Raw genomic sequence first — 72,089 nt, 5'->3', positions numbered from 1 at the left:
TCTCCAAATTCTATAAATATTTTCTAATAACCTGTTAATAGAAATACCTCGTAGTTCCCTATGATGTTGTTCTCCATTGCTGCATCTACTAATAAACTTAAGCTGTTCAAAGAAAGATGTGATCCTAGTGGTATTAGGCTGAATGATATTGGCAAAAATGGAGGCTTTAACAATACTCATCTAAAATTCTCATGACTTAGTAGTTACTAATGATTTACTTTCTTTATATCAATTGAGGCCAATACACACACACCCTATTCAAACTTAGAGAAAATATATATTTGGTCTTTAAAGCTTTCCTGCTATAAATAATTTTTTCTCTTCACACATTAGCACAGTAAGCTAATGTTTGATCCATGCTGCAAAACTGTATAAAATGAAAAGACCTGCTAATTCCCCAGGGAAATCTTAAGGCAAAAGCAAAAGTTTGCTAGAAAAGAAAAAAAATGCAGAGCCGTTGGGAATGTGGAGATGGCTCAGGTGAATAAGCACAACTATGAAGACAATTTTTGTGCAAACATTTGCAAGATAAAGTTCAGAAAGGAGCATCAAACATCCATTTTCCTGCAGAAATAATTATGTTAGATAACCTGAATCCTAAAAAACAAATTCTGTTGAGAGCCTAATGAACAGAATCTTAACTCTCCTATGTTTACTAATTAGTATCAGAGCCTTGCTTGAGGGCTATTTTTCCTCTTTCTCATCATTGACATTTTTGATCAGAGTTCAGCCCAGTAATTCCTACAGAAGATAATCTTGGTGTGTTTTGGCTCTTTTCTTTGGAAAGCTCTCAACTCTGTTTCCACCCTAACACTAGGACTAACTCCAAATTCAGTTCCTTCATGTGTTGGGGTTGTACCAGATCAAACTTTTAGTATGGATATTTCTTTAAGGCTACAAACTTTACAAGTTGGTCCCATTAAACAATGACATCAAGGTGGGGATTTTTCAAATGGCATGAATCAAACACTTGCACATTTCAAAAGACTACAGTTTACATTCGTCTTTAAGTCTGAGATTAAGAAGCTATTAGAGGGTTTCCAATTGTTTTCAATACTTTTTCGAAGTTTGAATAATTTTACTGTGTAGATATTAAGTGTTGATAAATAGTAAACATTGGATCTTTTCTTGATTATTCAGAAGCAGAGAAAGCAAAACAGCAGTCAAAAGAAGATGAACAGACTTGAGACTCCCACACCATCTGTAATGAGAGGAGGGATTTCAGCATTGATTTCAATAATGCCTGGAAGCTGGTTTCTAAGAATTCACTTCCAATTGGAATAATCTCCTTTTTAAAAAATAAATTTCTTGTATAGATTAAGGTGTACAACTTGCCGTTATGGAATACATACAAATAGTAAAAAGATTTCTATAGTAAAGCAAATTAACGTATTCACCATCTTATATAGTTGCAGGGTTTTTTTTTTTTTTTGCAGCAATAACAGCTAAAATCTACTAATTTAGCATGAATGTCAAACAAAATACAATTTTATTACCATGCTGTTCTTTACTTCTGTAGACTTGTTTGTGCTACAAATCTACTACTTGATATCATCTCAACATCTTTCCATTTGCTTCCCACCATCCCATGCCACTTCTAAGCACTGTTTTGTTCTCTGTATATTTGATATTTTTGATTCCACACATAAGGAAGTTGATACAATATTTTTTGCTATGTCTGGTTTATTTTACTTAGCATAATATCCTCCAGACCCATCAACATTGTGACAAATGGCAAGGTCTCATTTTATTTTAGTGAAGTTTCTTTATCTGTTCATTCACTGATAGGGACACTGATTATTTTCATTTCTTGGCTTTTGTGAATAATGCTGCTATGAACATGAGAGTGCAGATTTATTTATAAGCTCATAATTGCATTTACTTTGGGTACATACCCAAAGAGGGATTATTGGGACACAATGTAGTTCTGTTTTTAATTTATAAACTTCACTTTCCCATAACCAGTATGCCAATATATATATATTTTTTTTGACAGGCAGAGTTAGACAGTGAGAAAGATAGACAGAGAGAAAGATCTTCCTTCCGTTGGTTCACCCCCCAAATGGCTGCTATGGCCGGTGCGCTGTGCCGGTCCGAAGCCAGGAGCCAGGTGTCTCCCATGCGGGTGCAGGGCCCAGGGACCTGGGCCACCCTCCACTGCACTCCTGGGCCACAGCAGAGAGCTGGACTGGAAGAGGAGTAACCGGGACAGAATCCGGCACCCCAACCGGGACTAGAACCCAGGGTACCGGAGCCACAGGTGGAGAATTAGCCAAGTGAGCCGTGGCGCCGGCCGCCAATATACAATCTTTACTAACAGTGCACAAGAGTTCCCTTTTCTTTATACCCTCATCAATACTATTTTTTGATACATGTTATCATAGCTAGACTAGTTAGTGAGGTGGTATCATATAGTGTCCATGATTCTCATTTCCCTTATGACTAATGATGTTGAGCACTGTTTCACACGCCTGTTAACCACTTTTACACTAATTTTACTTATTTGAAAGCAGAGATGTCCCATTTCCTGGTTCATCCCCTAAATGCCCACAAGAATGTTGGCTGGGACAGACCTGCAGATGTGAACTCAATCCAGGTCTCACACATGGATAGCAAGGATAAAACTCTTTGGCTGCCTCCCAGGGTCGGCATCAGTAGAAGGCTGGAATTGGGAAAAGAGCCAAGACTCATACCCAGGCACTCCAGTGTAGGATATGGGCGTCCCAACTGGACCAAATGCTCCCCCTCCCTTGTTGGACATTTTTAAATCTTCTTTGGGTAACTGTCAATTTTTTAAAATCAATTTACTTTTTTTCCACTCTTGAATTTTATGAATTCTTTATCAATTTTGGATATTAACCACTTACCAGATACTCCTATGTAGTTTACAATTATACCTTTTCAGTTCAAAGGCACTCTTCCATTTTCTTCATTGTTTCCTTTGCTGTGCAAAAGCTTTTTAAAGATTTACGTAGTCTTATTTGTTTATTTTTATTTATGTGTTTTGAACTTTCAGTATGATATCCAAAAATTTATTGAACATGTCAATGTCCAGGAGATTTCTCCATATGCACTAATACTACATTTAGTAGATTATTGTGTGAGATAAGATAGGTGTTTAATTTCATTTTTTTTTTGCATGTGAAAATCCAGCTGGCCCAGCACTACTTCTTGAAGAGACTATCATTTTTTGGTAATACGTTTCATTGATATCCTTGTCAGAAATTAGTTGACCTACATAATAGTACTTTAAAGGCAAAGTGAAAAATGGAATTAGAAGATGGGCTTATTTTTTGTACAAAGTATTTTTGAAAGCATATATACAAGAGTGTTCAAAAGGTTCTTGAAAATACAAATTAAATATAACTGCACAGGGGTTTCATGTATGTTTTAATGCATTTCTCACTCCTCTACTTTTGTTCCACTGACCTATGTGTCTATTTCTATGTCAGATTCATACTCTTTTGATCACTATAGTTCTACAATAATATTTTAAATCAAGAAGTGTCATGTTTTGTTTTTCTATCTTAATTGGGCTTTTTTTGTTTTTTGAAAGTTTTACTTTTAATTTATTTTTAATTTTTAAAGTTTTTTTTTTTTTAACAGAGTCAGTGTACTTTGTAGATGCAAGTTTTAGAATATAGTGAGGGGCCAGTGCTGTGGTATAGCAGGTAAAGCCACTTTCTGCAGTGCCGGCTACCCATATGAGCTCTGGTTTGAGTCCTGGCTGCTCCACTTCCAGTCTAGCTTCCTCCTAATATGCCTGAGAAAGAAGCAGATGGTCCAAGGGCTTGGGCCCCTCCACCCACTTGGGAGACCCGGAAGAAGCTCCAGGCTCCTGGCTTTGCATTGGCCCAGCTCCAGCTATAGCAGCCATTTGAGCAATGAATCAGCAGATGGAAGATCTCTCTCTCTCTCTCTCTCTGTAACTCTGCCTTTTAAATAAATAAATAAATAAATCTTTTTTTTTTTTAAAAAAACAATATCCCCTTCCTCCTTCTAGTCCTCTCATTCCTCTGCCTTTCTGTCTCCTACCCTTCCACCTTCCTTCCTTTTGCCTTTTTTTTTAGTTTTTGAGATAACATTTTTTAAACTTACATTACAGTAAAAAGGCATAATACAACACCTAATAAGAAGTTTAACAAGCAAAATGCAAAAAGATCCTAGTTTCATGGGAATATATACAACAGCTATAAACAATAATTGAATGGAAAAATGACCATTTCACTTTTGAACAGCGAATTTTAAAGCAATAGCAGACCTTTAAAACTTTATTAGTATGACATCTGTAACCTTTGACAAAGGTACCAAAGTCTTACAACAGTATATTTGCAGCAATACTGATACACAAAGATGTTTCTTTCTTCTTCCTCTCTCCCTTCCTTCCTTCCTTCCTTCCTTCCTTCCTTCCTTCCTTTCTTCCTTTCTTCCTTTCTTCCTTTCTTCCTTTCTTCCTATTTTAGCTCCTACATATAAGGGAAAACATGCAGTATTTGTCTATCTAGGGGTCTGGCTTATTTCACTCAACATTATGTCCTCCAGTTGTGTCCATTTTGCTATAAATGGTAGAATTTCATTTTATAGCTGAATAATACTCCATTGTGTATATACACCACATGTTCTTTATCCATTCATCTGATAATAGATACCTTGGTTGTTTCCAAATTTTGGCTATTGTGAAAAATGCCGCGATAAACATGGTGGTGCAATTATCTCTTTGATTCATTGTGTTCAAGACTTTCTGGTGTATATCCTGTAGTGGGATTGCTGGATCATATGGCAAGTTTATTTCTAGTTTTTAAAAGAAATCTTTACACTATTTTCCACAGTGACTGCACTAATTTACACTCCCACTAATAGCATATCAGTGTTCCCCTGTGTCCACATCCTTATCAGCATTTGCTACTCTCTGTGTTTTGGATTTTAGTTATTCTGACAGGGCTGAGGTATTATCGCATTGTGGTTTTGATTCGCATTTACCTGATGGTTGAGCATATTTTTCATATATTTGTTGGCCATTTGTATTTCTTCTTTTAAGAACTGTCTTGAAGTCCTTCGCCCATTTCTCAAATGGATAGGTTGGTTTTTTCGTTGTATTTTTAAAGTTGCCGATATATTCAGGATGTTAATCTTTTGTCAGATAAGTGGCTTGCAAATACATTTTCCCATTCTGTTGGATATCTCTTCACTCTACTGATCCTTTCTTTTGTGGTACAAAAGCTTCTGAGTTTGCTATAGTCTCATTTGTTTAGTTTTGCTTTTGTTGCCTGTGCTTTAGGGGTCTTGTCCAAGTTTTCCACTACACCAATGTCTGAGAGTGCTTCTCCTATGTTTTCTTCCAGCAACTTCATAGTTTCAGGTTTTAAATTTTGGTCTTTGATCCACCTTAAGTTGACTTTTGTATATGGCAAGAGGTATGGATCTAATTTCATGCTTCTACATATATACATCCAGTTTTGCCAGCACCATTTGTTGAAGAGATTATCCTTACTCCACTTATGGTTTGAGCACTTTTGTCAAATATCAGGTGGCTGTATGTATGTGGGTAAGTTTCTGGGCTCTCTATTCTGTCCAATTGGTCTATGTATAACATTTTATGCCAGTACCATGCCTCTTTCAATTAAATACCTTTGTTGTATACGTTGAAGTCAGAGATTGTGGTGCTTCCAGATTGATTTTTCGTGTTCATGATTGCTTTGGCTATTGTGGATCTTTTGTGATTTCATATTAATTTTAAGATGGCTTTTTGTAATTCTGTAAAGAATGTCCTTGTCATTTTGATAGGGATTGCATTGAATTTGTAGATTTCTTTATGTAATATAGACATTTTAATGAATTTGATCCTTCTGATCCATGAGCAAGGAATATCTTTCCATTTTTGTTTCTTGATGATTTTTTTCATCAAGGTTTGATACTTTTCACTGTAGAGATCTTTCATTTCTTTGTGTTTTCTTTTGTGGCTATTGTGAGTGGAATTTCTTTTTTGATTTTTCTTTCTGTGAGCTCATCATTAGCATACAAAAAAGTTACTGTTATAATTCTTTTTTAATTCTGAGAAGAATGATATTGTTTTGATAGAGATTGTGCTGAATACATATATTTTGTTAGCTAAATATGAGCATTTTAACAATATTAGATATTGTGGTTCATGAATATAGGATATCTTTTACATTTATTTATTATCCTTCAATTCTTTTAATCGACATCCTTTACAGATCTTTCAGTTCCTGGGGAAAAATTATTCTTACGTATTTTATTTTTCTTGATTCTACCATCCTTGTAGGTGTTTTCATGATTTCTTTTTCAGTTAGGTGACCATTTGTATAAAAGAGTGCTACTGATTCTTTTATGTTGATTTTATATTCTCTATCTTCACTGAATTCATGTATTAATCTAAAAGCTTTTGTTTGGAATTTTTGTGGTTTTTACATATAAGATATTGTTATCTGCAAGCAAATCATTTTTTTATTTTGTAATTTAATGCATTTTATTTCTTTATCTTCAGTGATTGATTTTGCTAGTACTCTCAGTACTATGATTGGTATAAGTTGTGAAAATAGGTATCCTTATTTTGAACTGGATCTTAATGGATACATGTTCAGTTTTCCCCTTTGATTATAATATTAGGTTTGGATTTTTCATAAACATCTTCATTATCTTAAGGAAATTCTTTCTATACCTAAACTATGAACATTTTTGTCAATAAAATTGTTGAATACTTTTTCCTATGGAAGGTGAGGAAGGTGAGATGATTGTGTGATGATATCTTTCATTTGTTAATATGGTGCATCATGTTGGTTGATTTGCATATGTGAAACTAACTGCATGACAGAGGTAAGTCCCTTTTGTTTATTATGTATGATCTTTTTGATGGGTTGTTGAATTTTTTTTTTTTTTACAGGCAGAGTGGACAGTGAGAGAGAGAGACAGAGAGAAAGGTCTTCCTTTTTCCATTGGTTCACACCCCAATGACCAATGACCGCTGAGGCCAGTGAGCTGATCTGAAGCCATGAGCCAGATTCTTCTCCTGGTCTCCCATGCGGGTGCAGGGCCCAGGCATTTGGGCCATCCTCCACTGCACTCCCGGGCCACAGCAGAGAGCTGAACTGGAAGAAGGGCAACTGGGACAGAATCCGGCACCCCGACCGGGACTAGAACCCAGGGTGCCGGCGCTGCAGGCAGAGGATTAGCCTAGTGAGCCGCGGCGCCGGCCTCTCTCTCTTTTTTTTAAAGAGGTTAAGGAGTATTTCTATCAGTTTTCCTTTAATTATTCTGTAGAATTCAGTCATGAACTCATTTAATCCTGGTCCTTTCTGCTTTTGGAGAGTTTGGATTACTTCTTCAGTTTGTATATTTTATTTATATATTTATTTGAAAGAAAGAGCATCAGAGAGAAAGAGGGAGACACAGAGAGAAAGAGATCAGCAATAGCCAGGGCTATTCTAAGCCTAAGCCAGAAGCCCAGAATTCCATCCAGGTCTCCCACATGGGTGGCCAGGGAAGCAAGCCCTTCAGCCATCCTCTGCTGCTTTTCCAGGTGCACTGGTAGTGAGCTGGATCAGAAGAGGAGCATCTGGAACTCAAACCAGCACTTACATATGGGATACTGCCTACACAAACAGTGGTATAACCCACTGCATTATAATACCAGCCCCTCAATTTCTAAATTTATTATAGATCTCCATAGGCCTTCTATTTCTTCTTGACTCAGTCTTAGTAGGTTTTATTTTTTTTAGGAATGTATCAATTACCCCTAGGTTACTCAATTCATTGGGATATAGATTTTCACATAGGTCAATGTGATTCATTTTATTTCTGAGACATTTATTCTATGTTTTTCACTTTCACTTTAATTTTATATAATTGAATATGCTCTCATTTTTTCTTAGAGTAACTATGAGTTTGTCAATTGCAAGAATCTTCAAAATCAACTTATGGCCTTAGGTTTTTCTGTTTTCTATTTGACTTATCTTTATTAATTTTAAAAAGATTTACTTATTTATTAGAAAGTCAGAGTGACAAAGAGGGAGAGGCAGAGAGAGAGAGAGAATCTTACATCTGGTGGTTCACTCTTCAAATGCCCACAAGAGCCAAGGCTGGGTCAGGCAGAGCCGGGAACTCTATTTGGGTCTCCCACATAGGTGGCAGGGGTCCAAACACTTGTGCCTGCTACAGTGTTTTTGATTTCTACATTTTCTTTCTCAATTGTTTTTCTCTTCTTACATTGCTTATCTGTTCCTGAAAGTCATCTGCTTTTTCTATTACTTCCCTTATACTATTAATTACTGTGTTTTAAATTCCCGATCTTGTCATTTCAATATCTCTGTCATGTCTCAATTTTGTCTTTCTTTTTTCAAATCATGTATGATTGCATTTAGTACATTTTACTAATTTTTTGACAAAAGTTGGACACCATGTCATGAGTAGAAGGAACTAAGGTAAGTAGACTTTTAATGTGAGGTTTTATGTTTATTTTTCTTTATTTTTTTTTTTTACTATTTGCTGTAGCCAGAATATCAGAGGCTAAAATTTTTTCTGGTGTCATTTTAATATTCCTTATTGTTTTCAGGATTCCCTAGACTTTTTTTCTTTTTAAAAAGTTTATTAAAATAAAGTATACATACAAAAATACTCTGATGATGCTCATAACCAACATCCAAATTAAGAACAACACATTAGTAGTACCCCCATAGTCCCAACTGTCCTTTGTTTCATATTTTTAATAAACCAGACCCAAAGAGACAAATACCAGGCGTTTTCTCTTATATATGGTAGTTAATATACAGGGTAAGTATAAAATGGTGTGTATGCTATATCATTTGGTAAATAGTTATAAATATAGAACTTTCACTAAGGACTGGGAGAAGCCTTCTATGTGTCTTATAGATATGTCTCCCTCTTTTAGTGATCTGATGCCTCTGCACTGTTATCTTCATGAATGCATCTCAGCTTTTTCCCTCTTGGATGAGCCAGGAATGTTATTGGGGATTGAAGTTGGGTTTTATTCTTTCCCTAGGTCCAATAGATTCTAGTAAAATTCCAGCTGGTTAGATTTGCATGAAACAGTTTCCCTTGATATCAAGTCTTGTTAAGAAGAAAAGAACATTTTTGACATATTTCACAATGAATATCTTTAATTTCCTCAGTCAGAGGCATGAATGAATTTTTTTTGAATTTTCTCTGTTAGAATCTAGCTGGAATAAATTTTACTCAAAATAATATTGCCTACATCAATGTCTTTTAGTATTTCCCCTGGTTTCTTATAGCAATTTCACAGTTTCATAAGTTACATATATGTCACTGGTCCATCTTGAGCTGATGCTTTTATAAAGACAATGTCTGTCTTTTTTTAAGTTTTATTTATTTGAAATACAGAGAGTTGCAAGGAGGCAGAAGGGGAGAGAAAGAGAGAGAGAGAGAGAGAGAGAGAGAGATCATCTGCTAGTTCACTCCACAAATGGCCAAATGGCTGAAGCTGGGCTGATCCAAAGCCAGGAGCCAAGAGCTTCTTCCAGGTCTTCCACGTGGGTGCAGGGGCCAAGGAATTGAGCCATCTTCTACTGCTTTCCCAGGCCATAACCTAGACTTGATTGGAATTGGAGCGGCCAGGACTTGAACCAACATCCATATGGGATGCTGGCACTGTAGGCGGTGGCTTTATGCACTATGCCGCAGCACCGGGCCCTTGAGTTGATTTTTGTATTTGGTGAGAGGTAGGGCTCTAATTTAGTTTTACCACATATGCACATCCAGTATTGCCCAAGCCATTTATTGAAGAAAAAAGGCTATCCTTAAAAGGAAGGAAGGATGGAAGCAAGGAAAGAAAGAACGAAGAAAGGAAGGAACACATACAGGCAAGATTATCTGTTATCCAATGTATATTCTTGGCAGCTTCATAAAAAATCAGTTGGCTGTATGCATGTGGGTTAAATTATCAGTCCTCTATCCCGTTCTATGGGTAGGTTTTCATGCCAATACTATGCTGTTTAAATTACTACAGCTCTGGAGTATGCTTTGAAATCAGGTATTGTGATATTTACAGCTTGATTTTCTTTGCTCGGGATCACTATGCTTGCTCTGGTTTTTTGTGGTTTCATGTGAATTTTAGTATTGTTTTTCCTAGTTCTGTAAAGAATGCCATTAATATTTTGATAGAGATTGCATTGAATCTGTGTATTGCTTTAGGTAGTATGGCCTTTTAAATAAGATTAATTCTACCATTCCCTGAACATGAAAGAAATTTACATTTTGTGTCTTTGATTTCTTTCATCAATGTTTCATAATTTGATTGTAGTGATGTTTTATTTCCTTGGTTACATTTATTCCTAAACATTTAATTTTTATGGCTATTGTGAACACAATTTCTTTCTTGATTTTAACTTGAACATGGATATTACTGGCTAGAAATATTCCTGGTTTTGTGTACACTGGATATGCAACATTAGTGAATTAGTTTATTCATTCTAATAGATATTTGTGTAGTGTTTAGGATTTTCTTGCACAAGATGACATCATTTGTAAACAAGAATATTTTGACTTTTGCCTTTCCAATTTAAATGCCCTTTATTTTCTTCTCTTCCATAATTGTTCTTGCTAATACATCCAAAATTATATTGAATAAGAGCGGTAAAAATGGACGTCATTGTTTTGTTTCAGATCTGAGGGGAAAGGCTTCAATTTTACCCTATCCAGTATATTTTATAAGAAAGAGTTACAGGGAGGGAGGGAGAGAGAGGGAGAGTATTTTATCTGCTGGTTTACTCCCCAAGTGGCCACAATGGCCAAGGCTGGGCCAGGCTGAAGCCAGGAGCTAGGAGCCAGGAGCCAGAGCTTCATCTCCCATGCACTTACAGAGGCACAAGCACTTAGGCCATCTTCTGCTGCTCTCTCAAGCACATTTGCAGGGAGCTGGATTGGAATGTATCTCCTGGGGATCCAATCAGCACCCATGCAGGATGCTGGCACTGCAGACAGCAGCTTAACACACTGAGCCAAGGTGCTGGCCCCAATGACAAAATTTTGTCCTTCATTCTGGTGAATGTTGAAAAATACTTGCTTTCCTGGAATAGGTTCTACTTGATAATGATATATGATCTTTTTGATGCAGTGCTGGATTTGATTTGCTAATGTTTTGTTGATAATTTTTGCATCTATGTTCATTTAAAATATTTGTAGTTTTCTTTCTGTGTTGCATCTTTAGTCAATTTTGCTGTCAAAGTAATTCTGGCCTGATAAAAACAGTTTTCAGAGTACTATCCTTTTCAATATTTTGAAATATTTTGAAAAGTATGGGAGTTATCGCCTCTTTAAATATGTTCTATAATTCAGTTGTAAAGCCATCAGCCCTGAATTTTCTTTGGTATGAGGTTTTTAATCAATGTTTCAATCTAGTTGGTTGTTATTGGTCTACTTAAGTTTCCTACATTTTCTTGTTTTAATTTTTGTAAGTTGTATTTATCCAGGAATTTATCCCTTTCTTCATGGTTTTTCAATATGTTATTATGTGGTTGTTCATAGTAGTTTCTTAAACTCATTTGTGTTTGTATGGTATCAGTTGTAAGGCCTCCTTTCTCATTTCTAACTATATTTAGTTGAAATTTTCTTTTTTCTTTATTAGTCTAAGGTTTGTCTATTTTGTTTATGGTTTGAAAAAAGCAGCTTTTTGTGTGGTTATCTTTTGAATTGCTTCTTTAGTTTCAATTTCATTGATTTCTTCCTTGATTTTTATTATTTCCTGCCTTCCAGTAATTTTTAATTTAGTTTGCTCATGAATTTATCAGTCCTTAAGGTGCATTATTAGACTGTTTATTTGAAATATTTCTATGTTTTAAATCTGTACACTTACTGCTAAGAATGTTCCTCTTAAAGATGCTTTTGCTATGTCTCACAGATTTTGGTAAGTAATTTCACTTTCAGTTGATTCAAGAAATTTTTTTATTTCTTTTTTAATTTCTCTCACTTAATACATTGGTCTTCAGAAGCATGCTGTTTAACTTACATATGATTCTAAAGTTTCTGTTGTTCTTGTTGTTGATTTCTTATTTTATTCCATTAAGAAGATACCTGTTATTATTTCAATCCTTTTTTGTTTTTCTAACATTATTTACTCTTTAAATATTACATTTGACAGATACATTTCCAAAAAGATAACCACACTTCCTTCACTCTCCTGCTCTCACCATCCACTTCCCATCCTCATCTCCCTTCATCAATTTTTGCAAAGACATAATTTTGATCCAGTCTGTATTCACAGGCTTAACTTGCCACTAATCATAATGGTCAGCAAGTAAAAAGTAGGAAGACAACAGTTCTACAGGAGTATAAACAAAGGCTAAAACAATAATCATATCCAAAAAAGATGATTTTATTCCTATACATATTTTTTTTGACAGGCAGAGTTAGACAGTGAGAGAGAGAGAGACAGAGAGAAAAGTCCTCCTTTCTGTTGGTTCACCCCGCAAATAGCCGCTACAGCCAGTGCATTGCACCAATCCGAAGCCAGGAACCAGGTGCTTCCTCCTGGTCTCCCATGCGGGTGCAGGGCTCAAGGACCTGGGCCATCCTCCACTTCACTCCCAGGCCACAGTAGAGAGCTATACTGGAAGAGGAGCAACTGGGACAGAATCTGGCGCCCCAACCCGGACTAGAACCTGGGGTGCTGGTGCCACAGGCAGAGGATTAGCCAAGTGAGCTTCAGTGCCAGCCTCCTATACATATTTTGGTATTCTGTATTTACTGCCACTTTTCAGGGAAAATATATGATTTTTTTTTTGAGACTAGCCTATTTCACTAAACATAATGGCTTCTAGTTGTATCCATTTTGTTGCAAACGCTGGGATTTCATTCTTTTTTACGGCTGAGTAGTATTCCATAGTGTATATATATATATATATATCACATTTTATTTATAAAGTCAACAGTTGATTGACATCTGGGTGGACTCCATATATTAGCAATTATTAATTGAGCTGCAATAAATGTGAAGGGTGCAAATAACACTTTCATATGCATATTTCATTTCCTTTGGATAAATTCCCAGGAGGAGGATGGCTAGGTCATACAACAGATCTATTTTCAGATATCTGAGGAATCTCCATACTGTCTTCCATAATGATTGTAATTGTTTACAGTCCCACTGACACTGGATTAGGGAAACTTGTTCCCCATATCCTCCACAGCATTTATTATTTTTTTAATTCTGAGTTACATCCATTCTAACTGGGGTGAGGTGAAACCTCATTGTGGTTTTGATTTGCATTTCCCTGATGGCCAGTGATTTCAGATCATTAGTTCATGTGTCTGTTGGCCATTTGAATTTCATCATTTGAAAATTGCCTGTTCAAATCTGTAGTCCAGTTCTTAACTCGATTGTTTGTTTTGTTGTTGTTCACTTTCTTGAGCTCTTTATATATTCTGGATATTAATCCTCAAACAATTGTATAATTCAAAAATTTTTCTCCCAGTCTATTGCCTCTTAACTTTGTTGAGTGTTTCCTTTGCAATGCAGAAGCTTCTTGACTTAATGTAATTTCATTTGTCTACGTTTGCTTTTATTGCTTCTAGGTTCTTTATTTTTTAACTTTTATTGAATGAATATAAATTTCCAAAGTACAGCTTATGGATTACAATGCCTCCCCCCCCATAACTTCCCTCTCACTGCAACCCTCTCCTTTCCCTCTCCCTCCCCACTTCCATTCACATCAAGATTCATTTTCAATTCTCTTTATATACAGAAGATCAGTTTAGCATATATTAAGTAAAGATTTCAACAGTTTGCACCCACATAGAAACACAAAGTGGAAAATACTGTTTCAGTACTAGTTATAGCATTAAATCTCAATGTACAGCACATTAAGGACAGAGATCCTACATGAAGAGTAAGTGCACAGTGACTCCTGTTGTTGACTTAACAAATTGACACTCTTGTTTATGGCATCAGTAATCACCCTAGGCTCTTGTAATGAGTTGCCAAGGCTATGGAAGCCTTTTGAGTTCACCGACTCTGATCACATTTAGACAAGGTCGTAGTCAAAGTGGAAGTTCTCTCCTCCCTTCAGAGAAAGGCACCTCCTTCTTTGATGACCTGTTCTTTCCACTGGGATCTCACTCGTGGAGATCTTTCATTTAGGTCTTTTTTTTTTTTTCCAGAGTGTTTTGGCTTTCCATGCCTGAAATACTCTCATGGGCTTTTCAGCCAGATCCGCATGCCTTAAGGGCTGATTTTGAGGCCAGAGTGCTGTTTAGGACATCTGCCATTCTATGGGTCTGCTGTGTATCTCGCTTCCCATGTTGGATTGTTCTCTCTCTAGGGTCTTTTTCAAGAAGTCTTTGCCTATGCCAGTATCTTGACAGGATTCCAACAATGCTTTCCTCTAGTAATTTGATGGTTTCAGGTTGTAGATTTAGATCCCTGATCCAATTTTAGTTGATTTTTTAAACGATATAAGGTAGGGGTCTTGATTCATACTTCTGCATGTGTAGATCCAATTTCCCTAGCATGATTTGTTGAAGAGACTGTTCTTTCTTCAGGGATTAATTCAGCTTGTTTGTCAAAAATTAGTTGCTTGTAAATATGTAGGTTAATTTTTGAGGTTTCTATGCTGTTCCATTGGTATACATGTCTGATTTTCTGCCAGTACCAGGCTGTTGTGACTGTAATTGCCATATAGTATGTCTTGAATTCTGATATTTGATGCCTATGGTTTTGTTTTTGTTGCTTTATAGTTGCTTTAATTATTTAGGGTCTTTTGTGTTCCCTTGTAAAATTCAGCTTTTTTTTCTCAACCTGAGAAAAATGCTATTGATATTTTGATGGAGGTAGCATTGAATGAGAGAGAGAGGTAGAGAGAGGGAGAGAGAGAGAGAGAGAGAGAGAGAGGTCTTCCATCTGCTCGTTCACTTCCCAAATGGCAGCAATGGCCAGAGCTGGGTTGATCTGAAGCCAGGAGCCAGGATCTTCCTCCAGGTCTCCCACATGAGTTCAGGAGCCCAAGGAATTGGGCCATCTTCTACTGCTTTCCTAGGTCATAGCAGAGAGCTGGATTGGAAGTGGAGCAGCTGGGACTTGAACTGGTACCCATATGAGATGCCAGTACTGCAGGTGGTGGTTTTTTACCTGCGACACCACAGTGTCATTCCCAAATTTTTGATTTCTAATATTTCAGTTTGATTTCTCTTCAATATCTCTGTTTTGCAAAACTTTTTCATCCATATCCTGTATGGATTTCTTTATATCATGAATTTCTTTCTCTGTGTTTTTGAGTAACCTTTTTGTGATTCTTTTGAATTCAGTTTCAGCATTTCATCAATCTCTTCATCTTCACATTCTTTTTTTTTTTTTTTTTTGACAGGCAGAGTGGACAGTGAGAGAGAGAGACAGAGAGAAAGGTCTTCCTTTGCCGTTGGTTCACCCTCCAATGGCCGCCGCTGCCGTTGCACTGCGCTGATCCGAAGGCAGGAGCCATGTGCTTCTCCTGGTCTCCCATGGGGTGCAGAGCCCAAGCACTTGGGCCATCCTCCACTGCACTTCTGGGCCACAGCAGAGAGCTGGCCTGGAAGAGGAGCAACCGGGACAGAATCCGGTGCCCCGGACCGGGACTAGAACCTGGGGTGCCGGTGCCGCAAGGCGGAGGATTAGCCTAGTGAGCCGCGGCGCCAGCCCATCTTCACATTCTAATATTGAAGTGTTATTATGTTCCTTCGGGGGAATAATATCATCTTCATTTTCTTATTTCTTATATTTTTATGTTTATTTTTAGGCATTTATAGAAATGCTTGTTGGTTTTCTTCTCTGATGGCTTTTGTATTTGAACTATTTCTATGTAGTTTAGTGGAGTGTCTGCTCCTTCATTAGATATCCAGAGGTGTGTGTTGAGTTGGGCAATGGAGCTCTGGTCAGTGCTCAATGTTGGGGTGAGGGTCTATGGTGACACCCATGTTGGGAGTAATAGTTCTCCTATATTGCCAGCAGGGGTGAGGGTTTGGTCACATCTTCTGGCTTAATCACAGTCTCACCTCCTCTCTTCCTAGGTGATTAATGTCTGGGTACAACCCCCATTCACACAGGCACCTGAAGCACACAAATATCTGTGTGATCCCCAGTGTGAGCACAGAACCCTCTGCAATGACACACCCCAGGCTGTCAGGGCATTCTGAGCCTTAGAGCTAGACACAGAGATTTCCCAGAGACTCAGCTACACCCCACGCCTTATTGTGCAGTCACAGAATTCCCACAGTCATAGTGCACAGGGCTTGCATGGTCACAGATTGTGGGGGATCCACTCTCAGTCCCATGAGCCTGCCCCATTCACATCCATGGAGAGAGCAGAGGTGTTCCCAGAATCAGCTGCTGTGGGTGCTCCACCTGGGCAGTCTGATACCCAGAGTCTGATAAGGTGCAGGTATGCGAGTGACTCACAGTCATAAGTGGATGCCCAGCCCCCTGCCAATGCTCCAGGACAAACTTAAAGTCAGTGGGAAACACAGATTTATCCCTTTCCAGACCTTATTATGGTACTTTCTCCCTGCTGGTCACTGGGCACCCTTACGGGGGCAGGGGGATAGGGAGAAAGAAATGTGTTCTTTCTTCACAGGGATAGGTGGGTACCCTTACCACATTTAGGGCTCCACGCTGGACTCAAAGTCAGTGTAGTCCACAAGTTTCTCTCTCAGCCAATACCATCAGTGACATGGGTTGCTCTCAGAAGCTGGCATGAGCTCCAGGCCCAGTTACGGTAGTCATTGGTGGCATCCCTACTCGCTCTTGTGTGTTTGTACTGTCCATACTGCTCCACAGCATCTTTTTTTAATATAAGATTTCCACTGCAAACATCTCTGCTACTCTTCCCTAGGCATGCAGCTCCTCCATTTTTCTTCTGTTATGTTCCCATGGTCAAAATCAGTATGTCTTTTCCCTATTCAGCCATCAAGGAATCTCCCTGTTTTTCTTTTAATTTCAGTCTTAAAATTTTCTGAGACTTGATTTCTGGCTTAAAATATGAGGTGATGAGAAGCCTGTGTTTTCAGCAGTAGTTGGATGAAATTGTTGGTAAATGTTTATTAGATCCATTTGTTCTATAGTATTTTTCAAATCAGACGTGTCTTTGATGAATTTCTGTGTATATGATGTGTACATTGATGCGAGTGTGGGTGTTGAATTCCCTTACCAAAAAGCAAATTGAAGTCTATCCTTTTAGTTTTAATAATATATATTTTATATTTGGGTTATGTGGTGTTGGGTGCATATTTTTTAAAGATTTATTTTATTTGTTTGAAAGGCAGAGTTACAGAGAGAGGTAGAGACACAGAGAGAGGTCTTCCATCTGCTGGTTCACTCCCCAGATGGCCGCAATGGCCAGAGCTGCGCCGATCTGAAGCCAGGAGCCAGGAGCTTCTTCCAGGTCTCCTATGCAGGTGCAGGGGCCCAAGGACTTGGGCCATCTTCTACTGCTTTCCCAGGCCACAGCAGAGAGCTGGATTGGAAGAGGAGCAGCTGGGATTAGAAGTGGCACCCATATGAGATGCCGGCACTTCAGGCCAGGGCGTTAACCCGCTGCACCACCGCGCTGGCCCCGGGGTATGTATATGTTTATAACTATCATGTTTTCTTGCTGAATCAATCCCCTGATTAAATATAATTTTTCTTTGTATCTTTTCACAGATTTTGATTTAAAGTCTGTTTTATCTATACAGATTGTAGCTCACCTTTTATTTCTATTTGCATGATATATATTGTTCCAACCCTTTACTTTCAGTTTATGTGCATACATACCTATGAAGTGAGTTTCTTGTAAACAGCATGTAGTTGGGCCTTGTTTTTTAATTCATTTGGCCCACATATATATCTTGACTAGGGAATTTAATCCATTTAAATTCAAGGTTAATACTCCTAGATAAGAACTTTTCTATTGTTCACTGATTGTGGTATATAGTCTCTTTCTTTCTGATTCTCTTATTATTCATGTTCTGGTAGCTTTTTGTCATAATAAAGTTGGATGTCTTTAGGAATCTTGCCTTGTCTTTGGGTTTTCTTATACATGTAACTTGACATTTTGCTTCTAATGTCTTTAGGATTCTTGCCTTCTCTTTAACTTTTGACAATTTCAGTATAACATGCTTTTAGAAAGACTTCTTTACTTTATTCTAGTTAATTCTGTTTTGAAAAAATATTTATTTATTAATTTAAAGTGCAGAGTGACAGAGAGCAAGTGAGAACTAGGGGGGAGAGGAAAAGAGAGAGAGAGAGAGAGAGAAAGTCTTCCATCTTCTGGCTTACTTCTTAACTCCTCAAATGGTTGTGGTGACTGGGGCTGGGCCACACCAAAGTCAGGAGCCAGAAACTTCATCTGGGTCTCACACATGAGTGTAGGGACACAAGTACTTTGGGCCATTCTCCGCTGCTTTCTGCAGGGGGCTGGATCAGAAGTGAAGCAGCCAGGACTTGAACTGGTGCTCATAAATATGCCAGCAATACAGGCAGTGGTTTAACATGCTACACCACAAATCCAGCCCCAAACACAATTTTCTTTTTTAAAAGATTTATTTATTTATTTGAAAGTTGGAGTTAGAGAAGAAGAGAAAGAGATACAGAAAGAGATAGTTTCCCTCCACTGGGTCACTCCCTAAATGGCCACGATGACCAGGGCTGGGGCAATCCAAAGCCAGTAAACAAGAGCTTCTTCATGACTTCCCAAGTGGGTGCAGGGGCCCAAGCACTTGGGCCATCTTCCATCACTTTTCCAAGCCCTTTAGCAGGGAGCTGGATTGGAAGTGGAGCAGCTGTAACTTGAACCAGCACCCATATGGGATGTCAGCGCTGCAGGCAGTGGTTTAACCCGTTATGCCACAGTATGGCTATCCCTTCCCTCCTTCAAAGTATAACCTACTGAGCTACAACACCAGCCTCTGACTGGAGTCATTTGAATATCTTGTATCAGGATGTCCATATCACTTTCAAAAACTTGGGGAGCTTTCCTTTTTTTAAAGAATTATTGTGTTTATTTGAAAGACAGAGTTACAGAGACTGGTAGAGCCAGAAAGAGAGAGAGAGAGAGAGTCTTCCATCCACTGGTTCACTCTCCAAATGACCACAATGGCCAGAGCTGAGCTGATCCAAAGCCAGGAGCCAAGAGCTTCTTTCAGATCTCACACGTGGGTGCAGGGGCCCAAGGAACTGAGCCATCTTCTACTGCTTTCCCAGATCATAGCAGAGAGCTGGATTGGAAGTGGAGCAGCTGGGATTAGAACCAGTGCCCATATGGGATGCTGGCGCTATAGGCTGGAGTTTTAACCCATTGCACTGCAGCGCCGGCCCCAAGAGAAGCTTTCAACTACTGTTTCACTCAGTAGACTCTTAGTTCCCCTTTACTTCTCTTCTGCCTCAGGTGTTCCTAGAATGCCAATGTTTGCTTGCTCAATGATGCTCCCTATGTCTTGTTGGCTTTCTTTATTCATTTTAGTTATTCTCTGTGTTTTGTCTGACTCAGTTACTTTAAAAGCCTTGTCCACCAGATGAGAAATACATTATTTTGCTTGGTCTGTTCTGTTGTTGAGGATCTCAATTATATTATTTCCTTGGCTGATGTTTTCAGCTCCAGAATTTAAAATTGATTCCTTTTAATGATGGCTATTTCTTTGTTGAATTTCTCATTCATATAATGCATTGTTTTCTTAATTTCTTTGAATCATCTATATGTATTCTCTTACATCTCACTAAAGTTTCTTAGGATCATCATTTTGAATTCATTTTCTGACATTTCATGTTTTTCCTTCAAGTCAGAATGTGTTTATAGAGAACTGTTTTGTTGTTTTTTTGGCGATCTCATGCTTCTCATGTTCTTTGTCCCTATGTTGCCAACAGTTCCTTTTTAATGGAGTTGCTTTAGCTGGAAAATGCTTTTTGATTCAGATGGAGTTTGTGCTGTCAGTTGGGTAATTTCTTTCACTTTGCTTCTATATGAGCCAGGAAATGTAAACTGTCAGTGCTTTCTTTGGATGTAATGAACATCAGCCTGTCTGTGAATATCACAGTTGTGTAGTCTTCAGCAGTTCATAGAGGTAGTAGTATGGCTTTGAACGGGATATGGGATTTCCAATGTGTGAGTCTTTAGTCCCCAGAGAGTTGGGTGTGAATTACACTGGGATATGTGATGGTAGTAGCCATGTCCTTAGTGCTTTGGGATACAGTGGGGGTTATTCACTTGTGTAATGAAGTAAACCTGTGTTATTCTTGTGCTTGTGGCTACAATAGCTGTGGCCCTGAAACTGTGTAATGTTAATGGGAACTTCCCTAGTTCCTGCTTGGTGGACATATTTGATGCTTGGGCTTATATCATCAAAAGTCCCAGTGCTAGTACTGGGGGATATGAAGGGGACTCTGTTCAGGTCCTGTGGTGTGAATACAAGTTATTATTGGTATGATGCACTGGCAGGCATGATCCTGGAGCAGTGGAATGTAGGCAGATTCTCCCCCAAAGTGTATGTTCAGATGATTTTGAGGAATATAATGACAACAATCCCAGTCTCATAACTGCACTGAAGAATGGGTACCTTCTCGAGATGCCATAGAAAAATTGTAGATTGTGCTGATGATTGTGTACTGGAGACCATGACTTGTAGTAATGAAATGGAGATAGAGCCTTCCTCAGGTCCCACAGGGCAAATAGAGGTGATCTTGGTATTTATGTAGCCAACCATCACAGGACCTAACCTGCAGGATGTAAATGTCTCTTTACCCAGGTCTCCTGTTGCTGGAGACTGTAGACACTGGCCGGCATAAATCTGGAGCAGTGGAATGTATATGTGGTACATCTCAGGTCCCACCAGGTAAATGCAGGTGACTCTGTGGAATACAGTTCCAGGAATCCCAGGCCCAGAGCTGCAGAGCTGCAGGATTCAGAAGGTACCTTACTGAAGTCCCACAGGGTGATTGCAAATTATGTCGGGCATTGTATACTAACATGTTTAAATATGGAGCACTTTAATGCAGATATGTCCTTCTTCAGTCCTCAGAGGGTGAGCACAGGTTTTCTGAGGACATACAGAACAGATCCAGGACTGAAGGATGCTGTGGGATCCTTACCCAGTCCCTTGGGGTGAACTCAAGTGGCTCTGTGGAATATAGTTCCAACAGTTCAAGTCTCCAGAGCTGCAGGACTTGGAATGTGGCTTTGCCAAGTCCCACACCATGACCACAGGTTATACTGAGGGTTGTGCACTACAAGTTGTAGTCATTTCACAGAAGAATGAAGACTGGTCCTTCTCCAGCCCCATGGGGGAGCACAGATGTCCCTAGGACATTTAAAATCAATAACCACCATCTCAGAGCTACAGAGTGAGCTGAGTTCCTTACTCAGCTCTCACAGGATGAGTGCAAGTTATGCTGTGGATATTTAGTTAGCAAACACCAGCCTGAGAAGATGAATGCAGATAGGGTTCTCCAGGTCTCACTCATTAGTGTGAGCCATTGCAGCGATTCTAATTCCAACAACCACAGTCCCAGAAATGCAGGAAATGAAATAATTACCTTCAGTTTTCACAGGGCTATAAGGGTGATCATGGGGCTTATACTGTAGACACCCAGAACCTGGTGCCAAGAGATGAAGCAAGGTACTTCTTGTTATGTGGTCCTCTGGGTTTGTGTATAGGCTCCTGTTGGTTCCAAACCCCCCAAAACAGAGGGGGACTTTCCTTGTTCATTCAGAGTGAGCAAGTGTGGTTCTGTGTTTTGTGCTGAGCAATCCCACAGCTTTAGGATGCAGAGGAACCTGCTCTCTGCCTTGTGAAGTGCCCTGACTCTGCTGATATTGGAGCTGCCTTCTGATCCATGACAGAATGGAATTTAGTAGTGGCTGTGTTGCAGTAGCTTGGGTCTTGGGAGTAGTAGATTTGGTGGTGGAAGGTGATATGAGTTCCCTTTTTGGAACAAAGCAATGGCTCAAACCCCAGTCAACTTCCTGTGCTGGATTCAAAGCCAGTGATGCCTGTGGAATTCTCCTGTAGTTGGGGCTGCTGTTCTGTGGTGATGGTAGGGGTTGTAGTGTTTTCTGACTACCATTTCCCAGTAAGATGGAGTTGCCCTGCCCAAGGAGTCAGCTGCATTGTGCTTTGTTGCTATCTCTGTCCCGGCTTTCTGAGTCTCTGTGCTGTTTAGAATTCCTATCACTTCTTTACTTCAGTTTTTCTTTAGTCAGTATCCTAGGAATGACATATTTCCTTTGTTGTTTTCATTCTTTCTTGTGGTGGAGGTGAGCGCCATAATTCTATTTTTCACGAACTTTTGAAGTACCCTCATACACACTTCTCTGTGTTTTAAAATTCCATTGAAAAGCTGCTGCCTCTGACTCTAGCATCCTGTATGGGCACAGGTTCCAGTCCCAGATGCTCCATTTCTGTTCCCGCTCTCAGTTAAGAAGCCTGGGAAAGCAGTGGAGGATGGCCCAAGTGATTGGGTCCCTGCACCCAAGTGGGAGACTCAGATGGCATTCAAGGCTCCTGGTTTTGGCCTGTTTTTCTCTCTGTAACTCTGCCTTTCAAAAAAATTTTTAAAAATCTTAAAAAATTTCATCGATCATTCAAAGATCTTTATTACCTCCTACATAAAACTTTTTTTTCTAATTTTGCCCATCTGAAATGATAGCTACAACCTGAACTATTTTCTCATTTATTCATATTTCTTTTGAAACATATTTTGCATGCTAACTTACATTATTATTCATCTCCATGAGTGTTCTTCCCCAACACAAATGAGTTGTTGGAGTAGCAGACACTACTGTTTACTGAGTATTTATGGTGACTCATGTATTGTGATAAGTAGTTTCAATACATGATCTTCCTAATTCTTTCCAAAAGTCTCAAGTGACTATCTATTAACTACCGTTTTACAAATGAAGAAACTAGAGCTAATGAGTAACTATTGGTTACTTATCCAATAGAAAATAGTGGGGGGCACTTGAAATCAATGAGTGTCATATTCATCTTTATATTCCCTCAAAAATCCTGGAATACTGCCTCATGGATATGGTCTCCTAAAAATAATATGTATATGGATGTGGGTATCGTCTCCTAAAAATAATATGTATCATTCTTGTATTTTCATAATTTTTTGGGTTAAAATTGATGAACTAAAGTATCATATAGTGTAATTTGATTCTACTGTACCTGACTAGTTCAAGCTCTTGCCACCTGTGACATACCATGTGATATGAAATTGATTGATGCTAATGTTCAGGAATTAAGTAGTAGTGGTGGTTATGTATTATGATAAATGTATTACAAAGCATTGAATAGTACACTTTAGAATTATATCCATTAGCAATGATGCCCCATCCTCTACTGTGCTCTGCTACAGCCCTAGGCAATCTCTAGTCAACTTTCTGTCTGCATAGATTTGACTATTCAGGGTATTTCATATAAACAGAATAATTTGTGTCTGAGTCTGACTTCTTTCACTTTTTAGTATGTTTTCAAGTTTCATTGATATGGTCACATGTATCAGGATCTGATTTTTAAGAGTTATATTCCGGGACCAGTGCTGTGGTGTAGTAGGGTAAGCTTCCATTTTCAGTGCCGGCATCCCATATGGGCACCAGTTCATGTCCTGCCTTCTCCTCTTCCAATCCAGCTCTCGTCTGTGGCTTGGGAGAGTAGTAGAAGATTGACCCCAGCGCTTGGTCCCCAGCACCCATGTGGGAGACCCGGAAGAAGCTCCTGGCTCATGGCTGCAAATCAGCCCAACTCCAGCCATTGCAGCCATTTCGAGAATGAACTGGCAAATGGAAGACCTTTCTGTCTCGCCCTCTCTTTGTAGTTCTGCATCTCTAATAAATAAATAAAATCTTAAAATAAGAGTGATATTCCATTGTATGGATGCAGAATATTTTATTTGTCCATTCATCTATTCATTGACATTTGTTTTTTTTTTCCCATTGGGGTTATCATGAACAATGCTATTATGAACATGTGGGCATATGTTTTCATTCTTCTAGTAGTAAAATTTCTAGATCATATGGTAACTGTATTTAATCATTTGAGGAACAATCAAGCTGTTTTCCAAAGCTGAAGTACCAAATTACATTCCCACCTACAGTGTAATGATTTTACTCTTTTCATGTACTCAATGTATGTAATTATCTAGTACTTTTAATTATGGCTATTCTTATGGATGTAAAATATTATCTCATTGCATTTTTGGTGTGTTTTCCTAATCATTATTGATAGAAAATTACTGTTATTATTGAGGGTTTTTATGTGTTTGTTGACTGATTGTATATCTTCATTGGATAAATTATTATTAGGGTTGTCTTTTTGAGTTTTGATAGTTTTTTTTTATAAATTCTGAACAGAAAAACAGTAGCAGGTCTATGATTTGCAAGTATTTTCTCTTTTCTATGAGTTATTTTTCAATTTCTTCATGATGTCATTTGAAGCCCAAAATTTTCCAAAGTTTCTAAAGCATATGTTTTCCTTTGTTGCTCATATTTAAGAAACTTTTGCTTAACCCAAGGTCAAAATCATACATTACCATGTCTTCCTCTAAAGTATTCTCAGTTTTAATTCTTTCATTTATATCTGTGATGTGATTCTATTTAATTTTGTGAATGATGTGAATTATTTTCTACATATATTGTATGTAGATATAGTTTCAGAGCAACATTTGTTGAAAAAACTGTTCTTTCCTCCTTGATTTTTTGACAACGTTGTCAAGAGTAAATTTTGACACATACAGGATTTTTTTCTAGTCTTTCATTTCTGTTCCTTCAATCTGTATGTCTATTTCCTTGCCAGTACTGCACCATATTCATTATTCTTGCATTGTAGTGAGATTTGGAAAAGGAAGAACTTTCTCATTCAGTTTGTCCAACTGATAATGTATTAATGTCCAGGTAAGAAACAGGCAAAGGACTCAAAGGACTTGAACAGGCAATATTCAAAGGATGAAATACAAAATGCCAGATGTTGATGCTTTCCAAACTGAACTACTATGGAAATACAGTTGAATGTTTTAAACTGTTGTGATTATACCTGTAAACTTTATTTATTTATCAGTTCACATTATTATTCAGTAGATTCCTAGGAATTACTTGTATGCAGTAGTATACGAAATGCAATTAAAAATAGTTTTATCTCTTCCTTTGCAATCTGGATGCCTTTTGTTTACTTTTTATTGATTGTGTGTATGTGTGTGTGTGTGTGTACTGTGGCAAAACTAGAGTAAGGGAAAAATATTTAATGTTTAAAGCAGTTTTTAAAATGACACTTTACATACTCTGCTTCTGATTTCAGCTTCCTGCTGATATGCACCTGGGTGCCAGTAACTGATTGCTCAAGTAGGTTGGTCCTTGCCATTTCCATGGGAGACTTGGATCAAGTTCTAGGTTCCCAGCTTCAGCATGACCCCAGTCCTTGTTTTTTGTGGGCATCTGGGGAGTTAACCAAGGGATGGAAGAGTCTCTCTCTCTCTCTCTCTGTGACTTTCAAATGAAAAATGGAAATATATTAATTTTTTAAAAAATAGAAATATGGTACATTTATCCCAGTTTCCTCTCATTATAAGAGCACCCATTAGATTGGATTAGAGCCTACCCCAAATCTCTTCTTTAAAGAATTTATCTCCATTGGGAGTTACTGTCCCTACATTACAACATAAGAATGGGGGGGGTGCCTTTGAATCCATAACATACTCTGTGTGATTTCAACTCTTTTTAACATGTTGCAGTTTGTTGTTTCATATTTTATTGACTCTGGTTTCCATGGTTTCTGATGGGAAGTTGATATTTTCAAAACTATCTGTTTCCACTTTTCACAGTTTAATTATGTTGTATCTAGGTGTGAATATTTTTGAATTTATCAAATTTGGATTTTATTGAGCTTCTTGTATATGTGGAATAATTTACTTTTATACCATTTGAAAGTTTTCACCAAATTAATGTTTTCAGCCCTTTTTTCTTTGAATATTCCTTTGAATACTTTTTCTGTCCCTTTCTCTCCTTCACTTCTGGAGCCCCCACTGAGCATTCATTGGTTTGCTTGACATGTCTCACAAATCTGGAGTTGTATTCATTTTTCATTCTTTTTTCTGTTGCTTAGGTTATTAAACAATCTCAATTATTCTACCTTTAAGTATTCAGATTTTTCCTGCATAATTTAATCTGATTCTTTATTTTTATATTGGATTTTATTTCATGTTTGTACTTTCTGTTCCCTCTCTTGAAACATCTGTGTCACTATTAGTATCTTCTCTTTAATCAGATGTTATTTTCACAGTTTAATTCTTTGACATCTTTGAACATTTAAGTTCTCTTTTTAGTAAGTCTACTCTCTGGGCTTCTTGGGAAGATTTTCTATTAATTGTTTTTTTTTCTTTTACTTATGCCATAGTTTCTTGGTTTTTCACATTCTGATAGTTTTTTTTTTTTGTTATAAACTACTACTATTATATAACCTGAGTATTCTAAAAACTGAGTTACTTTCTCTCAGGGTTTGCTGTTGTTGCTGGTTGAAGTTGCTATTTATTTGGTTAGCAACTTTTATTAAAACTTATATATTGAAATTTTAATGAAAGCTGTTTACATTCTTTGTTGTGTGTTGGCTCTAAGGTCTTTGCTCAGTTATTTTCATGACATACAATGATTGGGTAGAGATTGCCTGGAACAAATAGATCTCCTACGCTTTTTAAAGAGGATCTGTGTGCATATTGTGGCATACCTTCAACACTCAACCTGACCATTTCAAACCTTTCTCACCCTTCACTTCCTCATTGTGCAGTCTTAGGTTTGACGAGAAGTGAAAGCTGAGCATGTTTTCAGGTGTTTCTTGAGCATGTGCAGGGCACTGGTTATGCACCTAGTTCTAGAAATGGCTGCAGTCTTCTAGATTTTTAGAACTAGGCTGCAGACTTTCAAATCCCAGTATGGACTCTTTGCTACTTGAATTTTCATTTTAAACATTTTGGCTAGATTATTGTGTGCCCTAATTGTTATTTACCACTTCAGTTACGTGTAATCTCAATTATTGACAATATATTGCAAATGCCCCCAAAGTAAATCCTATTTGGAAAGAAAGATCTCTGCGTCAGTTCAAACAAATCTTGTTACTGCTATTTTTCATGAAATTTTTATATAGGTCCAATAAAGACAATTATCTAGGAACTGCACTTTAGAAAGCCTTTAACCTCTTTCTAACCCATCCAGTGTTTCAGAAGCTGCTGGTTTTCACTATGGATATAAACTATTTATGAAAGGTTAACTTCAGGCCTCCAGTGAGGATAAAAGGAATAGAACAAGTTAAAACACCACAAGAACACTTTTCTCATCAAAGTTCAACTAATTTCCCAGTTTTAAAGGCTCATTGGATTGTTGCAAGCCTTTAACTAATTTCTAGATTCATAAAAATGTTGATTTTTAGCAAGTTCCAGTGTTTATTGCTTTTTTAGAGAGAGTACTTTCAAAAGTCCTTAGTCTACCATTTTATTAAATCATGACCTCAACTCCATCTTTTACAGGTTCTATTGTGACAAAACGGGAGGCATGTATAATGTACTTCACTGCATACTGAAATATGATGGTTGTCTCAGAGGGAAGTCTTCTAAGATCAATCCCATTCACAATAGCTACAAAAACAATCAAATACCTTGGAATAAACTTAACCAAGGACGTTAAAGATCTCTACGATGAAAATTACAAAACCTTAAAGAAAGAAATAGAAGAGGATACCAAAAAATGGAAAAATCTTCCATGGTCATGGATTGGAAGAATCAATATCATCAAAATGTCCATTCTCTCAAAAGCAATTTATAGATTCAATGCAATACCAATCAAAATGCTGAAGACATTCTTCTCAGATCTGGAAAAAATGATGCTGAAATTCATATGGAGACACAGAAGACCTCGAATAGCTAAAGCAATCTTGTACAACAAAAACAAAGCCGGAGGCATCACAATACCAGATTTCAGGACATACTACAAGGCAGTTGTAATCAAAACAGCATGGTACTGGTGCAGAAACAGATGGATAGAACAATGGAATAGAATAGAAACACCAGAAATCAATCCAAACATCTACAACCAACTTATATTTGATCAAGGATCCAAAACCAATCCCTGGAATAAGGATAGGATCAATAAATGATGCTGGGAAAATTGGATTTCCATGTGCAGAAGCATGAAGGAAGTCTTTGTAAATTTCTAAAGCTTTGCACTGGACTAGAACAAATATTTTCAATGGGCTATCACCTTTACTAAAAAGAAGGATGTGGGGAGCCATTGCACGGCGCCCTAAAGATGGCGCCGGCTCCTTTCCCCCGGAAGGACTGGCGAGAAACAAACATCTCCTAATAAGGAGATGGCTGAGCTCCCTTCTGGCTTCCGCATTGCTGTACCAATCAATGCTTGCCACTTGGCTGCTTTTGATTGGTGCGCGGATGGCTATAAGAGGGAGGGGAGAGGAAAGGACGTGGTAGTAGAAGTTTGAAAGAGGTTCCTGAATAAACTGCTGGAAGAAGAGTTCGGGTCGTGTCTTCCTTGCTGGTCGAGGAACGCGACAACTGGTGGCCCGTACGGGGAACATCTCGAACGCGAACTCAGAACTTCCTGCAGTCAGGGCAGCACTGGTAAGTCCCCCAGGAAAATAAGGTGGGGATCCGCGATAAGAGCGGGCAGTCCTGCGATAATAGCGGGAGGGTAGTTCTGCGATTAAAGCAGAGGAAGTTCTGTGACAAAAGCAGAAGGAGCTCTGACCCGTGGTCAGGGAAAGAGCGCAATTTTTGACGATGGGTAATTCACAGTCCCATCAAATTTTTCTGGCGCTGAATGCGCTGCTTTGGGAAAACGGTTTGAAACTTAAGCCTAGTACGTTGCATAGGTTTTTACGTAACTGCGATACCATTGCACCCTGGTATGGGGTTTCGGGAAGCCTTACTATCCCTTCATGGGACAAACTAGGCAGGGATTTGGATTTTGCATTCGAACAGGGTAATCTTGAAGGGGGAGTGAGACCAATATGGAAGTTAGTGCGAGCATGCCTCGAGGATGAGCAGTGTAGTGAAGCTATTCTCAGCGGTCAAGCTGCCTTGGAGGAGCTTCAGGAAGAGCGCTCCGAGAGAGCTGCCAGTGAAAAAGGGAAAACTTTGAAGGAGAGTCGGAAAATAACTAGGAAAAAACTGTACCCCGATCTTTCCAAGTTGCGCAGCCCCTCCTCAGTAAGTAGTTCTAGTGCAGAAAGTAGCTCAGAAAGCAGCAGTGAGTCTGAAGAGTGTGGCGATAACAAAGAGTCTGGTATAAAGCAAGTACGGGAATTAAATCGGCAAATGAAGAAGTTGCAATTAAAAGGAAAAAAGGAACTTAAGCATGGTACTTTCAAGGGGAACTTAGGGGAGGAGCCTGAAGCCTCTCCTCCTCAGTATGAGCCTGTATCCGCACAAGAAAGAGGGCGGACTTTCTGTCCGGGAGTCTGGAAACAGGTTGGTGCGGAGTTGTTAAGTGCCTATCCTGTCTTCCAAGATCCGCAAGGGCAGAGGTACGAGGAACCCCTCGACATAAAGATAATCAAATCACTAGCGGAGTCAGTAAGAGCCTATGGCATCAGCGGCTCATTCACGCTGGCTCAAGTAGAAAATCTTCAAAGATATTGCATGACTCCAAATGACTGGAGCGGGTTGGCTCGTGCCGCATTGTCACCAGGACAATACTTAGACTTCAGAGCTTTCCTGATTGACTTTGCCAATGAACAAGTGGCAGAAGATGCAGCGGCAGGGAATCAGCATTGGGACAGAGATATGCTGCTAGGCATAGGGAGATTCGCTAACGAGCAGACAGGTTACCCACATGCAGTGTATGAACAAGTTAACAAGATAGCCATCAAGGCTTGGAAGTCTATACCCAACAGAAGAGAGGTAAGTGGGAATTTGACAAAGATTACACAGGGACCCACCGAGCCATTTTCAGACTTTGCAGCACGCATGGTGGAAGCTGCGGGTAGGATTTTTGGAGATCCAGATCGCGCCATGCCGCTGATAGAACAGTTGGTTTTTGAGCAGTGCACTAAGGAATGCAGAGCCGCTATAACACCATGGAAGAGCAAAGGGCTTCAGGTATGGATAAAACAATGCAGGGAAATAGGAGGGCCGCTATCCAACACTGGCCTCGCTGCAGCAGTCCTTCAAATCACGAAGGGCAATAGGAGATCAGGGAACGCTGGAGCGTGTTTCAGCTGTGGAAAAATGGGACATATGAAGCGGCAATGTCCGCAAAGGGGAAGAGGCAAAGAACAAAGACAGGAAGGACCAGGAATTTGTCCAAAATGCAGAAAGGGAAAGCACTGGGCCAACGAATGCCACTCGGTAAAGGACATTGACGGCAACGTCCTTGCTTCTGGCAATGGTGGGGCGCGTCCAAAAAACGGGTAGCGGGGCCCTCGTCCCCAGGGCCCTCAAATATATGGGGCATTCGAGAGTCAGCATCAGGGCCCCCATCAGGACCAGCAGCAGGGGAGGCAAAGTCAGTGGCCCAGCTTCAGACATCCCAGAGACCACGGAGAGCCACTGCAGGCTCCGCAGGCCTGCACCTCTGTGCCATCGCCAGACTCATACTGACACCAAAAATGGGAGTGCAAGCCATTGAGTCAGACTTTCAGGGACCCCTAGAGGAAGGGACAGTGGGATTGTTGTTGGGACGTTCATCCTCTACCTTAAAAGGTCCCATAATTCACCCAGGAGTCATAGATTCGGATTATACTGGCATGGTGAAAATCATGGTTGAGTCCCCTAGAGGTATAACAGCTATTAATCCAGGAGATAGGATTGCACAACTTGTAATCCTTCCTAGCAAGCATTTGCAGTTCAGTGCATCAAAGAAACAATGAGGAAGTGAAGGCTTTGGATCCACAGGCGTAGATTGTACCTTCTTGTCTTTAGAACTAGACCAGAGACCAACCTTAAAGATAAAAATAAATGGAAAGGACATTCTTGGCCTACTAGACACAGGTGCAGACCGTAGTCTCATCGCCTCCAAGGATTGGCCTCCAAAGTGGCCTAAGCAGGCATCCTCACAATCCCTTCGGGGACTGGGATATTCAGAAACTCCTGAGATGAGCGCAGTAATGCTGCGCTGGGAGGATGCAGAGGGACATTCAGGCACGGTGCAACCTTATGTTTTGGATTTACCTATCTCTTTATGGGGCCGAGACCTTTTGAAAGACATGAACTATAAATTAAGTAATGAATACTCCCGTGTTTCTCAAAAATTGATGAAGGATATGGGACACCATCCGAATTATGGAATAGGAAAATTCTTACAAGGAAGAAATGAGCCCACTGAAGTAGTGCAGAGGCCTCCTCGCCAAGGGCTGGGTTTTTCATAGGGGCCGCTGAGGAAGGTATTCCCATTACTTGGAAGCACGAGGACCCAGTGTGGGTTCCTCAGTGGCCTCTGTCCTCAGACAAATTGGTCGCAGCGCAGCAATTGATTCAAGAACAATTGAATTTAGGACACATTAGACCCTCTGTATCGCCTTGGAATACTCCTATTTTTGTAATAAAAAAGAAATCAGGGAAGTGGCGGTTGCTACATGACTTGAGAGCTATTAATATGCAGATGCAGGTCATGGGGCCTGTGCAACATGGGCTGCCTCTTCTATCTACACTTCCACAGGGATGGCCCATAATAATAATAGATATTAAAGACTGTTTCTTCTCCATACCCCCACATACAAAGGATTGTGAAAGGTTTGCCTTTACCTTGCCGGCGTGCAATCATGAGCAGCCTGACCAGAGGTATGAATGGGTTGTGCTTCCGCAGGGCATGGCTAACAGCCCCACAATGTGTCAGCTATTCGTGGGTCAAGCGATTGGGCCTTTATGTAAGAGATTTTCTTCCTTAAAATGCATCCATTACATGGATGACATCCTCTTCGCAGCAAAAGACGAATTCGTATTAGATGATGGCTTTGCATATTTGATTCAGTTGTTAGAAAGTAAGAAGTTATTTATTGCCCCTGAAAAGGTTCAAAAAGGAAGCATTGCAACTTATCTGGGATCCCGCATAACTAGTACTCAAATTGTTCCTCAAAAGGTGGAATTGCGCAAAGATAGTTTAAAGACTTTAAATGATTTTCAGAGATTATTAGGAGATATAAATTGGGTTAGGGGTTATTTGAATCTTCCCAATTATGAACTTAAGCCACTTTATGTCATTTTGTGTGGTGATTTGGCGTTGGACTCACCGCGGTGCTTAACTCCGGAGGCCAGGGAGGCCCTAGAGAAGGTAGAAAAGAAATTACAGGAGGCATTCTTATGCAGAATGAATGAAAATCTGCCATTGTCATTATGCATTCTCCCAACGCTTAGCCAACCTACAGGGCTAGTATGGCAGGAAGGTCCGCTTTTGTGGATACATCCAAGGAGCTCTCCAGCCAAGTCTATTGAGTATTATCCGGCAGCGGTGGCAAAGCTAGCACTGGAGGGTTTGCAACAATGTTTACAATATTTTGGAAAATTGCCGTGTGAAGTGATTGTTCCTTATGATGCCAAACAAGTCAACGTCCTATGTGCTCTTTTAGATGATTGGGCAGTGTTTCGCTGTGGGTTCCCAGGCTTTATAGACAATCATTTACCAAAAAGTCCATTGTTACAATTCTTTAAAGAACATCCGGTAGTATTTCCAAAAATTACAGCCGCTGAGCCATTACTAGGTGCTCCAAATATATTTACGGATGGGTCAAAAACAGGCTGTGGGGTTAATATGGTAGAGGGTAATGACCCGGTATTTCATCAGTTTCAGCCAGGCTCACCTCAAGTTGTGGAGTTAAAAATAGTTATTGAGGTCCTTAAGCAGTGCTCTTTTGCCTTTAATTTGTTGTCAGATTCCTTATATGTGGTGAACGCATTAAAGATATTGGAAACCGCAGGGCCGATTAAACCTTCTAGCCCAATTGCATCCCTATTACATATAGCCCAGCAGTTGCTTTGGTCACGGAAAAATCCCTTTTTTGCTCAGCATATTAGAGCCCACACAGGCATGCCTGGTCCTTTATGTGAAGGCAATGCGCGAGTAGATCTGTGTACTAGACAGGAATTCATCTTTTTTACTACTTCTGCAGAGGCTGCTAAAGCTTTCCATCAATCTTTTCATGTCAACGCGCGCGCTTTGCAGCAGAAATTTCATCTTTCCCGCGCAGATGCCAGACAGATTGTACTTGATTGCGCTGACTGTGCTGTTACTTGTGCGCAACCTAGTGTTGGCGTAAACCCTAGAGGGTTACTGCCTGGGAGAGTATGGCAGATGGATGTGACCCATGTATTGGAATTTGGGAAATTGAAATATGTTCATGTTTCAGTGGACACGTGCTCAGGCATTATGTATGCCTCTCCCCTCAGTGGTGAATCTACACGTCAGGTGATTGCTCATTGTCTGGATGCATGGGCCGCCTGGGGGAAACCCCAGGTGCTAAAAACTGATAATGGCCCTGCCTATACATCTCAAACCTTTACCACCTATTGCCAAAAAATGGAGGTTCAACTTGTCCATGGATTGCCATACAATCCTCAGGGCCAGGGCATAATTGAGCGAGCACACCGCACACTGAAAGAATATCTTTTAAAACAAAAAGGGGGAGTTGGCTATAGCCGCACCCCGAGAGAGAGAATTGCCTTAGTCTTATTTACAATTAATTTTTTAAATTTGGATGTGCATGGGCACTCAGCCGCGGACAGGCATCAGCAACAAGGAAACCCAAGTAGAGGGTTGGTAAAATGGAAAGATCTCTTGACGGGCCAGTGGCGTGGCCCTGATCCCGTGCTGGCATGGGCACGAGGTGCTGTTTGTGTTTTTCCACAGGATCAACATGACCCGGTGTGGGTTCCAGAGCGAGCGGTCAGGCGGGTCTGCCACGAGGAGAATCCTGCTGTTGCTTTTGATACTTCTGCCTCAAATGCAGCGGACACTGGCGGAGCAGAGACGGGGGATTCTATCAGTATTCCCAAAGCCGATGCCGAATTGGTCCGCGGAATTTGACTACACCTTGGAGCAACTGCGCCTTGCCGTGGTCACCATCAACTCCACGCGTGTGGATGTCTCCTTCGCATCTGGACTGTCATCCCAGATCCAGCTGTCTCCAGCCTGAAGGAGTGGGCGGGACTTGGAGCTTTGACGGGGTTGCTGTTACTTGTTGTGTTATTTTGCCTGTGGTGTTTGTGCAGGATGAGGACAGCTCATCGGCGGGAATTGGCCATGATAGCTCAAGCCTTTTATGCCCTTGAGGCTGGACAATCGCTGCAAGCATGGCTGGCTTTCCTTGAATGCTAGGCATGGGTGCAGGGTGCGAGGCAAAGCACTGCAGAGAGAACGAGCCATTACGTTCTCTGGAAGGCAAGTCTGTCTGCATGTGGGTTGGCATCCCAGATCCCACCCCCGCGAAAAGGATGCTGTTCCAGGTGGATGCCTGGCAGTGGGGGACAGACCCCTACCTTCTCCTGTAATCCTTAGATGCCTGGTTCTAAAACAAAAAGGGGGAACTGTGGGGAGCCATTGCACGGCGCCCTAAAGATGGCGCCGGCTCCTTTCCCCCGGAAGGACTGGCGAGAAACAAACATCTCCTAATAAGGAGATGGCTGAGCTCCCTTCTGGCTTCCGCATTGCTGTACCAATCAATGCTTGCCACTTGGCTGCTTTTGATTGGTGCGCGGATGGCTATAAGAGGGAGGGGAGAGGAAAGGACGTGGTAGTAGAAGTTTGAAAGAGGTTCCTGAATAAACTGCTGGAAGAAGAGTTCGGGTCGTGTCTTCCTTGCTGGTCGAGGAATGCGACAGAAGGACAAAAATTTTTATGATCGTATGTATTTAGATTTTTGGCAGATGTTTTTTGCAAATGATCAAAGCAAGCCTGTCACTGACTGGAAAAATAACTGACAAATATTTGTTGTTAATGATAATTCAAATAAAAATTGAACTTCAGAAGATATGCATCTGTTACCATGAGCTTCAGAACTCCCTATAACGTAGTTTTCTAAGGAGATTAGTGGTGATAGTCAGAAATGTGATGCATTTTGATACTGTATTAAAACATGAACAGTTACATGGCTCAGTTAAAACATTTTACAAAAGTTCTATGCATGTTTTATGAGTAATGCATTATTAAAATACCTACTTAAAGTACAAGATATACCAACACATTTTAATAAAATGGAGTAGGAAATGTTCCTTGCTGTATTTTCAGAACATGCAGTACAATTATCCTGTAAAAATAATCTATTTTTCTAGTTTTGGTGTTGTATCAAAAAAGAACTTATATACTTTTCTGAAAAAACTGTTAAAATAATCCTCCGGTTTCAACTATATATCCATGTGAGAATAGATTTTCCCCTATATTACAACAAAAACAACATATTATAACAAATTGAAAGCAAAGTAGATATCAAAATCCAGATATTTTCTATTAGTAGAGGCCAGTATTTAGGGGCCAGTATTGTGGTGCAGCAGATTTAGCTGCCACCTATGACAGTGGAATCCTTTATAGGAGCATCATTTCTGGTGCTGCCTGCTCTGCTTCTGATCCAGCTCCCTGCTAATGCACATGGGAAAACAGTAGATGATGGCCCAAGTATTTGGGTCCCTGCCAACCTAGTGGGAGACCAGGATAGAGTTCCAGGCTCCTGGCTTTTGCCTGGCCTAGCTCTGGCTGTTGCAGCCGTTGGGGAGTGAACTAGTAGATAAAAGATCTCCCTCTCTCTCCCTCTCCCTCTGTGTCTGTGAATCTCTTTGTCACTCTGCTTTTAAAATAAGTAAATAAAAACTAAACCTTTTATAAAACAGATATTAACAATGTTTGCAAAGATGTAAAGCAATGCGCTATTGTCAGTATTTTTAATGTAGTTTACGTCATAAAATGTTTTAAGTGGAAAAATGATAAACTTCATTAATAATGTAAAAATTTACATTTGAATATTGCTCAGTATTTTATTATATCCATTTGACATATAAATTCTAATTATAGAAATTTATCATGAAGAAATAATTGTATGGACAACATCATTATTTCTAGAATATTTTCGTCATCCCAAGCAGAAACTCTGTACCCATTATGCACTAACTCCTTATTCCCTCCACTCTACTCAGCTCCTGGTAATCTCTCATCTGTTTTCTGTCTCTGAATTTGTCTAAGTATTTCATGCGGGTGGAATCATAATATTTGTCCTTTAGTATCTAGCTTATTTTACTTAGCATGATGCTTTCAATGTTTATCCATATTGTAGTATCCATCAGAGGTAATTCCTTTTCATGGCTAAATAATATTTGCATATATATACATATATGTAAAAATATGTACACAAATATATATATATATCACATTTTAACCCATGTATCTGTTGATGGACAGTTACGTTGTTTCCAGTTTTTGAATATTATCAATATTTCTGGTCTGATCATTGCTGTACATGTATCCATTAGATTCCTTGTTTTCAATTATTTTGGGTATATAACTAGGAGAATTGCTGGATCATATTCTATTTAAAATTTTGAACAGCTGACAAACTGTTTTTCATAGAAGCTATATGATTTTACATTCCCAAAAGCAAGTACAAGGGTTCCAATATCTTTATATCTTCACCAACAGTTGCTGCTTTCTGTTTTATCTACCATAGTTAACCTAATGAGCGTGAAGTGATATCTCATTGTGGTTTTACAATTCATTAAAAAAGTAATGATGTTGCTCATTTTTCCCATGTTTACTGGCCTTTTGTACATATTCTTTGATGAAATGTCCATTCAAATTATCTTACCAGTTTTAAATTAGGTTATTTGCCTTTTTAGTCCTGAGTTGTAGGAGCTCTTAAAATATTCTGTACATCAAATAATTATTTATTCATTTGTTGGAAAAGATGAGTGACAGAGAGGAAGACACACACACACACACATACACACGCATGAACACACACAGAGAGAAGGAGCAAGTAAGCGGCGGGGGGGGATGAGAGAGACAGAGAGAGACAGAGAGAGAGAGAGATATTTTCCTTCCTTCCATCCACTGGTTCATTCTGCAAATGGTTACTGCAACAAGAGCTATACAAGGCCAAAGCCAGGAGCCAGGAATTCCATCTGTGTCTTCCCAAGAATGGCCATAGCTTGAGTACTTGGGCAATCTTTTGTTGCCTTCCAAGATGAATCAGCAGGAAGCTGAATCAGAAGTGGAGGAGCCAGCACTCCAACTGCCACTGTGATATGAGATGGTGGTTTCACAAGCAGCAGCTTAATGTGGTGCACCCCAACACCGGTCCCTGAATATAAAAACTATCATCATGTATGTGATTTGCAATTATTTTCTCTCTCAAACTTGATAAAGTCCTTTGGTGCATCAAGTTTTTAATTTTTGTGATGTGCAAGCTGCTGTTTTCCCCATTTTATGTTTTTAAGGTGATACTCGTATACATCTATGTGACAATATGATGATTTGTTACATGTATATGGCATGTAATGATCAAATCTGGTCAATTAACATTTCCATATCTTCAAGCATATATCATTTTTATGTTTTAGGAAAGATTGTATTAATTTCCATGTATTTTGAAATATAGGGTATATTATATGTTAAGAAGTTATAGACAACAGTTACCTATCGTGCTATGGAACACTACAACTCATTTCTCCTGTTTTTTGGTATTTATTACCTAACCACTCTTTATCAGGCTCTTCTAGCCCCCTAGCTTATAGTAACCACTAAAATATACTTATTAACATATAATGGATCTATTTTAGTGAAATAATGAATGAATAGTTCAAAAATAGTTTTAGACTCTAGCTTATTATGGCAAATAACAAAAGATATACTTTACTGTACATTAACAAGAGTTTTTAGTATCCTTAAAAATTTTGAAGAGTATAAAGTGGTCTGATACGAAAAAGCTTACTGATCAGAGAAATACCCACTTGAGCAATGCTGATTTGAGGAGTCGTGTGCTATTTATCAGTGTCTGAAATTTAAGACATTTAGAATGCATTCTTTGTGACAGCAGTGCTGCTCTCTTCCTAAAATTCCTTCCTTCTTGCCATGAAGGACATACTCAGACCACATGGTTTTGTAACAAAAGGAATCCAGAGATTCTGTAAAAGCATAATATCTTTGAGGGAGAAAGTTGAGCAACAACAAAAAACTATTAAGGAAGGTGGAGCAGAAATATTCTTCTCTTATCCCCCCATTTTACCAGTCCTGGTGATGTGTATGTAGTCAGCAAATCTTATGTAAGATGTCTGAAATAAGAAACTGTGACAAGATATACCTTTCTTTGTCGTATCCTTCACTTCTTGCTCAATTTTTATAGCTTTGACATTTCATCATTCTGATTAATTCACAGAACGTAAACCCAAAATGACCAGCTATTTTAATGATTGACATCTCTTTTGAAAAATTCTTGAGAAATCCACATCCTGTAAGACCAATCATTTCCCTTCCTCAAGAAGTGCCCATGTGCTGACACCTGTTTCAAAAACAAGCCTCTAGGGTTCAGGAAAATGAACCTCTCTTGCAGTTACAAAGTGTGTTTTGTTACTGTATGAAGATACTTAGTGTACAACTCAAGAAAGTTTTAATGGAAAACATGCAAAAATGAGCCCCTTCAAAGACTGATTTATTCCTATTCTTGAAGATTCATTTCCTCTTTCATTTTATTGATTGCAGTTTTAAGGACTCTTTTATGAAAACTAGCTCTTGAAATTACCCTCTGTCTTCAGTTTTAGTACCATTGCCCTAATCCATGCTCTAATTAATTTAAATTTGAATTATTAGGGTATCCTCCAAAAGGGCTCACAACTTCCTATTTCTCCCCCCTTTTTAATTCATTCTGTGCACTATTGTCTCAGTGATCTTTTAAGGAATGGAAGGAAAGTTTAGACGCTGGAGTCAGATACTCTTACTTAAATAACCACAATTCTTAAAACTTAGCTACCTGCTTTAGCCACATCTTAAACAATATTATCCATAAAACTACAGATTTGAATTGCTAATTTCTTTACATTTCCAGGCCTAACAAGTGTATAAATTTATTTTTTAAAAACAAAAAAAGGCAATATCAGGGGCTGGTGATGTGGCATAGGGAGTAAAGCTGCTGCCTGAGATGCTAGCATCACATATAGGATGGGTTTGAGTCCTGCCTGCTTCACTTGTGATCCAACTCCCTGCTAATAGTTCGGGAAAAGTAGCAGAAAATTGTTGAAATTCTTGGACCCCTGCCACCCAAGTGAGAACCTGAGAAGCTCTGGGTTCCTGGCTCAGCCTGGCCTAGCCCCAGATGCTGCAGCCATCTTTGGAGTGAACCAGGAGATGGAAGATTCTCTCTCTCTCTCCCTCTCCCTCTCCCTCTCCCTCTCCCTCTCCCTCTCCCTCTCCTCTCTGTCTGTGAATCTGACTTTCAAATAAAACACTGCATAAAACCAAAACTTGCTTATTGAGCAAGGACTACCAATATTTCCAACATGCTCAGCCCTGGTAGATTCTTCTTAACTTCTGCATAATTTAATACTCAAAAGGCTTCCATAGCCTTTGCAACTCATGACAAGAGCCTAGGGTGATTACTGATGCCATTAACAAAAGTGTCAATTTGTTAAGTCAACAACAAGAGTCACTGTGCACTTACTCCTCATGTAGGATCTCTGTCCTTAGTGTGCTGTACATTGAGATTTAATGCTATAACTAGTACTCAAACAGTATTTTTGACTTTATGTTTCTGTGTGGGAGCAAACTGTTGAAATCTTTACTTAATGTATGCTAAACTGATCTGTATATAAAGAGAATCGAAAATGAATCTTGATGTGAATGGAATGGGAGAGGGAGCAGGAGATGGGAGGGTTGTGGGTGGGAGGGAAGTTTTGGGGGGAAAAGCCATTGTAATCCATAAATTGTACTTTGGAAATTTATATTTATTAAATAAAAGTTAAAAAATAGTAAATCATGCACTATGCAAAGTTTTCTAGTTCTTTTGTAAGTCTTCAACTAGTCACTTGAACTATAGACTCTTAAAGGAATTAAGAACACATTTTATGCATCTGAATCCCACCCCTTTTATTCAGCATCAAATAAATTGTTGTAGTTTATCAAATATTTATTGAATGGTTTGTTTTAAAAATGCACAGGAACACATGAATATGTAATCAGACATGGGAAACTCTAAAAGACATTTTATCTAAAGGAATTCATATTCACTTTTTGATTCCACCACTGTGACAAAAAGGATTCAAGATTATTAAAAGAAAGCATAGTATAGCAAGATAATATTAAGTAAAATATTTAAAATCATAAAGAGAGATGCACAGGGACATAAAAATTGAATCACAAAAAAAGGCCAATCCAGGAAAACACATTGTAATACTGTTCCTCAAAAAGGAGATCCTGCCATTTGCTACTACATAGAACTGAAGAATTTTATGCTAAATGACATAAGCCATGCACAGGAAAAAATATTGTATGGTATATGAAATCTATTTCTCTTTATTTTTTAAAAGATTTCTTTATCTGAAAGAGTTACAGAAAGGCAGAGCTGGGGGGTGTCTTCCATCTGCTTGTTCACTCCCCAGATGGGGGTCAACAGCTAGAGTTGGATCGATCTGAAGCCAGGAGCCAGGAGCTTCTTCTGGGTCTCCCATGAGGGTGCAGGGACCCAAGCACTTGGGCCATCTTCTACAATTTTTCCAGACCACAGCAGAGAGCTGGATTGGAAGTGGAGTAACAGGGATTTAAACCAGCACCCATATGGGATGCCAGAACTGCAGGTGGAAGCTTTATCTGCTATGCCTCAGAGCTGGCACCTGTGAAATCTGTTTCTTTAAAAATTCAAATATGCAAGGAACCCGGCAGAAATGTGATGGGACAGGGGCTGGGGAGCGTACCCTACTGGATTATTGTTATGAAATATCTGTGACCAGGGTGTGTTCCTGCGAAAGTGGGTAAGTTGCCAAAAATAAATAAATAAATAAATAAATAAATAAATAAATAAATAAATGGATGTGCTGCATTCAGTCAAAGTCAATGAAAGGAAGAGGAGGAAAGTGGCACAGTATCCAATGGGGTAACAGAGGGAGATGGATGGAATTCCTTCAAAAGTACAAAGCTGTCCAGTTGGCTTATGGCAGCCAGCTCCTTTTTATGATGAAATTAATGTTAACTTTAGTAAAGCCCTATGCCAGCTAACCATGGAAGAAGGCAACAGGGGAACTCCTTGTGAATGGTGTGTGAGATTTTATGCAGATGGAATATTTGATTTATTTGACTCTGGTCATGCCCAGGCTCTGATAGAAGCAAACACCCTTTGAGTTAAAACACAACTTCAAAGGCTTCATGGTGATGAATGAAAATGAGCACTACAACACAGTGCAACACTGCTGCTACATGGATGAGGTGGTGAGAAATGCCCGTTGAACCCTGACACTCCAGTTCCTGGCAGAACACAGGACTGATTTCTTAACCCATAACTATATCCTTTGTTCTTCTGCTGGGAGTAATGATTTTTTAAAGATTTATTTATTTATTTATTTGAAAGTCAAAGTTACACAGAGATAGAAGAAGAAGAAGAAGAAGAAGAAGAAGAAGAAGAAGAAGAAGAAGAAGAAGAAAGAGAGAGAGAGAGAGAGAGGTCTTCCATCCGCTGGTTCACTCCTCAATTGGCCGCAACAGCCAGAGCTGCACCGATCAGAAGCCAGGAGCCAGGAGCCAGGAGCCAGGAGCCAGGAGCCAGGAGCCAGGAGCCAGGAGCTTTTTCCAGGTCTCCTATGCGGGTGCAGGGGCCCAAGGACTTGGGCCATCTTCTACTGCTTTCCCAGGCCATAGCAGAGAGCTGGATCAGAAGTGGAGCAGCTGGGTCTCAAACCAATGCCCATATGGGATGCCAGCACACAGGTGGTGGCTTTACCTGCTATGCCACAGCACTGGCCCCAGGATTAATGATTTTTATAAGCACATCCAAAAGGCAGTCACGTTTGCTTCAACACAGAGGACAAAAGTTGTATCTACATCAGACATCAACACCAGAATTGTCTGCAACTATGAGTGTACTTGAGACAAAACCTACAGAGAGACTACACAGCAAAGGAGCTCAATGTCAACTTCATCAATGAGAAAAAAAAAAAAAACACTTGCAGGAATGGGTTGATTAAATAGAGAAGAAGGTGAAAGATGTGGAGGAAAAGTCAAAATAATTTGTTCAGAAGGTGGAGGAAGAAAGCATTGACCTCATTCAGAAATGGGAAAAGAAGTCCCAAGAATTCACTGGACGTTTCTTGCCAATCTTTGGTCCAGAAGCAGCACTGAAACATATACTGAAAGACAGAAAAGAGCATCAACCCAAAGCAGAGTCCCAGCAGCCACCCTACTTGTGAAGACTCCCCACCTTTCTTTCCAATGACCCTTTGCTGGCAAGACTTCCCAACTGTCTCCCCAGCAAATGTCTCCAAGTACAAGGCTGCAGCCTATCATATCAGGGAGAATGAAGAACCCTAAGCTTTCATTTCTCCTTTCCACTCCTGTCCCTTTGTTCCATTACTTTCAGATGATTTCTGTTGAATTTCAAATTGTCATCCCAACACTAAACCTAAGGACATCTACAAAGGAAAGACAGTTGGGGCAAGAGGACCTAGGAATCAACAAATCAAAATATCCTTCAAGAGATATCAATCACCCACAATAAAAAGGAGGCTGTCAGTACCTTAGAAGCCTGTTCTACCTCCATTTACCCTCCCCAAAGACTTTGCTTTACTGTTTATGTTCATGTGATTTTGACGAGGAAATTGTCATTTTCATTAATTTTGTTTTAAAGTTAGTCCTTCAAATATAGCAAGTAGAACTACAAAACAAGTTCAAATATCCAGAGACAAAGAATAGAACAGTGTTTATCATGGCCAGATATGGGTGTGGGGGATGAAATCGATGTATGTCAAAAGTTACAAAATAGAAGATTCAGAGGATTAACAAGTCTAGAAATCCAATATACAACACCAGGATTGCAGTTACTACAATTGTATTGTATTAAGGATTTTTGTTAACTAAGTAGAATTCAGTTACCCTTCTGACAGAAGAAAAGTGAGTTGTGAGATATGAAGATCATGTGAGATGGCAAATATGTTTGCTTCACTCTAGTAACTTTACTGTCTACAAGAAACCTATAATGTTATATTGTAAACTTAAAAAAAACCTTTACCTTTGTTACATCTTTATTATATTAAATATCTTTTTAATTTATATTATCTTGCTGTACTATGTGTGCTTTTAAATCCTCTTTAATCCTTTTTGGAACAATAGTGGGATCAAAAAGTAAGTAAATAAATAAATAAATAAAGGATAGAATAAGCTGTGACACCAATTTTTTCTGTATTAGATTTAATGAAGAAGAATTGCTCAATATTTCTGTTTTCCATCACCATTCTAGGCAACTCACAGATATCATCTCAATTCTTCAAACAATCCTATGGAATAGCTCCAATAACTGCCAAAATCTCAGAAACACAATTCAAATTAACAAGAGGACAACCTCTCCTTAAACTGTTCCCTACATCTAGAGTGCTCTTTTCCCAAGCCTTTCATTTCTAGGCTAGTAAGTTAAGCAGTTATATTCAAGTATTATCATCTTATTAATACTGAAAACTGCTTGAGAGTAAAGATTATGTTTGACTCATTTCTGTATTCTGAACTAGTCTAGGACAAGACTCATAAATAATTATTGAATTAAAAAGTGAGGGAAGGGGTAAATTTATAAAATGTTCAGTGAATGCATGAGTAAATGAATAAACTATTGATTGCAGAGTCTCCTTACAGTGTATTAAAATTTTGGTCAGTATGTACAATGTCTATGGGCCTAAAGGAAAATCATACAACTGGGGACCATAGTCTCAGCCAAGCTTGACAGTAGTTCTGACAAGCAAAGTGTACAAGGCAGCCTCAAACTCTTTGGCGTGAAAAGACCACATTCTGAACTCCGAGCCTGGAGTTGGAAAGAGCTTTCTGGGTAATATCATACAAAAAGGAGAAAAAGAAATTACTGTGAGTTAGGTCAAAGAGTAGCATTTTGATTCATGATTAAGGCTGATTAAGGAAGAAGCTCTCCTAGAACCAGAACAATTAAAGAATTAGGTGGAGCCACACCAAACACTCAGAAATGTCCAATGCAAATCACAAGGACATCAAGAGATGCATTGGAAACTAAGCTTGGGTGTTTGATGAAAAGTCCATGACTTGTGAGGACTGGCAAAGAGAGAGGGTTCTTATCCTGGCTGAGGTATGTCAAATGAAACAAGCTTAACCTTGCAGTCCCCTTCCTAATTCTGATTTCATGTATTTATCCAGCCCTAATCTGTTGTTAATTTAGTTTTCTGACTTGGCATCCCTACTGAAAAGAGAATACACTGACAGGCCAACACACATCTCAGTGCATTTGGCAGTTCTGTTTCTCTCCATAAATTATTAAATTGGCTTTCTGGTACAAATCTGTCCCCTGTGAGTTTGGGCAATGTAAGACAGTTTTTCTAGGGTATGATTATTCCCTGAACAAAGAAATTTCCAGAACTGTTGAGCTTTGATGCCAAACTTTTGGGGGTAAGAGAGAAAAGGAACCCTTTCCTGATAACGAGCTGTCATCACCACATCTCACATTTATTTCACAAATAACACCTTAACATTGCTAGACAAAGCCTGTCAGCTTACCTCATTTCTCTCTTGCATGCAAGTAGTCTATCCTGCCATTGGCCCCAAAAAGGGAAGCAAATGAAGATAGGGTATAAATTTCCCAACTCAAGTAGTTTTGATGTTAATTGGAAGAAACAAAGCGGTATACAAACCAAAAAAACTTATAATCTAACAGTCACCTGCAATTTCCAGGAGAGAGTCTTCTAGTTATTGGGTATGACTGATGGTCTAGGAATCATTACTACTTGAAATCAATAATTATCCTATTCATAAGAATAAAAAGTACTCAGTTGGGGCTGGTATTGTGGCACAGTAGATTAAGCCACTGTCTATATCACAGGCCATCCCATATGAGCACCAGTTAAAATCCCAGCCACTCCAATTTTGATCCATCTGTCTGCTAATCTGTCTGTGAAAGCAGCAGAAGATGGCTCAAGTGCCTGGGTCCCTGTCACCTGTGTAGAGACCTGGATAGAGCTCCAGGCTCCTGGCTGTGGCCTGGTCCAGCCCTGGGCTTTGGAGCCATTTGAGAGTAAACCAGGGCATAGAAAATTCTCTCTCTCTCTCTCTCTCTCTCTCTCTCTCTCTCTCTCTTCCTCTCTCCCCTCTGTGTGTGTATATCTCCCTCTTTCTCTGTAACTCTTTCAAATAGACAAAAATTTTTTTTAAAGTACTCAGTTGTCTCTTTTTGCCCATTGTTCTGAATTCTTCTCTTCCTCTGAAAGTTTACTTTGATTGGTGGATTGTGTCTTCTCTGGAAAAAAATTATGATTTGGTATTTCAAAGGCTTTTTGTCTGGTCTCTCCTAGACTAGCAATAGATTAGGAATAATAGCTAATGTTGAGGACATTATTCATTACTATATTCTGTGTTTCCTAGGAGGACCCAAGATTCCTATCTGATTTTATTATCTCAAAAAACTATATTTTCCTACTCATTTAATTTGATTTTTATGTATACTCACTGTGTAATTAGTCATATATCTCTTTTCACACTGTCTTCTAAAAATCCTGATTTAAAGGAGTTGCAGCTATGCTGTTCTTAGGTAAATGCTATAGTTCTTAGGTAAATGCTCTTCAGATTTTGACTGAAAATCCCATCTTCCCATGGAACCTACTGGAATCTAGTGAGATAGATAGGCATGTGGGCTGTTGTGTAAACAGAGAGTATGGAGAAAATTGAGGAAGGCTGACATATACAGTCATTATTTGAGTGCGCATAGCCCTTGACACTCTGCTCTTTGAATTTCTCTGCACCAATGAAATGAAAAAGAAATAAAACAAGAGTAGCGTCATTTGCTCAAGGGACTTACCTTCTGTCCGTGCAAATAAGGTTTCTGTGGTGAGACAACAAGTGTAATCAACTTCCTCTTTCAACAACAATTTTTTTTCAGTTATCAGCAGGATCTGTGTCACTCAGAGCTAAGCTTTTTTACCTCTAGATTCATGCAAAGAAAGAAGAGTGTTTATTCCAGCTGAACTCCAAGGTAAGTTAGAGCCTACCTATTTACCGAAATTGGTGGTTTCTTGTGGGAGGTTTGGTGGGAGAATACAGATCAAGACAGAGACCAATGTGCGGGCCATTATCTGAATTGAAATTTTCCCCAGTTTCTCATCTCAGATTTCTTATAGCAGGAGCAACGCTGACTGCCCTTGAGTCTGACCAGCATCCAAAGATAAGGTGAATGCTGTCAGTCCTTACCATTATTCCAGGATCATGGAGTCTTTGATGTAGCCTGTTTTTGCTGAGAGCTCTTTGTAGACCAGGACCAAGAAGAGGGCACAAAATTATAAGAGCATACTTCGATAGTCATTGGTACAACTCACAATATTAAGGCAATAAAAAAGGATTTGAATTTCTGCTCTGTATATCTTAGTTAAATAGCAAAGGAAGATGTATGGGTATAAAATCCTTGCTTTGGTAAGTTTAGCATTTAAAAATATTGAGATCAATGGTAAATTCTTCCCAGAAAGAGAAAAGAAAATCAGATCATGGATTTTGGAGCTCAAAGTGTGTTCAGAGACCAAAACTTTCAAAATTCATAGGGGGAAAAAAAACTGAGAGCCAATGAAGTGAAGGTACTTGTGGTCATCAAGCTACTTAGTGGCAGAGCTGCAACTAGTACAAGGAACTCATGTTCCCTTTCCCCTAATGTAAAGGTCATCTACCAGACAATACTTACAAATGTATTTGTTTCCCCATTTGGTTTTAGATTAGGAAAGTATAGACTATCTTAGATGATTACAGAGTCTGCTCAGAGGGGTCACTTGATTTTTTGAAAACTACTTTTTGACCCAAGGTTAATCATACTGGATAGCAGAGCCCAAAAGTGAAGCTTTGTTAGTAATTATTGATATCAATATGAGTTGCAGTGCCTCTCTAGCTCTGGGCTGAGATGACCGAGACAAAATGAGACTTGCAGTTGGAGTCCCTAAAGGTGGACTCTGCCAAGTCAATTAGCAGCAGGTTCAGTCTAGATAGAATAACAGACTTTGTTGTGCTTTTATGGGGAGTAGTCTCAGTTCCAAGGATCCTTGTGTGGATATTTCTATTTTGGTTGGTCAGGGGGATGTGATGAATCATTGTCATTTCTTTTAATCGAGGACTTTATGTCAGCAATTGCAACACAGTAAAGTTATTCACTTCTGAAACTATGCGATACGCTCATAAAGTAGAAAATGGTATAACCTATACTGGGAATCAGGTCATACTACAGGGAAATTTATTTATTTATTTTTTTTGGTAGTGATTCCTGTTGAATAAAGGCTTGTAGCTTAAATGCATTTCCTTTTTTGGGCTAAACTAGGAAAGGTGTTGAGTTCAAGTTATACAAGACTACCTGGGTTCTAGCAGTAAGAGTTAAAAAAATTAACTAAAAAATGAGCAGATTTCTGTGTGGTTTTGGGTTTTTCTTGGTAGCTAGTTTTATTTGAGGTGAGATATTTGGAGTGCTAAGAGGCAGGCCATGCTGCTAGCAAAGAGAACACAGCTATTGTGAAACTACTCTTTCTTTAAAAGTTCCAATAATCAGAGAGACAGATGTCAAGGAAGTCATGCTTGATTTCAAAACTTGCCTTCATTGGCAGAGTGATGAAGTAGATAGACCAGTATACAAGAAGTGAAGAGGTCTGGATTATAGTTCGAGTTCTGCCTATGACTCACAGTGTGGCTCTGGGCAAGTGGCTTTATTGCAATGATTCTCAGTAACCTCACCTCTAATAATAGGAGAGGGCTTAGAATTGAGGGTCTCTAATTTCCTTCCTAACAATAAAATTATTTGATCCTTAGCTGCCAGGTACCTGAGGAGAGTCATATGTCATGAAGTGGTGAATACTGGGGCCATGGCAGAAGATTTTAACTAGATAGGAACTTCTGAAAATGGAGTTCAGGTCTCCAAAAGAATCTAATAACTTTTCCCAATGGCCATTATATTTCTTTCATAATATATTACACAAGAGCTTCAACCTTTAGAGTACAAAGTATTTTACACTTTTTTAAATTTAAATAAATTTTACACTTTTGAGATTTAAATTAAAATTTTACATTTTTACCTAAATGCTAAAACACAAACAAGGAAATGGTTTCTGAAATCTGATTTCCACAATGACAATGATGCTTAATCAACATTCCTCGAAGTTTTAAAGCCAAGGCTCCTTTTGAGAAACATAAAAATTTCACTACAAGATTATTGCAGAATTGCCTCCCTAGGAACCAGACCCTGGGCGTATAGAAAGATGTGTTCCATCACACTGAGTATTCTGAGTCCAATATCTAAAAAGATATTAAGGATTTGTAATTTCAGCAGTTTGCATTATAGGGACAATAATTTTGCTTTCCAATTATATTTATTATAGTAGGGAATATTTTAAGGAACATATGTTTTGCACACTCCCACCTTAAGAATTAGTACTTAGGACCTTCTAGCCATGTTTAATAACTATGCTTTTTGGGGGAATTTTTTAAACCAATCTCTGCAAGATTATGCTATGAACTAGTAAAGAGGAAAGGAACTCACATTTATTTAATGCTTACTGTCCATCAGGCAAGAAAATGGATACTTTCACATAATTTTTCATTTGATCTTCCCAATGATCTCCAAAGGTGAGACATGATTCTACTAAGAGCATAATTCTTTTCAACTATAAATGTTGCTGAATTTGTCCTTCCTCCTAAAACATCAAAACTTCAATAAAGATTTATTCAAGGAATTTCAAATTTAAACTTCAAAATATTAGTTCATGAGTTATCCAATTGCTTTAATTCATTTTAAGTATAAAATAAATGTCATTTTCTATAATTAACAGAAAATATGTCTAAACTTGCATAATATATCCGAATTTTTGTGCTCTGACATCAAACAGGGTTACTTGGAGTTAATCTGAATTAATTCAGGAAACAGCAGCATCTCCAATTCTAGTTGCTATACTTTGACTCTAAATGTAAATGATTGAATGAAGAATTTCATGGTTATGAAGATTAGACTGGCTTGGGTAATTTACGTGGAACTGGTAAGAAAAGGCAAAAACAAATTAAGTTCCCAAATGCCCTGGAAAAGTTGTCCCTGGAGAGTGGGAAGGATTCCCATCAGTAAGTTTCTTTTTCTGTTTAATATCTCCTCCCAAGATAAGAAGCCACAGACTGGCCCTATCAACAAATAAGATAAGTAAACTTGATAAATATGTTTATTTAGTGGTATTAGTGACCTAATGGTGAGAGATCAAAAGATGGAAAGGATTTAAAGGGTTAAAACTTGTAAGGTTGCTTTTAGGGAAAGAACAGTCACCTTGCTCCCAAACCTAAGAACCTATGCTCCACACTCCTGATTCTATCATTTGCTAACTTTCAAGCAGTTTGTATTATAGGAGCAATAATTTTGTTTTTAAAATGATTGTTTTCCAAATTAATTATAATAGAGTATGCTTTTTTCAAGTAACACATATTCTACCCTTCCACTTTAAGAATTGTTCTACAGGTTGTAATTGTTTCTCTTAACTATAGTTTTCAACAATTTTCTAAACCCAGAAAAGTATAAGCTCCAGTGCATCCGCATGTAAATGAGATCACTTCTTTGAGCCTCATTTTCCTAATCTGTAAAACCGGGATGGTATGCCCTGATGTGTTCATTGATAATGCATGTTATTTTTAATATTGTTTAATGGCAATCATACACACACACACACACACACACACATACACATTAGGTCTACAAAAACTTCATGAAAAACACATTATGAAAACATATGCATGGCTTCAATTTTTTTCACCAAAATAAACTTTTCTTTTAATTCCATTTCTACAAACTTTTTGATGTACCCTCATTTATACACACACACACACACACACACACACACACACACATAGGGTCTTCAAAAAAGTCATGGAAAATGTGTATTATGAAAAAGCTATACATGCATGTAAAATATTTTTCACCAAAATAAGCTTATATTTTGAATTCATTTTCCATGAATTTTAAAAATACACTTATAGATGTATAAAATGTTTTGTAAAATAAAAACCCGCATGCTGGTTGAGGGGATGGTAGTTGTATTAGTGGTGTACATGGCATTGCTGGTGCTATAAGCTAGAGGTATAGATTGAGAGGGACAATGCTCACAAAATCATGCCAAGTTTGAGACAGAAGATAGTTGAAGCTCATCTAGTTCAAATCATCTTATTTTAACAATGAGGAATATAAAGGGTTTATCAGAGTCACACAAGAGATGCTATTTGAACAGTTACTTGAATTCATGTCTCTTAGCTTCAAATCCAGCACTTTTTTCAATATATTCTATTACATTTGAGTCTTTCCTATCCTACAGTTTTTGCCCCGTTCAACTCACTGTTGTTATAAAGAAATTAATTTTTTCAGTACTTCTATTCACAGATCTATTATGATTTGGGCTCATAATCAAAACTCCATAAAGATCCTTGGCTCAGATATAATCCCACTCTGACACCTGGTGGGCAATAATTGACATATATGCATAGTATATGTACATAGAATTGCTAGGATTAGAAGTGGGGACAATGGTTTCTTCATCTTTGAGGGAAAGTCTTATTCACACAAATGCCACTTTAAAATATCTTTCATTCACTTCAGCCAGTTTTTTGGATAAGGAGAATTTCAGCTTTCTTCCTGTACGAAGAGCCTTATTACAACTAAAATAATAACAACTCTTGGACTTTGAGAGAGCCATTTAATCCTGATGATACATCATTTTCTAATCTGTAAAGGGGTATAATTATAATAAACTCATTGTTCTTACATGGCAATGTGTACCCTGGTCAGAACACTATAAACTGAATATGCCAAGAGATTACTTCAATAAACTGATATTGGAGGCATTGAGATTTCTGCTCTTTTCTCTGTCCTCTGAAGGCTCTCAACCATATAATTATGGAGTGGAGTAAACTTGTGCATATATGTATACCACCTGGAAGTACATTGATAAATAAAAGAATAGAAGTGAGAAAAGGGAAGAATTGTGAGCAACTACGTTAAGGAGTTTACTTAACAAAATAAGGGAGGGGACAAAGAACTAGAATAAGGTGCATAGACAAGAGGAGAAACATTTTGGAGGTTAAGGAGACTTAATGACAAAGACCAACCTGAGAGTCAGAATAGCATGATGGTCCAGGAGAGAAAAGAGATGATTAATTAAAGAGTATCTTGAGAGAGGTAAGAAGAGTATGGGAATTCATCTTGAGCAATAGGAAAGGTAGCTGTGTTGGAAGTGAGAAGAGTACAGTTGTAGAAAAGATTGTGTTGGAGGGGACAATAGGTTAAACTGAGTTATTTTTTGTCCAAGAACTTCAATCTGTGAGGTAATGGGCAAGACAACTGTTGACAAAGATGGGAGATAAGAGAGCAGGGGAGAGAGGAGAAAGGAGCAGTAGAATTGGGAAGGTGCTGAATAGTCCCATTGGAAATAGGAGAAGGTACTAATCAGGTGCACATGAAAATAGGCAATAGTAAAACATTTTAGGCTAGAGATCATTAATTTTAGTTGTAGCATTGCAAATTGACTGGCATTTTTCTTAGTTTTATGATTTTATTCAGTTATTTATTTTGAGAGAGAGAGAGAATCTTTCTCCCATCTTCCAGTTTACTTTTAGACACCTTCAACAGCTGAGGCTGTACCAGACTGAAACCAAGAGCTTGGAATTCAATTGGGTTTCTCACACAGGTGTCAGGGGTCCAACTACTTTAGTAGTCATATGCTAACTTGCAGGGTGTACATTAGCAGGAAGCTGCAATGAGGAGCAGACCTGGCACTCTGCAACACAGGCACTCTGATATGGGATGAAGGCATCCTAAACAGCTGCTGAGTTGCCCTGTCAAATGCCTGCCTCAACTCTGATATTTTTAATATGGAAATTCAGCCATTTGAGTAGTAAGAAAGAAAGTGGGCTGTGGACGTGATCTGGAATTAGAGGCTTGCCAGGGTAGTGCAGCAGAAAGGAGGACAAGGAAGTTGTGGGTTTTTGCATGAGAATGGTTAGACTAACCTAGGCTGGGTAGAAGAGGAAGTACGGTGGTGAGGACGTTAAGCGAAAATGGGAAAAATGGAAGAGGTTCAGACATTTAAGATCTCTGGGAGTGTGGTGTAAGTCAGTAGGGTGCAATTTGTAACATACCTCAGTGATTATAATGTTAGAGAAAAAAAAAAAAACTTTTGAAGAGTCAGAACGTAATGCAGCTAGGCAGAAAGTACAGATTTGGAAAGCTGAAATAAGGAAGGGAATAATTGGTTCAGATTGTAAGGTGAGTGCCATATTTGAAAATGTTTTGGAGAAAGTACAAAAATTAGGATATCTTTTTCACACTTTTTTAATGAAAGATGGCCCAAGTGCTTGGGTCCCTGCCACCGATGTGGGAGAACCAGATGGAGCTGCTGGCTTCTGGTTTCAGTCTGGTCCAGGTCTGGCTGTTGTGGAATTTTCACTCTCTCCCTCTCCCTTCTCTCCCTCTCCCTTCTCTCCCTCTCCCTCTCCCTCTCCCTCTCCCTCTCCCTCTCCCTCTCCCTCTCCCTCTCCCTCTCCCTCTCCCTCTCCCTCTCCCTCTCTTCTTCTTCCTCTTATTTGTCAGTCTGTATTTCTGACACATAAATAGATCTTTAAAAATTTATTATCTTCTCTCCATGCCTAGTCCAGAGATCATTTTGTATCACCTTCATGGTTGCAGCAGTAAGGTGAACAAACAGCTATCCTATTTGCATTGGATTGTCATGGGTTTACTGCTGAAAATCCTATGTTTCAGGAAATGATCAGTCAAGGCCAACCTGGACTGTTGGTCACACTACTTACTTCCAACTGATTTGAACTGCATGTGCCCATCTTTCCAATCCATTTTCCGCATTGCTACAAGAGTGATCCTTCTAAAACACAAGTGTGGTGATAAATCATTTCTTTTCAGATTCTCCATTACCCTTCAAACTGCACTTCTAATATTCCTCTTCTGGGCAGGCTTTACTTCTGCTTCCCGGACAATTTCTTTATTACCTCTTTCACAGTAAGTTTTAAAAATTCTTATGGTAGTTATTCTTTTTAACGTTTTATTTATTTTTGTTTAAAAGTAAGAGAGAGAGAGAGAGAAAGAGAGAGAGAATATCACCCATCCACTGGTTCACTCTTCAAATAATTGTAATAACCAGATTTGTGTCAGGCTGAAGCCAGGAGCCAGTAACTCCATCCAGGTCTCCCACATGTGTGGCAGGTACCCAAGTTCTTCAGACGTCACTTGTTACCTCCCAGAGTATACATTAGCAGGAAACTGGATTGGAAGTGGAGTGGGAAGCCAAACCCTGGAACTCCAACAGAGAATGTAGGCATTCCAGTGTATTAACCGCTGCACCACCAACCCCAGTTACTTATTCATAGATCTGTCTCTCCCTAGTGACTGCAAATCACTTCACCATCCTTAGCAATCAGCAGATAGGGTACACACATAACAGAACATTTACTTGCTCCATAACATCATGAATTGTTATGCCTCAGAAGAATGATGTTGATAATAATCAATACAGACTGATTATTCAATAAGAATTTCTTAAAGAGATGAAGTTTGACCATAATTTGAAGGGCTACTAGTATTTTTATAGATTGATGGATAACTCAGGTAAAGTAAGGTTAATTTTATCTCTTCCTTGGCCACCATCATTATTTTTATTTCCAACTCTATGCCTATGGGAATCAGTAAGAGAATGCAGATGGTACAGTACAAATATCATGTGTGATTTGAAATTCTCTTGGAGTTTGATAGGGGCCATCTGATAGGATAGGAAGAACACTGAATAAGAAGTTTATAAAACCGGATTTTTAAAAATATTTTATTTATTTGAAACTCAGAGTTACACAGATACAGAAGGCGAGTCAGAAAGAGCGAGAGGTCTTCCATCCGCTGGTTCACTCCCCAGTTGGCTGCAACGGCCAGAGCTGCGCCAATCCAAAGGCAGGAGCCAGGAGCTTCTTTGTCTCCCAAGTGGGTGCAGGGGCCCAAGGACTTGGGCCATCTTGCACTGCTTTCCCAGGCCATAACAGAGAGCTGGATTGGGAGTGGAGCAGCCAGGGCTCCAAACAGAGCCCATATGGGATGCTGGCATGATAGGCGGCGGCTTTACTCGCTAGGCCACAGCACCGGCCCCCAAATTTGCTTCTTATACTGCTTCCACCACAACCTAACTGTGACCTTGAACAAGGTACTAAGGTTTTCTTGATTAAATGTTTTTATCATTTAAAGCTATGCTAGAGTAGTTATTGGTACGTATCCTATTTACCTCACTAGGCTAACATTAGGGCTTTTAATCTTCTATGCCTTTCATCTATTTTTTTTTTTTTCACTAGTGTGGTGTTGGAAATTTCTTAATGTTTTCCTAAAAACAAAAGAAGTTTCTCATGGCCAGATGCTATGGTGGGTGATTCTATATTCTCCACAGATTCCAACAAGGGGGCCACAGGTTGGAGCTTATTAAATACATGGTAATTTATTGATATGCCCCATGGTATCAAGATTCCTCAAGAAGCCATGGAAAAAAGTAAATTGAGCTATTTTCCTTTGATGTTACTTTCTAAGTAAAAAGAGCTTTGGGGACTACCAGTGTAGCTTCCCATTCCAGGTCCCCTGTGTAGGTGAGTATGAAATCATTTGTTGATGAGATGAGGCAGTTGCACTCTTAATAGTGACAAGCACTGCCACCACCAAAAACCAAAAAAATGTGATGCCTTTGGAATTAAATCACAAGAACTGCCCTCTTCCTATGATCCAGTGTTGCCCTCTTCCTATGATCTAGTGTTGGTGATAACCTGAGATCCTGTGCTATGCTTGTTTATATCCATAGGCTATGACTGACCACTTGTGATTTTTAAATTGATTCCTTTGCACTTTCCTCAGACCTCTACATGCATGAATTTCCTGAATTGGAAAGGGCAAGTGGATGTTAAAAAGCTCACATCAGAAAACAACATTTTAGAGGAACCAGGAAGCAACAGAAATGGATTAAGTTGATACTTCAAGGTTTTCATTTTTGCTAAATATTTCTAAATAAGAGTATTGAACTATTGTGTATGTAATTCAATGTAATTGTACAAATATTCATTGCATGGTTAGTATGCAGCAGGCTAGATTCTGGCTATATGATGAACAAAACATCTTTTATGGCACTAATTTAGTTAACAGTATAGTGGTTGAAATAGTCAATAAGCAAGGGAATAAACACATAAACTGCAAATGTATGTGCTATAAAAAATAACAGAGTATGAGAGTATGTAGTGATATAGTTGATAGTAAAGTTCCCTTTGACTTGCAAGCTGCAATTAAAAGGAACCAGACTTGTGAAAGTTTGTGAGAAGAGAATCCTTGGCAGAGGGAATAACATATGCAGAATCCTTTGTCAGAACAAAATTTTGGTTTGTACTAACAACTTAAAACATCTGAAAGTACTAAAATATAGAGAATGAGGGATAGAATGGAAAGATATAATATTTAAGGATAGAGGAATATATATATATATATATGTGGCCTTTAGGCCACAGTGAGAAGTTTGGACTCAGTAATAAAAGCAATAGAGAATCAGCAAGGGATTTTAAGCAGGAAAATGGCATGATGTATCAAAAAAAAAAAGATTATCTGGATCACAGTGTGGAAAGGGTTAGTAAGGGTGAGACAATGCAGTTCCTGCTCTGAAGGCATGCAAAATTTAATTAAAGAGAAAAATATGTTAAGAAAATTTTTAGTAAGTGTAATAAGTGCCATGATAGAAGTAAGAGTCTTCAGAGACAAGCATGAGTTCTAATTCTAATGCATTACCTCTATCTACCCTGTACAGCTATTATGATTTCAGAATGACTTATTTAAGCTTTTTGAGACTCAATTTCATTTGTAATATGGAAGTAATCAGTGCTTCTGTTTAGCCTATAAATAAATGGTAGCCTTCAATGAATTGCAACCATATTTAATGTTAGTGTTAGGCATGATTTAGGGAATAGATCACAGGGAGCAAGACTGGAATGAAGGAATTATCATAAGGCAACTATCACAGTGGTTCAAATCAGTGGTATTAGTGGCCTGGATTAGAATGGCGATAGGGGTGGAGATGGATTGGAGAGCTTTTTAAGAGTATATCACCACACTCACTTCGGCAGCACGTATACTAAAAAGAGAGAATCACTTGGTTTAATGGTTGGGTATGGGGGAAAATCTAGTTAACAAGAAAAGGAATGACTCAGCAATTTTTTACAGTTTGAATGTGTGAAGGGCCAGTCATGAAACTGATTGACAAGATAGCACAGATTCAAGAGTGAATCTCCAATCTCACATCCTTGTATATACGAGACAGAAACCAAATATATGTTTGCATTGAAGAGGAGAGAGATTGACAACACAAGAGAGACAAATCATCCAGAAATAATCAACAATAGAGCCAGTGTTAGAGGTATGAAAGAGAAAGAGAGAGATGGAGACAGAGCGAGAAAAGGAATGCAGTCTGGCTTTAATTCTTCCACCCAATATTTTCCTGTTAGTGGTTTCTTAGACTGTTCTCCTTTCTTAAGTTTCAGAAGTAACACAAATTGTCCATGGTAAGCTAAACATTGCCTCCTAGGAGAATCTGTATTTCTGCCTAACCCAAAATAAATTCCCTCTGCCTTTAGCTGCCATGGAGATTTTACATGTAATTGTCACTAATAAGATTTTGGGAAAATTCCTTCCTACTTTCACTCAAATCTGGAATAGAGAAGAAGTTTTTGAAAGTACAGTATGCAAATCTGTAGGCTCACTAGGAACTGTGACTTGCAGAGGTATAAAAACCAACAATAAAAACAAAGGTGTGAATGTGACCTCTAGTTTGCTGTTCTCACATAATCAAGGCTCTTATTTAACACAGAGGTGCAAACAGCACATGTTCCTTTAGTAAGTGAAACTTTCTACACCTAGGAAGCCAAAACAAACAGTCATGTCTGTTAAGTGCAAAAGTGGAAGAATGATTTGAGAGGATGTGAGCTGTTTTTAGTTTTTGAAATTGTAATGCCTCTTCATTTGCTGGCTCACAGCCTCTGCATTAATAATAGATGAGAATAGAGGCAGTGCCAATTCTGAAGTCAAAATCAGTGCTGGGAAGGGATGGTCAATGTGTATGTGGACAGTATTTGGTTTTATCCTGACAGCCTAACTGAGTGAATACTAGTGTTATAAGATCATAAGGTATGGGGTCGGCACTGTGGTGTAGCGGGTAAAGCTACAGCCTGCAGTGCCGGCATCCCATATGGGCACTGGTTTGAGGCCCGGCTGTTCCACTTCCAATACAGCTCTCTGTTATGGCCTGGGAAAGCAGTAGAAGATGGCCCAAGTCCTTGGGCCCCTGCACCCACGTGGGAGACCCGGAGGAAGCTCCTGGCTCCTGGATTCAGATGGGCGCAGCTCTGGTTATTGCGGCCAACTGGGGAGTGAACCATTGGATGGAAGACCTCTCTCTCTCTCTCTCTGCCTCACCTTCTCTCTGTGTGTAACTCTGACTTTTAAGTAAATAAATAAATCTTTAAAAAATATCATAAGGTACTACTTTGGAATTAAAAAGGCTCTGCCAACCGTGTGTTCTTCACATGTCCAACAAATGACAGTTAAACTGGCTGCATTCCACTAAGTAGTCCCTCCTATTCACGGAAAGGCAAGTGGCATAGTGGAAACAGTATACAATTTGGAACAATCCAGGCATTACAGTATATCTGACCTTTACCACTTTCTAGTTTTGTTATTTTAGTCAATTTAGTCAATTTACTGAATCACTCTAAACCTTAGTTTCCTCATTGACCTTTTGAGAGTAATAATTCCTACTTCTTAGGATGGTTATGAGAAGTAAGTCAGGTAATACATGTGAAAACTCCCATTGAAGATTCCAGGGCACATTTGTGACGGTCATAGTATGACAGTCATTTCCTGGCTTTCCACCTGTGAGCATTCCTCCACTCTAAGTCATACATACACAGGCAAGATGACTGTGACTCTTTGGGGCATACCACAGATCATAGGCCAAGGAAGGAGGTTGAAATAGAAGAGGAAGGAAAATTAAAGTACTCTTTAGAGAAATAACAGCTTACTACTTTAAAAAAAGATTTATTTATTTATTTGAAAAGCAGAGTTAAAGAAAAAGAAGGACACACACACACACACACACACAAAGAGAGCAAGAGCGAGAGCTAGAGAGAAAGAGAGCGAGAGAGAGAGGGCACATTTCCACTCGCTGGCTCAGTTCCCAAATAAGTGCAAGGGCCATAGTTGGGCCTGGTTGCGGCCAAGAGCCTGGAATTCCACCAGAGGTCTCCCATGTGGGTGTCAGGGGCCATCTTCCACTGCTTTCTCAGGCACACTAGCAGGGAGCTGAATCAGAGATAGGGCAGCAGGGACTTGAACTAGTGCCCATATGGAATGCCAATGTTGCACTTGGTGGCATTACCTACTGAACCACAAGGCTGGCCCCAAATCAATGGTTTTTCATCTGTGAACTCATCACTTGGGGTTCTGTTCTTTTATCACATCTCTTTTTATTAGAGCAAGACTAAACATGTTATGGAAAGCCACCCTGCTACTAAAAAAGAATAATCTAAAATGAGGTTACTGCTTTGTAATTACAACAAAACAAAACGAAATAAAAATAGTAAAAAACAATTACTTTCTCACTTTATTTCTTCTACTTCTAGCTTTAAATTCAATAAACATTCCTGTAATACAAAAATGAGGAGATTGGTGTTTGTGTGGAGATAATACATCTTGTCCACCCATCTGCAATCTCAGGGCTTTCATTGATTAGCCATGTGGCCATGATAAACTCTTCTCCTTGGGTCTGCCTTCTACTTTTATTAAATGGCGGCTGAAATACATGATTTCCGAAAGTCTTTCCTAGTGTGAAATTCTACAAGATATTTAAAGTAATCAGTATATTTCTCTCTTACTGTTCTTGCCTGCTAGAAGCCTGCGTAATTCCATGCACAGTCCTTGTGAAGCCCTAAATACTACCCTCCCCGTGTTCTAATATAATATATAAAAATACATATTAAATCATTAAATATTATTAAGTTGTTTCAAAAATTCTTCCTTTATAATAATTACTTCAATGAATAAAACCACATTAAATCTTAGAGTGCTTCCACAATTTTTTTTGTGACCGCTTGTTGCTAATACTCTAAGCAATGTTCACTGTAACCACTGGATAATCTCCAAAGCTAATGATACCACACAAATCCAGAATCCCTCTTATGGGGAAAATTTACCTTTTCCCTTCCAAAGTTACATGAGAGAGAGTACCCTTAGTTCAACTTTAAATTAATATTCTATTGAAGTACTTCATATAGGTTTGGAATGAGACCCAAGTCAAGGGAGAGACAAACTTCAGGAGAACCTTAGAGTCACAAGCTACTGTGATATAATAATAAACATTCCATGTTTCCTGGTCCTGAAAATCAGCGATGACACTAGGGGTGAAGGCTCAAGGGGAAGGAATATTTTCCAAGTACTGGGGTGCCAAGGTAGGAAGCCAGTACCTCATGTAAAAGTAGCAAAGGAGAAGTAAAGGGACCCAAAAAATGAAGCTGAACTTCTAACATAGCAACCGGGATAAAGTGAGCAATAATCACTCTAACCAAGGTTTTTTTTTGTAAACTTTTATTTAGGAAAAATAAATTTCCAAAGTACAGTTTATGGATTACAATGGCTTCCCCCCCATAACTTCCCTCCCATCCACACCCCTCCCATCTCCCACTCCCTCTCCCATTCCATTCACATCAAGATTCATTTTTAATTATCTTTATATACAGAAGATCAATTCAGTATATATTAAGTAAAGATTTCATCAGTTTGCATCCACAGAGAAACACAAAGTGTAAAATACTGTTTTAGTACTAGTTATAGCATTACTTCACATTGGACAACACATTAAAGACAGAGATCCCACATGAGGAGTAAGTACACAGTGACTCCTGTTGTTGACTTAACAATTTGACACTCTTGTTTATGGTGTCAGTAATCTCCCTGGGCTCTAGTCATGAGTTTCCAAGGCTATGGAGGCCTTTTGAGTTCACTGACTTCGATCTTATTTAGACAAGGCCATAGTCAAAGTGGAAGTTCTCTCTTCCCTTCAGAAAAAGGTACCTCCTTCTTTGATGGCCAGTTCTTTCTACTGGGATCTCTTTCATTTTTTTTTGCCAAAGTGTCTTGGCTTTCCACGCCTAAAATACTCTCATGGGCTCTTCAGCCAGATTCGAATGCTTTAAGGGCTGATTCTGAGGCCAGAGTGCTGTTTAGGACATCTGCCATTCTATGAGTCTGCTGTGTATCCTGCTAACCAAGGTTTTGAGAAAAATAAATTTGGAAGCAAAAGAAGTTTACTCAAATGATACACTTTCTATGGTGAGAAAAATATACTAGTTCAAGATATCCTTGCTTTCAAGACATAACTTAGCAAATTTGGGAGTGAGTTTTTTGGGACAATTCCATGTTTTCCTAGCTGATTCATTGGGTGATCTTGGATCTATGATATAGAGTCTTTGAACTCTGGCTTCTTCACCTGTATACAAGGCCCTTTTAATTATAATATTCTGCCTCGTAAGTATAAAATAGAGAAATGGATGCTGGATAAAGAAATAGTTAACCATTATACTCTATTCCTTTGCTTTTGGCAGGTGTCATAAATCTACAGCTTACCTTGATGAATATACTGAAATACTCAAGATGGGTAGCAATGGTACCAGTAATGCTGAGACTGGCTGCAATGTTACCAATGTAACATTTCACTACTCCTTGTATGCAACCACCTATATCCTCATATTCATACCTGGTCTTCTGGCCAACAGTGTGGCCCTGTGGGTTCTGTGCCGTTTCATCGGAAGGAAAAATAAAGCCATCATTTTCATGATCAACCTCTCCGTGGCTGACCTTGCTCACGTGCTGTCCTTGCCCCTCCGGATTTACTATTACATCAGCCACCACTGGCCTTTCCAGAGGGCCGTTTGCCTGCTGTGCTTCTACCTGAAGTATCTCAACATGTATGCCAGCATTTTCTTCCTGACGTGCATCAGTCTTCAGAGGTGCTTCTTTCTCCTCAAGCCCTTCAGGGCCAGAAACTGGAAGCGGAGGTACGATGTGGGCATCAGTGCTGCCATCTGGGTCGTCGTGGGGACTGCCTGCTTGCCGTTTCCCATCTTAAGAAGCACAGACTTGGTCAACAACAGTGTATCCTGCTTTGCTGATCTTGGTTACAAGCAAATGAATGCAGTGGCTTTGGTTGGATTAATTTCAGTTGCCGAGCTTGCAGGGTTTGTAATCCCAGTGGTAATCATTGCATGGTGTACCTGGAAAACAACTATATCCTTGCGACAGCCACTAGTGGCTTTTCAAGGTATCAACGAGAGGCCAAAAGCATTGAGGATGGTTTTCATGTGTGCTGCAGTCTTCTTCATCTGTTTTATTCCCTACCATATTAACTTCATTTTTTACATTATGGTAAAGGAAGGCATCATTACCAATTGTTCCATTATCCAAAGCACGCTGTATTTCCACCCTTTCTGTCTGTGCCTTGCAAGTCTTTGCTGCCTTTTGGATCCAATTCTCTATTACTTCACAGCCTCAGAGTTTCGTGATCAACTGTCTCGGCATGGTAGCTCTGTGATACGTTCCCGCCTCATGAGCAAAGAGAGTGGCTCATCAATGATTGGTTAAAAATAAAATAACTCTGAAATCATGACTTTGTTTATCTCTGTTCCTTGGCTTTTTCCGAAGATCAGAATTACCAACTTCTTTAATTGAACTTGGAAACAATAGAGATAAATGTTTTCTTGTATGATAGTTATGATCACAGGAGGGGGATGGTGGAGGCTCAGTGAAAATATGGGAGAGGAGGGGAAGATAGCATTTACCTGTTTCCTTTTTGAAATTCAAGGCACTTTCTTAGTGAAGAGTCATAGATCAAGTTTTCACAGATGGTTCCAAGCAAATAGAACTTGGATACTTTCATCTTAAACACTTCTACAGTAAATATGTTATTAAGATACAGTAAATACAAGGATCTGTTTCTAGCATATGAATTAAATCCCTTTCCTCTTTTTTTTTTTTTTTTGACAGGCAGAGTGGACAGTGAGAGAGAGAGAGACAGAGAGAAAGGTCTTCCTTTGCCGCTGGTTCACCCTCCAATGGCTGCCGCGGCCCGCGCGCTGCGGCCGGCACATCGCGCTGATCCAAAGCCAGGAGCCAGGTGCTTATCCTGGTCTCCCATGGGGTGCAGGGCCCAAGCACTTGGGCCATCCTCCACTGCACTCCCGGGCCACAGCAGAGAGCTGGCCTGAAAGAGGGGCAACCGGGACAGAATCCGGCGCCCCGACCGGGACTAGAACCTGGGGTGCCGGTGCCGCAAGGTGGAGAAATCCCTTTCCTCTTAAGACCTTGATTTATAAATTGGAGTAAAAATCTCCAGTCTTTGAAGAAATATATGCATAAGTTTCAGGATCACAAACCTGCTATTGAAGGAAGACCATGGATATACATTCATTCATTACAAATCCATCATATGTTTATTGTGTTCTGTATTGCCGCTTTAAGTTTCTTTCATAGCATTTGATCTGGGACTTTGAATAAACCTGTAGAATTTTCCAAAGCAAATGAATAAATGGAGGCTCAAAGAGATTAAGTAACTTGCCTAAAGAAAAAAAAACAGTAGTGAGCCAAAATGTGTCTGGTACATACCACATATGCTTAAGTTATCCCCTCTATTTGAACTGTTGCTTGTGTTAGATTGATACTAAATTTAACTCCAATGGTGAAGACACAGAATAAAGCTAAGCCACATGAAACCAAGACCATTTAAACACAAATTGTATTATCTGAAACATCCGTGAATTGTAGGATTGGGGTATCAGGTTTCAAGCTACAAGTTCTCAAGTGATAAATGGACACATTGTCCTATTATTGTCCCAGTCTGCAGAGTCTTGAAATAAGGAGTACAGGAGGCACAAACAGCTCATTATTTCCCCCCCAAAAAAACCTATATTTTAAAGCTAAATGCAGGCTATACAATCCCCATATGTACATGAAAGAAATAAAACGATAAAGCTGAGCAATAGGAATGGGTGTTTGGCATGTGGTTAAGACACTGATTGGGACACCACATCTCACCATCAGAGTGCCTGGGCTCAAGGTCCAGTTCCGTTCCCAATTCCAGCTTACTACTAATGCACACCCTAGGAGACAGCAGTGATTGCTCAAGTGGTTGGTTTCTACCACCCACGTGGGAGACCTGGATTGAGTTTCCAGTTTCTGGCCCCAGCCTGCTCCAGTCCTGGCTTTGTAAGCCAGCAATTGGGAGATCTTTGTTTGACTATATATCTACAACTGTCTTTCAAATAACTAAATAAAAAAATCACTCTAAGCAAACTTGTGTTTAAGAGACTTTAAGACGCTTTTCTGTGAGCGGAACTCACTGAATTACTTTAGAAAAATATAATCATCAATTCATGAATAAATAGGAAAAATGGATTGTTTGTCTCTTAGCAATCTTATCTTGGTGTTTCCAAAGGTTATGGGTATGATTTCTGCATCATTCTGGAGAATTGGAATACAAACAATCCCTCAGCTGGTCAGGTTGGCATTTATTAACTCAGTTCAACACTGTCATCTTTCATGTCCTCAATTTAAATAGAATAGATGTTTGATGTGCAGGAAGGAGAAGAAAAGTGGCAGTCCTCAGAATATCAATTTGAACAGAATGGCTACGAAAGAGGAATAAGAAACAACCAAAAAAAAAAAAAAGGAAGTTTTTTTAAAGAATCAGGTTTTGGGGGAGTTTAATTATAAAGTAATAAAACTGGTTTTCTTACATATTAGTAACATGAATCTGAAAGCATTGCCTAAAGAGGGTGTCCAGATGTGCTTGGATTTCATCTCAGCATTATCAGAATGACTGTATGGAAAGCCCCACTCTAAGAAGATGGCTTTGACCCGAATCCTGCTGTGCCTGTGGAGAAAAGGAACCTCAGCTATCAGGAGTCATATTTTATATCATCTCCTTTCAAATGATCGTAAAGAAATTGTGCTTCAAACATAGGATTTGTGAATTAATGAGCAAATAAAATGATGCGTCTTTCACTTTGACCACTATTTGAGAAGACTCTGAGTTTTTTTCTGACATACAAATCCCTGATATGGTGAGAGAGAGAAAACATCTTAGATGTTTTCTAAGCTGGGGAACCTTACCTAACGTGAGGGAGAAAGATGACAGTGGTTGAAATGATGAGATGGCAGCTCCAGAAATCAGCAAGGCTGCTTTATGGTATTGTAATAAGTAACCACTTTAAGAGTTATCCCTACGCTTGCCACAGGGATGTGATGTGAGACAAAGAGGACAGCAAAGGACAAATCCTACTGTTGGTTTTTCAAAAAGTCAAAAATAAAGCCCTGCATTTTCCCCAATAATCTACAAGGCAACTGTCAAAACCCAGAAACCATTCAGCATATCCTAACACTGATGAAAGGTTTCTTAATCTTCTGAAAGCTTTGGTAGGAATGGGAAATAATTTAGTGAAAATAGGAGGGATATAAGTTTTACAATAAATCTGACCTTACGTGCAAAATATGTGTAATTTACTTTTAGAAAATTTTAAATATTTTTTTTCTTTTTTTTAACTTTTATTTAATGAATATAAATTTCCAAAGTACAGCTTATGGATTACAATGGCTTCCCCCCACCATAACTTCCCTCCCACCCGCAACCCTCCCCTTACCCACTCACTCTCCCCTTCCATTCACATCAAGATTCATTTTCGATTCTCTTTATGTACAGAAGGTCAGTTTAGCATACATTAAGTAAAGATTTCAACAGTTTGCTCCCACACAGAAACATAAAGTGAAAAATACTGTTTGAGTACTAGTTATAGCATTAAATCACAATGTACAGCACACTAAGGACAAAGATCCTACATGAGGAGTAAGTGCACAGTGACTCCTGTTGTTGACTTAACAAATTGACACTCTTGTTTATGGCCTCAGTAATCACCCTAGGCTCTTGTCATGAGCTGCCAAGGCTATGGAAGCCCCCTGAGTTGGCAGGCAGAGTTAGACAGTGAGAGAGAGAGACAGAGAGAAAGGTCTTCCTTTTTCCGTTGGTTCACCACCCCCCCAAGTGGCCCATACGGCCGTTGCGTTACAGCCGGCGCACTGCGCTAATCTAAAGCCAGGAGCCACGTGCTTCTCCTGGTCTTCCATGTGGATGCACGGCCCAAGCACTTGGGCCATCCTCCACTGCACTCCCCCCAGGCCACAGCAGAGAGCTGGACTGGAAGAGGAGCAACCGGGACAGAATCCAGCGCCCCAACCAGGACTAGAACCTGGAGTGCTGGCACCACAGACTGAAGATTAGCCTATTGAGCCGCGACGCTGGCAAAAATAACTTCTATTTTCATCAATGTATTGCTTTGTCCAAGTAAATTTTATGTGCATCGTTTTGAAAGTGTAGAATTGAAAAAACATGCAAAACAACTGGCTTTACAGAAACTGAATTTCAAAAAGAGTACTAAGGAGAAAGACAGAGTAGCCAAATTTTGGGAGCTGTTAGCATAGATCTAGTCCTCGATCTTTTAGAGGGTGGATTTTCATTACCCGTGAAATTGCATTTCGACTGTGACTCACATGATAGAAACATTTCAAATTGGCACTAAATATAGAGGAAGTGTCAGCATTCTTGTTGGAGTCCCTCCTATACCAAGAATGGAAAGAGGAAAAAGTCAGAAGGTGAGCAGTACTACACCCTTTAGTTTAACTAGAAATGCAAAGAGGATAAATAATTAATGAGGTTAGAAAACTTAGAGGCCCAGAATATGGAAGCCTTTATAGAATTTGGCCTCATGTGTGACTCAATGTGCATTTTAGAAATAATGGAAATTTAAAAAAGCTTGTATGTAACAGGTCTTGAGAAACTGATTGGACATAAAATATAGCCAAAAACTTTTGATGAGTATACAGCATTGTTTACACATTCATTCTGAGGTTTGGATTATATAGATAATTCCATAAATATCGCATGGATAATCAAAAATATACTACACATGTCCTAGCATCCTTTGAGTCTAACTATATGAGGGGCTTTACATGGATTGTCATATTTAATTCTCACAACAACCCCATGATATAGGTATTATAATTACCACAATTTCAAGACAAAAACAAACCAACCTATGGAAAGGTTAAGTAACTTACCAAGAATATACAGCTAAGAAATATTAGTGCTAAGATTTTTAATTCTGGAAATCTGAGTGCAGAGCTCAGGTGCTTAATTACTATATTATTTGTCTATATATTACTGAACAGAATGAATTTTATAGATAATATTCTCATTTTTAGGTGGCTTTCCTTTTCATCCAACAAAGCCATACAAATAGAATGTTGTGATAATTGCATAAGGGTGTCCTTAACATTTTCAACATTCTAAAACTTCCTTTTAAAATATGTACAACTATAATCTGTCAATTTACAATAAAGTTTTAAAAATTAGATCTAATTTATAAATAAATTTTATCACACTTCTCTTTAACTGTTTACTAATCTCTTATGCAGCATAGTCCTGGGAATTATAGTAAATGAATATATGATGAGGTAGATAGCCTCAGCGATAAGTAAACATTTTTTTGTAAAGGAAGAACTTGAAAACACACACTAAAATCTTAAATTTAGTCACTTTTTGGATATATAATTATGAGTAATTGCTGACTTCCAATTTATATTTTTCTGATTTTCCAGAATTTCTTTGGTAAACAAATTATTATTTATTTATTTTTTTTGACAGGCAGAGTGTTCACCCTCCAATGGCTGTCGTGGCTGGCGCGCTGCGGCTGGCGCAACAAGCTGATCTGATGGCAGGAGCCAGGTGCTTATCCTGGTCTCCATGGGGTGCAGGGCCCAAGGACTGGGCCATCCTCCACTGCACTCTCTGGCCACAGCAGAGAGCTGGCCTGGAAGAGGGGCAACCGGGACAGAATCCAACGCCCCGACCGGGACTAGAACCCGGTGTGCTGGCGCCGCAAGGCGGAGGATTAGCCTAGTGAGCCATGGCGCTGGTGACAAATTATTTTCTTAATATTTATTTACTTATCTGAAAGAAAAAGTGACAGAGAAAGAGGGACAAACAGAAAGACATCTTCTATCTGCTGAGTCACTCCCCAAATATCTGCAACTGGCAGGGCTGGGCCAGGCTGAAGCCAGGAAACATGAACTCCATCTTGGTATTCCACATGGGTGGCAGGGACCCAAGCACATAGACCATCTTCCACTGCTTTCCCAGGCACATGAGCCAAGAGCTGGATCTGAAGCTGAACGTCTGTGACTCACACTGGGACTCATATGGGATGTTGGCATTTCAGGCAGCAGCTTAACTGGCTATGCCACAAGGCCAGCCCCAACAAACTATTTTCAATCAGAAAATTTAGAAAGTGTGAGTTGGTAATTAGGTATTGATGAAAAATACAATTTCTTCAGAACAAATAAAGTTTTGGAAACAGATTTAAAAAATAAAGGGCAAGTATTTAGTGTGGCAGTTAAGATGTCATTTGGGGTGCCTGCATTCCATATTGGGGTAGCTGATGGGAGTCCTGGCTGCTCCACTTCTGATCCAGCTTCTTGCCAGTGCCCACTCTGGGAATCAGGCAGTGATGGCTCAAGTACTTGGGTTCCTGCCACCCACATGGACAGCCAGATGGAGTTCCTGCCCCTGGTTTTAGTCTGGCCCAGCCCCAGATGTTATGGGTATTAGAGGAGTGAACCAGCAGATGGAAAATTCTCTTTCTCTCTCTTGATCTGCTTTTCAAATAAAATACAAACAAATAAAACTTCAAAAAGAAATCAGTAATACATAACAGATAGTTGGTAGACATTAAATCATGTAAAAAGGGATGGAATATTTATAAACATGGATGGAATATTTATAAAAGCTTATTAAATGTTAGATCATAAAGACAGCTTTAGATGCAAAAAAGAGTAATTATTCATAGAGCATTACATGGTCAAAATTATAATTATGAAGAACGTAATAGCAGAAAATAGAAAGGACACAAAATAAACAACATGAGATAAAAATCTAAAAATAATGATTATCTCATTGAAATGGATAATTTTGTTTAAAATAATTATCAAAACAAGCAAGAATAGACATTGTAAACAGTTGACTACATAATTAATTAAGAAAAGTGTTAAAAGCTATTCCACTAAAAGCAATTATTCTTGGTTTATTTAAAAGAAATTCAACAAATGCCCAATTTCCATTTCTCATAAGTACTCCTAAAATCTAGAAACAGAGGTAAACTTTGAATTTATTGTGTAATGCAATTATGTAATTATTAAGAAACATATAATAATAAATTGTCATTTATAGTCAAAAATCTATTTAGTTGGTTAACATAATTCAGCAACACATTAATATGACACTATTACCATACCAGGTTATACAAGGTAATACAAGGGGTCTTCAGAAAGCTCATGGAAATCTACATTATAATAATGATGTATATATTTCAAAATATTTTTGCACTAAAAAGTTATTTTTAAATTCCATTTTCCACAAACTTTTGAAAGTGCTCTTATATTTAAGCAGTAATTTTATGGTGAAATTTATTTAATTGCAATTTTAGGAATGTAAGGAAGCTCAAAATAATTTTTTCGATTATAAATGATTTTAACCAGATCAATTCTTCTATCCTTTACCCTTCAAACTGAAAATTAAAATCATGGAATAAATCCATACACTTGTCAATCTTTGAAGGATGGTTCAAAAAAGCAATGAGTCTCTAGTTGGTGGTGGGTATTGTGGCACAGTGGGATGGGCCACTGCAAGTGCCTGTGATTGAATATCACCTCTGAATCTGATGCAGCTTCTTGTTGATGAGCCCCTGGGAGACAACAGAAGATTTCCCAAGAGCTTATCCCTGCCACCCATGTAGTAGACCCAGGAGGAATTCCCAGCTCTTGACTTCAGCCTGGCCAAGCCCTGGCTATTTCAGACATTTGGGGGAATAAACAAACAGATGTGTGATTCATTCTCTCACTCTCTCTTTCTCTCTGTCTCTCTCTCTCTTTCCCTTTTAAAGACAAACAAACTTTAATGACCTAGGTGTTTTAACTGGCTGTTATCAAATGATCAAATATGAGAAAAGACACATAGGTCATTTGATCAGAAATGGAATGTGTGTGAACGTTACATCCCAGAAAAAAATGATCTTTAGTATTTTTTTTAGCCACTTAACAGCTTATCAATGCTTGGCCTATAGAAAGTAGTAGATTTCAACTTTCATTGCATATGTTCAGTCATATTCAGGTTGGGAGAAGAAGAAATATTGACTAACAGTCTCTGCAGACAGTCTCTGTTTAAGCTCAAGGGCAAGATGGCAAAATTAGAAAATGCATTGAAACATGGGTCCATGGTACATTTTCTGGAACATCTAACAAATTTTTAAAACTGAGAAATGTGTCTTCTGGAATTGTAAATATAAAGACTTTCAAAATACAATTACTGGACCACCAAAAATGCATGTCCTCATTTCACTACGTGTAAGAAAAATCTTTTGCCTTGCTGCTCAAGACACATGAAGCATTTGAGAAAAAGGAATTTAGCCTATGTTTTTCTTTGGAAAATCAAACTTACTTTAAACAAGTATTACTGAACTTCTTTCTATGTCATCTGCAAGCCACAGCAATGAATCACTAGTTCCTGATACGCAGTGTGGCTATACTTGGATTTTTGACATATATCTAAAGATGCCATGGACACAGATTCCTTCCAACCACAGACCAACAGACGGAGGCCAAATCCTTCCTGTGATGGAAAACACACATGCAAACCATAAGAGAGGCACATCAGAATAATAAACTTTAAACTGATGTTACAAAGTGAGAAGGGGAGAAGGAAAACCTGGGAAGAAATCAGTCTTAACCTTACCTTGCTTTTTTTCTGCCTTCTACCTAGCTAAGCATTTGTTTCAGTTCCCCAGTCTGGGTGCACAAAGGCTGCCTTATTTGTCTTTGCTGTCTTGACACTCTCTGTCTTGTTGTTCTTTTGTTTACTCCCTCAGACAATCAGGAGAGTGGACTAGAAGCATGGCTTTGGAGTAAAACAATATAGCGTCTAGTCTTGGTTCTTCTAAGTTCTGGTTGTTTGATTTCAGGCAAGTCATTTGGACTCATCCCACTGGATATTTTTAGCCTCTGTTTTCTCAAATATGAAGAAACACTACCAATATTTATCTCACTACACTGTTGTGAAGATTAAATGAATAATAACTATGGAAGGACTCTCTAATTTACTCTACAGTTTGTCTTACTGTTCACCCAGATTTGCTGAGAGTATAACAAGTGAGAGGCATTTTTCTAGACCTGTTAGGGCATAAAACCAAATAGAATCTTTGGTATTGAAGGACTTCATTGAAATCTAAATATTTTCTACCCCACATCCTCCAATATACATGTACATATCAAAATTTCCCTGGTCTGTCTCCCATTAAACAGGTCTGTGATGTAAATTCTTCAAATTAACAAAATAATCTACGATACCATATTAATGCCTCCTGAGAACATCAAGGGTTACTACTCATGATAAATGGACACTTAAAATAGAGCTCTTGGAGACTATGAAGCAAACAAAGTAATGACTAACAGTGAGAATTTCAAGTGCCCCACCTATGAATTTCAGCTTTCTAAAATCACATGTGGAAGTGGTTTTATGTACTCATGATGTGGGGGAGAACAGTCTTACAAATATTTTACTGCAATGAAAAAACTATAACTCTTTATTAGGAAAGCAATTTGACAAAGCATATCAAGAACTTTAAAAATGATCATGTAATTTGCCTTAGAACTTGTGTTTTGAGGAATCTCTTTGTGCATTAAATTTTAAAAAGAAATGTTGGTGACAATAGTAGCAAACAATTGCAAGCAGTGTAAATGACCAGTAATGGAGTAGTGATTGTGTAAAATGGTACTGTATCTATCTGGTATGTTATAGCCATTAAAGTTATAAGTATTGCAATAACGTAAGAAAACATGTTACAATTTTGATTAAAGTAAAATTAAAAGTTGGATTTTACTTGAATATACAGTCATATATACAATGAAAATGAGCTATATAAAATAGATTAATATTTTAAATAAAATAATAAAAAGATATTTATTCATTTAATAAATCTCTATTGAACACTTAATTTTTTTTAAAGATTCATTTTATTTATTTGAAAGACAGAGTTACAGAGAGAGGTAGAGACAGAGAGAGAGGTCTTCCATCCGTTGGTTCACTACCCAGATGGCCACAACGGCTGGAGCTGTGCCAATCCGAAGCCAGGACCAGGAGCTTCTTCCAGGTCTCCCAAGTGGGTGCAGGGGCCCAAGGACTTGGGCCATCCTCTACTGCTATTCCAGGCCATAACAGAGAGCTGGACTGAAAGAGGAGCAGCCGGGACTAGAACCGGCGCCAATACAGGATGCCAGCATTTCAGATCAGGGCTTTAACCCACTGTGCCACAGCACCTACCCCAAACAATTAATGTTTTCTAAGTGCTTCCTAGACACTTTTTATACCTAAGGAAACAAGATACATGAAATCCCTGCTGTCATCCAGTGGGAAGAAGAGAGAGAGAACTAGTTATTAATTGTATGAGGTGCAGTAATGAAAATTAAAGAACTCATATAAAACAAAATACCTAGAGGAAACTAACCTAACAGTATTTGGTCAAAGAAAGATTCAATGAAGTGACATTTATGCTGAAACTTTAATAATGTGAAGAAAAAAGCCATTAAAGCCTTGGATGACTGGGGAGGCGATTGTAGCACAGCAGATTAAAGCCCTGCCTGGAATGCCTGCATCCCGTATCAGAGTACCTGGTTTGAGTCATGGCTATTCCATGCTTCTGATCAAGCTGCTTGCTAACACATGT

At 38.8% G+C, this 72,089-nt stretch overlaps 3 protein-coding genes and 1 pseudogene across 8 annotated transcripts; all 4 read left to right on the top strand.

Annotated features, from left to right (window-relative positions):
• Positions 1-29,302: 29,302 nt before the first annotated feature.
• On the top strand, positions 29,303-30,400 carry LOC149119670 (igE-binding protein-like). Its single transcript, XM_089323945.1, has one exon. It carries the CDS (start codon positions 29,303-29,305, stop codon positions 30,398-30,400), a length of 1,098 nt encoding a protein of 365 aa, XP_089180071.1.
• Positions 30,401-30,594: 194 nt separating this feature from the next.
• LOC138847547 (endogenous retrovirus group K member 7 Pro protein-like) lies at positions 30,595-31,353 on the top strand. The gene is made up of 2 exons (XM_070066683.1): positions 30,595-30,763; positions 30,908-31,353. The coding sequence occupies exons 1-2, from the start codon at positions 30,595-30,597 to the stop codon at positions 31,351-31,353; spliced, it is 615 nt and encodes a 204-aa protein (XP_069922784.1).
• Positions 31,354-41,056: 9,703 nt separating this feature from the next.
• LOC100339520 (choline-phosphate cytidylyltransferase A pseudogene) lies at positions 41,057-42,470 on the top strand (annotated as a pseudogene).
• Positions 42,471-45,946: 3,476 nt separating this feature from the next.
• LOC100339772 (putative P2Y purinoceptor 10) lies at positions 45,947-61,873 on the top strand. 6 transcript variants are annotated; one of them, XR_011385481.2, is made up of 4 exons: positions 45,959-46,134; positions 48,691-48,749; positions 55,039-55,161; positions 57,450-60,801. XR_011385481.2 is itself a non-coding variant. In XM_089324222.1 (4 exons), exon 4 carries the CDS (start codon positions 60,865-60,867, stop codon positions 61,849-61,851), a length of 987 nt encoding a protein of 328 aa, XP_089180348.1. In that variant the 5' UTR covers positions 46,002-46,134; positions 48,691-48,749; positions 55,039-55,161; positions 60,816-60,864; the 3' UTR covers positions 61,852-61,873. The 6 variants fall into 6 exon arrangements, 5 of the variants coding, with proteins under 5 accessions (XP_008271184.1, XP_089180348.1, XP_069922912.1 ...); XM_089324222.1 differs by lacking the exon at positions 57,450-60,801 and adding an exon at positions 60,816-61,873 and having other exon boundaries at positions 46,002-46,134; XM_070066811.2 differs by lacking the exons at positions 55,039-55,161; positions 57,450-60,801 and adding an exon at positions 60,816-61,873 and having other exon boundaries at positions 46,002-46,134.
• The last annotated feature ends 10,216 nt before the right edge of the window (positions 61,874-72,089 follow it).

This window comes from Oryctolagus cuniculus, chromosome X (assembly GCF_051225735.1).
Source record: "Oryctolagus cuniculus isolate XC-2025 breed Fujian yellow rabbit chromosome X, ASM5122573v1, whole genome shotgun sequence".
In the NCBI taxonomy this organism is placed as follows: domain Eukaryota; kingdom Metazoa; phylum Chordata; class Mammalia; order Lagomorpha; family Leporidae; genus Oryctolagus; species Oryctolagus cuniculus.
Note: the sequence above shows the minus strand (reverse complement) of the source record. Positions and strands in the feature narration are given on the sequence as shown.

Coding starts and splice junctions, on each gene's coding strand:
- LOC149119670 (XM_089323945.1), top strand. CDS start 29,303: ATGAAGAAGTTGCAATTAAAAGGAAAAAAGGAACTTAAGCATGGTACT.
- LOC138847547 (XM_070066683.1), top strand. CDS start 30,595: ATGGGAGTGCAAGCCATTGAGTCAGACTTTCAGGGACCCCTAGAGGAA. Junction 30,764..30,907: donor CATGGTTGAGTCCCCTAGAG/GTATAACAGCTA, acceptor TCTTGTCTTTAG/AACTAGACCAGAGACCAACC.
- LOC100339772 (XM_089324221.1), top strand. CDS start 52,976: ATGTGCCCATCTTTCCAATCCATTTTCCGCATTGCTACAAGAGTGATC. Junction 53,161..60,815: donor TCTTTATTACCTCTTTCACA/GTAAGTTTTAAA, acceptor TGCTTTTGGCAG/GTGTCATAAATCTACAGCTT.